Source organism: Benincasa hispida, chromosome 10 (genome assembly GCF_009727055.1).
Source record: "Benincasa hispida cultivar B227 chromosome 10, ASM972705v1, whole genome shotgun sequence".
NCBI lineage: Eukaryota > Viridiplantae > Streptophyta > Magnoliopsida > Cucurbitales > Cucurbitaceae > Benincasa > Benincasa hispida.
Window position 1 is genome coordinate 55,361,369 of NC_052358.1, and position 72,089 is coordinate 55,433,457.

Consider the following 72,089-nt stretch of genomic DNA (forward strand, 5'->3'; position numbering starts at 1 on the left):
ACACAAATACTAGTCTACCACGGTCTATCGCAAATAGACAGTGAAATTTTGCTATATTTGTAAATATTTTGGTTCATTTTCCTATATTTGAAAACAACCCTATTAAAAAATTAAATTTTGAAAATCAAAATAATATATAAATTTAAATATTTGAAATTCAAAATTCAAAATTAAATTTGCTTTATTTGTAAATATTTTGGTTCATTTTCTTATATTTGAAAACAACCTATTGAGAATTTGAAATTTGAAAACTCAAAATTCACAATTAAATTAACATATAGATATAAAAAATAATAAATAAATATAAATAAAATAAAATAAATAAATAAATAATTATAAAATAAATATTAAAAAAATATAGAGTGAAAGAAAATATAAAAGAAAACTGAAATAAAAATGTCCCACTTAAGTTTTAATCCTTGGACCATAAAGCTAGGAAATATTTTAAGCATGCTTCATCACCAATTAGTCAAGAGTCTACGGTATGATACATTCTATAAACAAATTTATATAAAATAGAAACGAAACAGAAGAAACTACTTTTTGTAGTTTCTCAATTTTGACCACATTTTTAAGAACGTTTCTCGAATTTTAAGAACAAGAAATAAGAATGGTTATCAAACAGATCGATTTCTTAAAAAATAAGAAATGGAAACAGGAAATAAGAAACGGGAAACGGGAATGTTATTAAGTAGAAGCTTTTTTTTCTAAGCTTTTTTCTAAGACGTTTCATCCAAAAACCTAGTAATAATGCCTTATTATAATCTTTCAAATATTTTCAAAACTACCCTTATGAAAGAAAAGTTAAAAAATTAATTACAAATTTCTACTTTACGCACAAAGTTTCCATATGTATACAAACTATAAAATAATTACACAAATATAAGTCAGAGGCCACAAATGTTATTATAATTCTTGATAATAAAGTATTAACAAATTTAAAATTTTGGTTTAATTTGAATAAGTAGTATAAAAATTGAATTTTGTTGAATGACTGTTTAGAAACAAAAAGTAGTATAGAAATTGAATTTTATTGAACGAGTGAGTAATCAAATGGCAACTCAAAAAGGGGAGGGGAGAGAATAATAAAACAAGGTCTCTTTTGGTAAGCATTTGATTTTTATTACTTAATTTTTGAAAAATTAAGCCTAAAAAACTTCTCTCCTCCTTAAATTTTTTGCTTTCTTATCTACTTTTTACCCATATTTTCAAAATCCAAGCCAAATTTTGAAAACTAAAAAAAGTAGTTTTAGATCCTTTATCCCAAATTTGAATTTTATTTATAATTTTTTTTATTCAACTGGTTAGATCCATTTACATTTTTTTTTTTTTTTTGTTGATTTCGAATCTTTATTACAAATAGGAAGAATCCTAGAACAAAATGAGAGGTAGCTATCACCCGTTTGATCGAGTATGAATTCTGTTATGGGTGGATTATTAAACCAAGGGTAAAAGCGTCAAAGGAGAGTAAGAGAGGGATGAAATAGCAGGCCCAAGAAAGATTTGAGCCCGGTTGGCCTCAGCTCGAGCCAGGATAGAGCCCCTAATAAGAGCCTAAAATACCAAAAGGCCCAACATAAGTAAGGCCTTAGAGGAACTTAACCCTAGCGCACCTGGTAAGAATGTTAGGCTGGTTGGCCTTGGCCGAAGTAAGGCCCTACATGTTCTACACAACGTAGATCACTAATAAGATAAGGAAAGAGAAATAGTAGATAAAATGGATTTATCTAATCATATTTAATCCTAACTTATTAGGATTAGGAAAGATACATATGATCCTTATCATAAAGGGAAATGTAAATTCTATCTCATTCCCCCTATAAATATATTTTATGGCTCCATATGAAGTAGCTAAAAACTTCTAACTTCTTCTCTATTATATAATTCTCTTACTGACTTAGACATCAAAGTCCTTTTTCTTTGTTTTGTAGGTCATCTCTTCCCTAAATTACAAATTTACTGTTATGTCACATGAAGGTTTCAGGTACATTTTCCCTTGGCCAAAATTTGGCATCAACAGTTAATGTCATCTATGGAGAGAGTAATCTACCAATACAAAATTGAGAATCTTTGCAAAATTAAGGAAATAAAAGCCACGATGGCTTAATTCCCACAATCATGTTAAAGAAGAAATTTTAAAGACATAAGTCGTGGGTGAATTAGATCTTCATAACCAAAATCAAAAGAAGGAGGTCAATGAGTCAAAGTGTCAAAGTTGAGTTCAAGACGTCTTAGGCGGAAGTAGAGGCCATGGTTACCAAGGTCGAGGTTGAAGTGAAGAAAGTCGAGGCTGAGGTCGAGACATGGACTACCAATACCTAGGTCGAAGAGACCAAGTTGAAGCAAAGATTCAAGACAGAGACTGAGGCTATCAATGCCAAGATTGATGCCCAGTTGAAGCCGAGGTTAAGAACGAGGTGATCAATTGCCAAGGAGATCAAGTTGAAGCGAAGATCCAAGGCACTGCTTGAGCTTGAGGCCGAGGCTACCAATGTTGAGGCCAAGGTCGAGACTACCAATGTTGAGGCCGAGGTCGAGGCTACAAATGTCAAGGCCAAGGCCAAGGTTGAGACTATGAATGTCAAGATTGAGGCTACTAAAGTCGGGGCTGAGGCTAAGACTACTAATGCCAAGTTGAAGCAAAGATCCAAGGTAGGGACAAAAGTTGGGGCAAAGGCTGAGACTACCCATGCTGAGGCCGAGAATATCCAACTGAGGCCAAGAAGAATAAGTTGAAACAAAGAATAAAGGCTAGGGCTACCAAGGTCGAGGTCGAAGAGACCAAGTTAAAGCAAAAAAGCAATGGTCGAGGCAACCAATGTTAAGGCCAAGGAGACCAAATTCGAGTGAAGAATAAAGGCCGAGAACGAGGAGATCAAGTTGAAGTAAAGAGCCAAAGTGCATCAAGGTAAAATATTTTCACCATCCATATGCGTCCAAGTACACCATTCGCACTGTAGAAAGTTACCGAGGTCCAGACTAACCCTAAGCATATTATGGTTAAAGATCTCTACCAGACTCATCCTAATGCTTAGAAGGTTGTGAGAAACCTAAATGTTCGAGGCTGAGGTTAAGGCTCAAGCTTACCAATGGAAAGCTGAGTTACTCACGATTTAGAGATAGTCCAAGGTTGAAGTGGAGGCCGAGGCCGAAGAGAACTCTAGAGACCAAAAGACAAACATGTGAAGTTTGATCGAAGAAAAACCACCACCCAAGATTGACCAGTCTGTGTTAAGGCTGAGGCTAAACTTTTGAAGCCGAGATAGAGCCGATCGATCAAGCTTCGGACCAACTTCATTTTAGGAGGATTTTTTTTTCAAGACATTAAAACTTCATACTTAATCAAACATTTTCTTTAAGTAAAATGTTTCTTGAGTAGAGGGCTAAATAGGGGATTTGCTTCCCTATTAAACAAAAAGTTGATTTACAGGGGATATGGTTCCCTATCAAATGAAAAGCAAAAGTTGTAGGGAATATGCTTCCTTATTGAACAAGATCTCCAAAAGGCAAGCATCAAATTGATTTCATAAGGCGACTTAAAATCTGAAAGAAAATTGGGGACTTTAAAGGTAAATAAGCTAAAGACAATGTCATCCAAAGAATGATGTGTAAAATTAAGAACAAGCCACTCAACCAGTTTATGAGTAATTATGGCTAAGTTCAGCTGAGGCTAAGCCTAAGATGGTTGAGGTCGAGGCAAAGATTGATCCATCCTCTTGTAGAAGTTAGGTACATATCTGAGACACCACTATTACTTAATAAGATTCGATGATCGGGTACTTCACTACCCATTTTGCATTAATAGAAGTTTTACAACAAAAGAAAAATTTGAAGCAAAAACCTAAAGAATTTCTAAAAAATTGCAAAACACAAGATAAGTTTTACTCTTGCACTATTTTATACATATCTCAAGTTATTGGTTAAAAAATCATGAAGAACTTAGAAAGAAATATTTATGAAGAATTATGAAAGTAGTACAACTACATATAATTAATTGGATGTAAGATTTTATAAAGATAGATGAAGAACGTTTAAATAAAGACTTAATTACTCACAAAAAATAAAGTTGTCATGAGAAACCCAACTAGGTCACAAACAATTTTTTGTGTAAAGATATTTGGTGAAAAAATGGGGGTTGGCCACCCTATAGTCAACTAACCAAATTGAAAGTCCAAAATTTAGAGACAATCACAGGTCAGATTAAAATTTGTCATAAAAGATTGATAGATTAACCTCACTAAGGTGCGATAAAGCAAAGAAGCTACAAGATTATTGATCAAGCTACTGAAGATAAGTAAATAAGCTATGAGACTAACGGTCAAGCCACGGGATTATTGAAGATAAACAAATGCGATGACCCATCGATGAAAATGATGGGTAAAGTAACCACAACGATGCTTAAAAGGTGAGGAAGGATACCAGGAAACTGGTTGAGCTCTAACAGGCTTGGTCAAGTAATATTCCCAGTTCGCTCATGACTTGGGATGCACCTTGGGTTAGGAGAGCAATGACCAGTTGTCGAGCCTACCATGGGGTAGGCCTGACACGATTTGGCACATAACTTCGTCATGAGATGGAGAAATGCATAGGAAAATCAGTTGGACCTCAAAATAATTTGGCTTGATAGGCCCAACAACTCCTAGAAAGTCTGAATTAAATTTCGCAATGAGGTAGCATGGAAATTGAATGAGAGATTATACTCCCAAGATAGGTTCTTAGAATTAAAACTTGTTGTGAATAGCTAGAAAAACCACGAACCATAACTTAGGAGTGGGGGCTAATGTTATGGATGGATTATTGAACAAAGGGAAAAGGCGCCAAAGGAGAGTAAGAAAGGGATGAAAGAGCAAGCCCAAGAAAGATTTGGGCCCAGTCAGCCTCGACCAGACCGAAGGTCGAGCCTCTAATGAGAGCCCAAAATGCCAAAAAGCCCAGCATAAACAAGGCCTTAGAAGGATTTAATCCTAGCACGCTTAGCAAGAATGTTGAGTCGGTCAACCTCGACCCAAGTAAGGCCCGTACACGTTCTGCGTGATGTAGATCTCTAATAAGATAAGGAAAGAGAAATAGTAGATAAAATGGATTTATCTAATCATATTTAATCTTAACTTACTAGGATTAGGAAAGATCTATATAATCCTTATTATAGAGAGAAAAGGTAAACTCTATCTCATTTCCCCTATAAATATACCCTATGGCTCCATATGAGGTAACTAAGAATTTCTAACTTCTTCTATATTCTATAATTCTCTTATTGGCTTAGGCATTAAAGCTTTTTTTTCTTTGTTTTGCAGGTTCTTTATTTCCTAAATTACAAATTTACCGTTGATATCACGTAAAGGTCAGGTTATTTTTCCTTGCCAAAAATTGGCATCATTAAGTTCGAAAGGTCAAATCTTTTATGATTCCATCATACATGATCTATTGATATATCTAGATAATTATCTTTATCAATATAATTATATTAAACCTTGTTTTTGTTTTTTGAATTTGGTAAGAATTCAACTCTACACTTAATAAAGATACAAACTATTGTAAGAAGATGTCAGAAAATAGGAATTAAGTTTATAATTGTAGGATCCAATTTATTCGTACTGATGGTGTATATTTTCACAACATTTAACCCTTTTATCTCATTTGACTTTCCACCATTTTTTAGGGGAAATTTATATGGATGATTCAAAAATTGGGTCGAAAATGTCAAATGACCCAATTTTTTTAAAAAAAAATGCCAAATGATCCTTTGTTGACGTCAAATTCGGGTGAAATTATCAAAATATACTCGTGCGCACATGAAAAAGTGTTCGCTCTCGCTCTCGCTAATGGTTCATTTGCAAACATCTATAGCACAATGGGTCATCTTCTTCCCTCTCACTCTCATTTGTTTCAATCTTGCCGGTCTCACTGATGATCCATATGTGAACATCCATGGAATAATGGGTTGTCTTATTCCCTCTCACATCGGTCTCACTCTCGCTCATCTCGATCTCTTCGGTCTCACTCTCGTCGGTATCACTCTTCCTTTCCTCACTAAAAAAATAAATCTTCTCTCTCGCGTTGACTGTTGTTCATCGGAGTTGGGTCGCGTTGGAGTTGTCCATGTGAACTCATCATGCCGAAGAAGAAGAAGAAAATGCGCAGAGGAAATAGATCAAAGAGAAGAGACGACGCGCAGGGAGGGAGAAAGGAAGAAGCAAACAAAAAAAAGAAAGGAGCTGAAGAAGAAAGAAAAAAGAAAAAAAATCAAGAAATGAAGGAGAATATTGTAAATTCACAATATCATGAAATCAACAAAGGGCATTTCACATTTTTTCAAGGGCTAGTTGCATAAATAGAATTTAAACCCAAAATAATAGAATATGTAGTACAAGGATTGCATATATAGATCAAAAAATGGTAAAAGACTAAAAAACCCAGGTCTAGCCACCATTTTTTCGCTTCTTCCCAGTTTTCTCAAATTAAAAGCTATCACTGGTAGCAGCTATCAGTGAGAACCACTGATAGTTGCTATCAGCTGCTATCACTGATAGCAACTGTCAGTGATGACCACTGATAGTTGCTATCAACTGCTATCGTTGATAGCTTCTATCAATTGCTATCGATGATAGTTGCTATCAGCGATAGCTTTCAATTTTAGAAAAATCAATACAATCTTGAAATATTAACTTTTAATTTGTTATTAATTATTATTAGCTATCATTGATTCACTTTCATCAATTGGAATCAACGTTGAAATATTACTACTTAAGGCTATTAGTGGTTATCAATGATAGATTTATAAATAGTGATCAACTTTGAAAAAAGACCAACAACTTTGATTACCATAATAGTTATCACTAATAATCTTTTATCATGGCTATCACTTGATAGCAACTATCAGTCGTTATCACTGATAGACTTTTATCAATTAGAATCAACCTTGAAATATTAACACTTTAGGCTATCAATAATAGGTTTCTATAACTGGTTATCACCTTTGAAAGAAACTCGATATATAGATATCACTTAAGTTTTATCACTGATATCACTAACATCACTCATATTGTGGTTATCAGTGATAGCTTCTTTCACTAATAACATCACTAATAAGATGCTATCAATGATCTCACTGATATCATGCTATCAGGAATAGTTTTCTATCACCGATAACGTGCTATCAGTGGTAGCTTCTATCACCGATAACGTGCTATCGAGTAGCTTCTATCATCGATAACATGTTATTAGTATTAGCTTTTATCACTGGTAACATGCTATCAGTAGTAGCTTCTATCAATCATAGCCACTGAACACCTTTTTGCCCATTTCTTGTCCTTCCCAAACATTTATAAGTCTCTCTTTTTTTTCGATGATAGCTTCTACTACTGATAAATATGCTATTAGTGATAAATTCTAGGCATTCCACTTACATTTTAGTTCGAGATTCAACTTTATTAATTAAATTCACTAAGTTGGCTATCAATGATAGATTTCTATAAGTGGCTATTAACTACTAAAATATAATCAAAGATTAAGGTATCAATGATAGAAAATATTAGTGGCTCTCACTGATAGACTTTCATTTGCTATTTATATTTATTATTTGTTATAATAATCAAACTTGATGATTGACTTGTTGATGTTAAGTCACTTATGAATTGAGTTCTTTTAAGTCCTACGTACGGAACTCAACCTCATAATTCTTGTGAAAAAAGGGGAAGAAGAAAAAATTCAAATAAAGGAAAGAAAAAAATTTAAAAATAAGAGAAAGAGAAGAGGCAAAAACTGAAAAAAAAATTAAATAGAAAAAAAATGAAGCAAAAAACCAGACAAATGAAAGAAAAACTAAAAAAAGAAAAAGAAATGGATAAAGCAAAAAATCAAAGAAAGAAAAGAAAATAAAATAATAAAAAAAGATAAGGGAAGAAGCAAAAATCGGAGAAAGAGCAAGAAAACAAAAAAAAAACAAAAAGGAATAAGCAAAACCAAGAAGAAAAAAAAAGAAAAGTAAAAAAAGAAAGAAATGGAAAAGAAAAGAAAAGTAAAGGAAGAAAAAGAAAATTGGAAATGAAGAAAATGAAGAAAAAAAAAATTAAAGGAAGACAAGAATGTATAAAGGAAAGAATAAAATAAATAAAATGGGAAGGCAAAAACTTGAGAAAGAAAATCAACATCGAAATAAAAAAATATTGAAATGGGGGGGGGGGGGTGAAGCAAAAATCGAAGAAGAAAAAGAAAATAAAAAGAATAAAAAAAAAGTGTACAACAACATAAGACAAACGAGGACGAAATTAGAAATTTAAAAAAAAAAAAAATCAAAGATTGACTAGTCAACTCATCCATATTTGCAAATATTTTAAATATGTAATATATTTTTAGATTTTTTCTCTTATTGTACTATGTATTACAAATATCTTTTTTTCAAAATAGGAATCATTTGCCATTTTGGGCCTTCAAATTGGGCTTTTTATGCCATTCTTCCATTTTTTTTAATTATATGTTCTTGATGTATTTCTCTCGTTTACTCAATAGAATTATAAAAACTTTCCCGTTTCTGTTTGTTTTTGTTTCTTGCAAGAGGCAAATTTTTATCTTTCAATTATGGAGGTCATTCCATTTTCTTATCAACTTTTATATCAGAGTGGTTAGATTAAATTAAAGGTGGGTTTGGTCCAACTTTTCAAGTGTTGAATTTTGAAAAAAAAAAAAAAACTGAAGTATTTTAGAAACCACTCAAAATAGTTTTTGAAAAATTTTTAAAGTATATTTTAAATATTTTTTTATAAAAAAGTTTAAATAAAAATAACTTCTTTGAAAAACATTTTTTTTCAAGTCGATCTTTTATTCCATTTAATCTAAGTTTATGTGAAATTACGTTATTCTAGTCGTTTGCTTATTATTCTCATCTCATTAGGTAATTATAGTACAATAATGTAAATCCTAGCCGTCTCACATTCCTTATCCCTATTCCTTCCATACCTAAATTTGACAATAGCAATGTCAAATAAGAAAATTACTTTTCTACCTGCCTTCCGGGAGAGGGTTTTGCACAAAAACTTACCTAAAAGCGGCTTGAGTGAAGTTGAAAAGTGAAGGTCGGAATAAGGGCTAAATTATAGAAAATACCGTGAGTTTGTTTAAAAAATATTCTTGAATGGTTAAAAATTTCAATAATACCTTTAATTTTCTTTTACAAAAAAGGTAATAAAAAAATCAATAATTAGTTTTTAATGAAACTATTACTACTTTGTTTAAAAAACACACATGAACTTTCAAGAGTTTAAATAATATCATTAAAAATATTCAGTAATACTCTTGCGATAACATCTCATGTTTTCTGATATAGTTACTATTAATAATGATAATGCAAAAAAATAATAATTAGAAACTTTTACAACTTACACACTTCAACCTTATTTACAAACTATTTTAGGATAACAAGAAACATATACTTTACACAAACGTCGAACCCCCTGGCTCAGCCTTCTCCTTCGACAATGACTACGCAACAACCATGAAAAACTAGCGACATTGATCACAGACCTCAATGACTCGTCGTTCGCACCTCACCTGCGTTGATGATGGTACCCACACTACAAACCCACGTGTTTGACGTATTTTTCCGCAGCAAGGGGTCCTTTCCATGAGTGTTGCTACAAGAGACTCACCCTGGCAGATCTATGGTGCTTGAGTACTAATTGAAACTTATTTGCGAGAAGACATGAATTTGGGTGCGTGACGTATTGAAAACTAAACATGATTTAGTTAGATAAATTATAGATGAATTAATGAGAGTTCGAAAAAGTAAAAGATGAGAATTAATTAAGTATGTTAACGTAAGAGTTAATTTAGTAGAATTTCAAATGAATTAAGTGTAGGATTTTAATTGTTCCATATATATTTAATTAAGGTGTGAGTTATATATTTAAATTTACCTATGACAATCCTATAAATAGGATTGACATTGACATTGACATTGTTGATGCATCCAAGTGTGTAGAGAAGAACACACAAAGAGAGTTCAATTAAAAGTGTGAACCAAGTTTCAAGAGTTTTTCAATTAAAAATGTTTTTCTTTCTTCTCAAATAATTGTTTGTTGGTTATTTATTTGTGAGTGTACATCATACGCTTCCAATAAAGTGGTATCAGAGCTTGAGTTTGAAAGACAATAATTGTTTTACAAATGACAAATAACGATTTGGTTCCCTTCCAAGTGTCTCGACTTATGAAAGAAAATTATAGCAGTTGGTGCATTCGTATGAAAGCTCTACTTGGTTCACAAGATGTATCGGACATTGTCAATAATGGTTATAAAGAACCAGAAAGTGATGCGGTTGTAAATCAAGCTCAACGAGAAGCTTTGCAAAAAAACAAGAAAGAAAAACCAAAAGGCTCTCACAATCATTCATCAAGCCATTGATGATCCAAATTTTGAGAAGATTTTTGGAACAACTACTACACATCAGGCATGGTAAATTTTGGAGAATGCATACAAAGGAGTAGATCGAGTCAAGAAGATTCGCCTCTAAAAATTGAGAGATGATTATGAATCACTACATATGAAGGAATCTGAATCGGTTCCAGATTATACTTTAATATTGTTAGCAGTAGTAAATGAAATGAAAAGAAATGGTGAGACGATAGATGATGAGCAAGTGGTAGAAAAGATACTTCGCTCATTGAATGAAAAATTCAATTTCATCGTTATTGCTATTGAAGAATCAAAGGATTTGAGTACAATGTCCATTGATCAACTTATGGGTTCCTTACAAGCCCATGAAGAGAAGCTTCTCAAGAAGAACAAACAAACAACTAAGCAACTTTTTCAGTCAAAGTTGCAGTTGAGAAACAAAGATGATAACCAAGAAAAAGGCAATCAAGGTCAAGGATGTGTTGATTTCAGAGGTTGAGGTTGAGGAAATTACGGTCAAAGAAAATTTGATGAGAGTAATTCAAACTCTAATTCATCAAGAGGTTGTGGAAGACAAAATTATTCGAGGTCAAATGGAGAAAGATCAAATAATAATAGTAATAATAAAAAGATTGGCTAAAAGATAGGTTAATGTTATAATTGTCATAAATTTGGCTATTATTCCTGGAAATGTAGGAATAAAGTAGAAGAAAATGCAAATTATGCTAAGAAAGATGAAGAAAGTGGTGAGTCATCTTTGTTTCTAGCATGCAAAGGTGAAGAAACATGTAAAAATAATGCATGGTATCTTGATAGCGGCACAAACAATCACATAAATCAATGTTCGTGGAACTTGATAAATCTGTTGGTGGTAATATCATATTTAATGATGTCATAAAAATTCCTGTTAAAGGAAAATGTAAGATTTTGATCAACTTGAAGAATGCGAAGCATGAGTTTATCTCTAATGTTTATTATGTGCCTGATATGAAGAACAATATTTTGAGTTTGGAACAACTCTTAGAGAAAGACTAAAATATTTTGATAAAGATTTATAGTGTGAAACCCGGATTTCCATTTTTCCTACTTAAGCAGGAAATAAAAAGGATTAACTAAGTGAAAGTTAAATTCTATGTTGAAGTGAAGGAAATTTCTAAGTGATTAAAAGGATTTGTTAAATAGCTTTGGAAATAAGCCATAACTAGTGAAATTTGGCTAAGTATAACCATGCATTGGAAGCCAAGGAGAAAAATGACTAAGTGTTTGACAATGCGTTGGTGTGGTGTCATATGTTAGCCATGAAGTTTTTAGAGGTTACTTGAGTATTGAGAAAGGCTAAGTATGGCCAAGAACAACACATGCAGCAACCAATGTCATGAGAGGTTAGAAAAAACGAATGCAGCGCGATGGATGCAATGGATAGAGGCATGCGGTGATGAAGGCATGCGGTGATGGAGGCATGCGCGATGGACGCGGCAGTGCTACGCGATGGCATGCGGTGCGAGGGCATGCGGTGATGCGGCGTGAGGGCATGCAGTGATGTTACGCGAGGGCATGCGGTGTGAGGGCATGCGGTGCGAAGGCATGGGGTGATGCTACACGATGGATATGTGGTAGCACTATGCGATAGAGGCATGCGGCGATGCTATGCGCTGATGTCATGTGGCGATACTATGCATTGGTGTCGTGCGGCGGTGTTATGCGTTGGTAACATACGATGATGCTACGCGATGGATGCGGCAACACTATGCAATTGTGAGCTATACCATGAGGTGTTGAGTTGAGAACCATGTCGACCCAAAGGTTGTTATGCGTTGGTGATGTGCTATGTGCCAAGAACGTCTGAGGCATGTGGACGCATAGGATAAGGCTTGAGCAAATAGTGTGCGGTGGAAGAAAGTCGGTCATAATCCTATTTGAACGCATATGAAGTTGGATGGACACATATGAAGGATGAACGCATATGAAAGATGGACGCATTCAATGTCGTCATCCGGACATGTGGCTTGTTAGGAAGAAATCTTAAACCTTAATCAAATAAGGTGGATGCACAAGAAGACATGCAAAATTGAGAGCTATGCGTTGGTAAAAGGGGAGTAAGCCACATTGGCTTGCGCTGATGCAAGATTGCGGTAATAATGTAAAGAAAAGACACTTAGACATGCGGCCAAGTAGAAGGTGCCGGTCTTAGAGCAAGCTTGGACGCCTATAAAGAAGGACAAGGACTTCAGACCATCAAATTCTCCTCAAAGAACATTCAGAAAAGTGTATGAAGGCTGATTGGGAGGAGACTATGCGTTGGTAGCAAGACCATGCGTCGATCATGAAGTTCCAAGAGAAGGAGATGCTGTCGGACAGGAAGGTCTGGAAGTAGCATCAACTTGAGAAGAGAAGTTCTCCCAGAATGCTCGTGCGTTTGATGTGATTCTAAACCCATCTGAAAGCTAAAAGAGTCTAGTTTTCAGGGTAGGGCTTCCGGAGAAAAAGCTCCAAGGAATCGGGCTGGAGAATGAGGATAAGACAGAGAGATCGAGTTGTCGGGTAAGCTGGACCAGTCTTGATGTTTTGATGTTTCCGTCCAAACCACGAGAAGTTCTAAGCTAATATTTTGAGGTACACTTGCTGAGACATTTTAAAGCATATTTTTATAAAGAAGTAACTCAAGAGAAAGCCTAGAACTATGAGTAATCTGAGGTTTAAGTTGAATCTGGATCTTAGGGTTCAAAAGGGAGCCTGAGGTGATCTAGGAACTTCTTGAGAGAAAGATTCCTATCCTTACCAAGGTGAGTAGTACTTTTCTTTAAGTCTTAAAGCATATCTTTTAGAGTAAATTGTAGATGCTTATGTTATGAATGAGTACCTAGCATGAGAATGAGATTATGTGATCGGGATGGTTAGGGGGTCAATAGACCTAGTTCCTGAGCCCGAAAGCAAAATCTCAAGGGATGGTTAGGGGCGAGAGGTCTAGTTCCTAAGCCTGTGGGAGGATCCTCGTATGGGATGGTCAAAGAGCCAACAGGCCTAGCTTCTGAGTCCATGCGCGGGGAGCTATGTGCACATAAGAGACATAGGGGAAACGCAAAAGAGTAAGCGTTTAAGTTTAATAACAGTTAACTATCTACTGTGTGTGTAGGTAGACAACATACTCATTCTAATTAGTTATCAGTTTAGCTATCTACGGTGCATGTAGATAGAAGTTGAGACCAGACTTGTTCAAAGCTGAGGTTTGAATGTAATCTCGTATTTATGATATTCTTGTTATTTATGAGTTGAAATAAACTCTAGAAATTCCATACCACTCACTGAGCTTTGTGAAGCTCATTCTGTTATTTCATGTTTTTCTTCCTAGGTAGCGAAAGGTGAGGAGTTCCAGGGTGCTGCTAAGATCAAGGTCTACCACAAACCACAGTTACACTTCCGGAGGGTGTTACAGTTGTTGATGTAAACTTTGTAGACTCAACTTTCAACAAACACAAAAGTGATAAATTGTTTAATAAATAACCTCTCAAATTGTTGATGTAAACTTTGTAGTTAAGTATTGGAGTTGTATAAATGTTCCATTGTTGTAATAAAATGGGCCTACTTATTCAGCTGTTGTTACCTCCTTGACTTAAAGTTTACTAAGTGTTGTAAAGAGGTTCAGTTGGACAGTAGGTATCACAAAAGGGTGGTATTTGCGGTCCCTCACGCCTCTCCTCGAGCTCAAGAGTGCGGGCTCGGGATGGGGTGTGACATATAGTCTTTCGATAAGGGATAAGCGTCATAATATGATTGCTAAAGTGAAAATCATGAAGAATAGAATGTTTTTTAAAACATTCAAACTAATGTTGCTAAATGTTTGAAGTCAGTTTGAAAGATCCATCTTGGATTTGGTACTTGAGACTTGGGCATTTAAACTATGATGGCTTAATACTATTAGCAAGGAAGAACATGGCGAAAGGACTGTCATATGTTAAACATTCAGATCAATTTTGTGAAGGTTGTCTTTATGGCAAGTAAGCAGGGAAAAGTTTTCCACAAGAATCTTCTTCAAGAGCAAGGAGACCACTAGAGTTAGTTCACACTGTTAAACATATAATTTGTGGATCAATTAAACCAAGTTCTTTCGATAAGAATAATTATTTCTTATTATTTATTGATGATTTCAGTTGAAAAACTTGGATTTATTTTGTCAATGAGAAATAAAAAGTACTTGGCATGTTCAAGAGAATTAAAGCTCTTGTCGAAAAAAAAAAGTGGTTATTACCTAAAAGCCTTGAGATCAGACAAGGGAGGAGAATTCACTTTAAATGAATTCAAAGATTTTTGCGCAGAAGATGAAATTCGTCAGCCTATGCCAATTCTATGGACTCCTTAACAAAATGGTGTTATTGAGAGGAAGAATAGAACGATACTCAATATGCTCGAAGCATGTTGAAAAGTAAGAAGATACCAAAAGAATTTTAGGCACAAGCTATTGAATGTGCTATATACTTGTCAAATCGTTCTCCTACTAGAATCTTGTAGAACAAAATACCTCAAAAAGCATGGACTGAAAGAACACCATCCATTGCTCATCTGAGAGTATTTGGAAGTATCGCTTATGCACATATACCTGATCAAAAGCGTAGGAATCTCGATGATAAAAGTAAGAAGTATATTTTTGTTGGCTATGATACAAGCTCAAAAGGCTACAAGCTTTATAATCTGCTATAGAGAAGACAGTAGTAAGTAGAGATGTTGTGTTTGATGAGGAAGCAACATGGAATTGGAATGATGAACCAAAAAACTATTAGTTTTTACTTTTTCTTAATGATGATGATGAGTCTAGTGACATTGCTTCTCCTTCAACACCATCAATGTCGCCAATCACTCCACAACAAAGCATACCTTTGTCATCTACAAGCTCATGTAAAGGACCTCATGGCATGAGAAGTTTACGAGACATATATGATGAGACTGAATAGTTAAGTCAAAGTTTTAATAATCTTACTCTCTTTTGTCTATTTGGTGACAGTAAACTTTTAAATTTTAAGAAGCTTTGCAAGATGAAAAGTGGAAGACTACCATGGATAAAGAGATAAAGGTCATAAAGAAGAATGATACATGAGAACTTCATACTCTTCTAAGTGGAAATTGTTAAGAGTTAGAAAACACGCAGCGGAAGAAAAACGGATCATTAAGCATTCTAATTCATTAATTTTGGCTTTAAATTAAGCATGCTCATAAACTAATAAGAGGGTTTCATGACATACCTTTGAAGAAACACTTGATTCTTAAATCTCAGCTGCAAATCTTCTCCAAATCAGCTTGTGAACCACCTCAAGGCCTTCCCTACTAAGAGTTGTGGGGCTTAAAATAAGCTTGAATTTGAGAAAAAATGGAGAAAAAGTCCTAGTTTTTCAGCTGAAGACTTTTCTTCAACTTAGAGAGATTTTCTGCTAAAATCAACCCAAGTGCATGCCTGATTTTCACTTCAATCTTCGGTATTTATTGCATGACTATCATGCAAACAACATTGTTGCATGAATTGCAGCTCATGCTTGGTTTAATGACTGAAAAATATGGTGGAGAGTGTGTGAGCTAGTTGAATAGAAAGTGGAGAAATCCCACTTTTTGGGATTTTCCATTTTCTATTCATTTTAATTTTTTATTTTGTAATTAATTTCTAAAATAAATTTTTATTTTAAAAAATGAAATGTTTATTTATTTTACAAAATTAATACAATAATTAATTTTTTAATAAAATTAATAATAATTAATTAATTAATTAATTTAATTAATTCTAATTAATTCAATATCAAATATTAAATTAACACTAATTCCATCATCATGAATCCCTATTCATGAATTTAATATTTAAATCATATTTAAATATTAATTGATTCTCTAATTACGTTTAATTCCAAAATTAAATGCGTAAGAATATCATTTATAATTACTAATTCCCTTAATTCTAATTTGAACGTTTCAAATTAACTTAACACACTACTCTAATGTTAATCTATTTGTGAGCTAGTAGGGGGACCTCGTGGACCTACAGATTATGGGCTCCAATAATCCGAGATTAATTGGCTGAACTCTTTACACTGAATTAGCCCCATTCGTTAACTACTGGATCACTACACTAAAGTCCAGAGTTGCACTTTCCTCACTGTAGAATATATTATGTCCACTCGATATAATCATGATTAGTAAGTTAACCCTTCACAGATTGTTCTTAATAACGGCTGAGTCAAATGGCTTTTTTACCCCCGAGATTACCTCTTATTTCTTAAGTCCCACCGATCCTCTAATGAACAATTGGTTTGTGATCCGATCATTAAAACGAGTCCCTCTCAGACCAATGAGAGGATGGGGCCCCTTGTTCAAGACCCGAAGTTAGCACTTAAGAGAACAACCTCTCTACTATCCCTGAAAGCGGGTAGGAGCGAATTCCATCTTGCATCCTATGTCCCCAGCTATGCAAATTTAAGAATAATCCCTGAAATGGAGGTTTATTGAGCCGACATTGTTGAGCCAACCCTTACCTATGCAAATCTAAGGATAATCCAGAATAAACAAGAGTTCATAGTTAGCCCAGGATTAAGGTTAAGTTATCTAGGTCATCTCTTCAAAATAGTCAAACTTAAATAGTAACAGCGTTATAAAGTAAAGGTGACTTTTCGTGATCCGATCTTATACAAACCTATTACACATGACGCCCTCACTCCTCATGTCATTACATGTACGAATCAAGACCACTTCATCTGTAGCACTTTACAACTCCTTGTAACAACTACAGAGTGGGTCGCATCCAATAGTGTTACCAGAATAAGGCATCCAACCTTATTCATATACTATTGATCATTTTGACTATTTACTCGAACCTGATCAACTTTTGTCTTACATAAAGTTCAAGTATTCATGTAATAATCATGGATCTTTTAGTTTATTGGATTTATTTCTAAAACGAAATAAGCAATTCATATATTCAATAACAACTTATTGAATTTTTAGAATAAGTTTTAATTATTTACAAACCACGAGTTTTAGGACATAAAATCCAACAGAAAGAAAGCAATCGGTGTCAAATGGGTATTCAAGACAAAAAGAAATAAAAAGGGAGAAGTGGAAAGGCATAAGGCAAGATTAGTTGCAAAAGGCTACTTTTAAAGAAAAAGCATGGACCACGATGAAGTATTTTCTCTCATTGCTCGCTTGGAAACCATAATATTGTTAGTTGCAATTGCTGCTCAAAGGAAATGGAAGATCTTTCAAAAGGATGTTAAATTAGCATTCTTGAATGGATATTTGGAAGAAGAAGTATACTTAGAACAACCTCTTGGCTATGTTGTGAAAGGTTAAGAAGATAAAGTTTTGAAAATAAAGAAGTCATTGTATGGATTGAAACAAGCACCTAGAATGTGGAATAACATAATCAACAGATATTTCTTTAACAATATGTATTTGAGATGTCCTTGTGAACATTCTCTATATATTAAGACTAATGATTGTGGAGATCTTTTGTTGCTTTGTTTGTATGTGGATGACTTAATTTTTACAGGAAATTGTGCAAGTATGTTTGAAGATCTCAAGAAGACAATGACCCATGAATTTGAAATAAAAAATATTGGCTTGATGTCATATTATCTTGGTATTGAGGTGAAGCAGTCAGAGGAAGGTATTTTTTTTTCTCTCAAGAACAATATGCTAGAGAAATTCTAGAGAAGTTCAAGATGATCAATTCTAATCCTGTCACAATTCCAATTGAAGTTGGGATAATACTGTCCAAATATAAAGAAGGAGATGTTATTGATCCTTCTATTTCAAAATCTTAATTGGAAGTTTGAGATATTTAACTTGCACCCGACCGGATATGATTTTTAGCGTTGGATTGGTGAGTCGATTTATGGAATCTCTTACAATTACTCATTTGAAAGTGGTAAAGAAAATTCTTCGTTACCTCAAAGGTACGCTTGATTGTGGATTATTTTATTCTTCATCTAAAGAATTCAAGCTTGAAGATTATTGTGATAGTGACTAGGCTGCAGATGTTAATGATTGAAAAAGTACAAGTGGATATGTGTTCTTTGTTGGTAATACTGCATTTACTTAGAGTTCTAAGAAGCAACCTATTGTGACATTATTTACTTGTCAGGCAAAATATGTTACTATAGCCTCACGTATTTTTCATGCAATTTGGTCAAGGAATTTGATAAAGACAGTTGGAATTTTTTAAGATGATACAACTGTGATCATTGTAGATAATAAGTCAACAATTTCTTTAGCAAATAATCTAGTGTTTCATGATCGTAGCAAGCACATTGATACAAGATTTCATTTTATCAGAGATTGCATTTCAAGGAGGTTCAAGTTGAATATGTGAAGACTGAAGATCAAATTGCAGATATTTTCACGAAGCCACTCAAAGATGCGTTTAACAAGTTAAGAACTTTTCTTGGAGTTTTCAAAAAACATATTTAAGGGGGGATGTTGAAAATTAAACATATTTTAATTAGATAAATTATAGATGAATTAATGAGAGTTAGAAAAATTAAAAGATGGGAGTTAATTAAGTATGTTAATGTAAGAGTTGATTTAGTAGAATTTCACATGAATTAAGTGTAGGATTTTAATTGTTCCATGTATATTTAATTAGGGTGTGAGTTATGTATTTAAATTTACCCATGATAATCCTATAAATAGGATTGATATTTGATGGAACGAACACGTGTGCAGTGAAAGGAAAATGGATCTATAGTACTCTAATTAGGTTAATTTCAAAGAATAAGCATGCAAATAAAATAAAGACAAAAGGGAAAGTATAAATACAACCTTTGTAGTCTCTAATCTTCTTCAAATCAACTCCAATCTCCTCACGAATGGTTCGTAACTACCACGAGAGTCTTCTCGACTATTCTATGACCTTAGAACGAGATGGTGGGATCCAGTGAGTGACTAATTTGAAGAGAAAAAGGCAAATATTTGTGAGAAATAATTATGAGATTATCAAATAATCTCATAAAATTTCACTTAGGCCAAGAGTACTAAAATTCAATAAACTCTTTCTTTTAAAGACCATTTCATGCAAAACATGTAACTTTGAGTTTGATTAGAATTTGAAACTAAAAAATCCACTAACTCAAAGTGGGATTAGTGGGGCAAGTGTCTTCAAATGAAGACAACACTTAGCAATGCAAAAGTTGACATTTCTCACTCACAATTGTTGGATCTTTCCACTAACTTAGTCAAAGTCAAAGTTTGACTCTGAAAGTCCAAAGTCAACATTTTGACTTTTAATACAATTTTGACTAATTCTATTTAATTTCAAAATTAATTCTAATAATTAATTTTAAAATTAAATTAATATTAAATAATTTAATTTAATATTAAATCCAATAAAAATCCTAATCAATATGAATCCCTATTCATAATCTTGATATTTAAATCTTATTTAAATATCTTCTATTTTCTCTTTCTTTATGTTTAATTCACAATTAAACATTAGGTTAAATATATCATATATATTTAACGTGTTGCTCCAAAAATCGAATTTGAACACTTCATATTCGTTTGTCACACTGTTCTAATGTTTAGTCCGATATGAGCTAGTAAGGGGACCTCATGGACCTACAGATCATGGGCTTCAATGATCCGAGATTAACCGGCTAAACTCTTTAACCTAATTAACCATCATTCGTTAACTATCGGGTCACTCCACTAAAGCCTAGTAGTTGCATTCCCCTTACTGTAGATATATTATGTCCACTTAATATAACCATGATTAGTAAGTCAGCCCTTCACAGGTTGTTTGTAATAACAGTTGGGTCAAAAGTTGTTTTACCCCCGAGATTACATCTTGCTCCTTAAGTCCTACTAATCCTCTAATGAACAATTGGTTTGTGATCCAATCACTAAATCGAGTCTCTCTCAGGTCAATGAGAGAGTGGGGCCCCTTGTTCAAGACCCGGAGTCCCCACTTAAGGGAACAACCTCTCTACTATCTCTAAGAGAGAGTTGAGTGAATTCCGTCTTTCACTCTATGTCCCCAGCTATCTACCCGGTCTTATCTTTGAAATGGGAGGCTTATTGAGTCGGTGCTATTGAGCTTATGATTAAGGTCAAGTTACCTAAGTCATCGTTTCGAAATAGCCAGTCATAAATAGTAAACAGTGTTATAAAGTAAGAATGACTTATTTCTTGGTTTGATCTTATGCAAACTCATTGCATAGGGTGCCCCTGCTCCTCATGTCAATACATAAACGAATCAAGATCACTTCGTTTATAGCACTTTATAATAAATTGTAACAACTACAGAGTGGGTCGCATCCGATAGTGTTACCAAAATAAGGCACCCAACTTTATTCATATACTATAGACCTTTTTGGCTATCTACTCGAACTTGATCCATCTTTATATCCACATAAAGTTCAAGTATTCATATAATAGTCATGGATCTTTAGTTTATTAGATTTAGGTTCTTAGAGCAATTCATACATTCAATAACAACTTTATTGAATAAAACTGTGAAACCCGGATTTCCATTTTTCCTACTTAAGCAGGTGATTAAGGGAATTAACTAAGTATGAGTTAGATCCTAAGTTAAAGAATAGGAAATTTCTAAGTGATTAAAAGGATTTGTTAAATAGCTTTGGAAATAAGCCATAACTAGTGAAATTTGGCTAAGTATAACTATGCATTGAAAGCCAAGGAGAAAAATAACTAAGTGTTTGACAATGCGTTGGTGTGGTGCCATGCGTTAGACATGAAGTTTTGAGAGGTTACTTGAGCATTGAGAGAGGTTGAAGTATGACTAAGAACAACGCATGCGGCAGCCAATGTCTTGAGAGGTTAGAACAACGCATGCGGCGCGATGGATGCGATGAATAGAGGCATGCAGCGATGGAGGCATGCGGCGATGGAAGCAACAGTGCTACACGATGGCATGCGGTGCGAGGGCATGCGGTGATGTGGCGCGAGGGCATGCAGTGCGAGGGCATACGGTGATGCGGCGCGAGGCATGCGGTGCGAGGGCATACAGTGATACTATGTGAAGGCATGCGATGATGCGGCACGAGGGCATGCGGCGATACTATGCGAGGGCATGCGATACGAGGGCATATGGTGATGCTACACGATGGATATGTGGCAACACTACGCGATGGAGGCATGCGGCGATGATATGCGTCGATGCTATGCGACAACGCTATGTGTTGATGTCATGCGACGATACTATACGTTGGTGTCATGCAGCGGTGCTATGCGTTGGTGGCATGCGGCGATGCTACGCGATGGATGTGGCAACACTATGCGATGGTGAGCTATGACATGAGGTGTTGAGTTGAGAACCAAGTCGACCCAAAGGTTGTTATGTGTTGGTGATGTACTATATGCCAAGGACGTCCAAGGCATGTGGACGCATAGGACAAGGCTTGAGCAAATAGTATGCGATGGAAAAAGGTCGATCATAATCCTAGTTGAACGTATATGAAGTTGGATGGACGCACATAAAGGATGAACGCATATGAAGGATGGACGCATTCAAGGTCATCATCCGGACATGTGGCTTGTTAGGAGGAAATCTTAAACCTTAAGCAAATGAGGTGGATGCACAAGAAGACATGCAAAATTGAGGGCTATGCGTTGGTAAAAGGGGAGCAAGACACCTTGGCTTGCGCTGATGCAAGATTGCGGTAATAGCGTAAGGAAAAGATACTTGGACATGCGGCCAAGTAGGAGGTGTCGGCCTTAGAGCAATCTTGGACGCCTATAAATAGGGCCAAGGACTTCAGACCATAACTCAAATTCTCCTCAAAGGACATTCAGAAGAGTGTATGAAGGCTGATTGGGAGGAGACTATGCGTTGATGGAGGAATGCATGCGTTGGTAGCAAGACCATGCATCGGTCATGAAGTTCCAAGAGAAAGAGAAGTTGTCGGATAGGAAGGTCTAGAAGTAGCATCAACTTGGGAAAAGAAGTTCTCCCAGAATACTCGTGCGTTTGATGTGATTCCAAAGCCATCTGAAAGCTAAAGGAGTCTAGTTTTCAGGGTAGGGCTTTCGGAGAAGAAGCTCCAAGGAATCGGGTTGGAGAATAAGGACAAGATAGAGAGGTCGAGTTGTCGGGTAAGCTAGGCTAGTCTTGATATTTTGATGTTTCCGTCCAAACCACGAAGAGTTCTGAGCTAAGATTTTGAGGTAAGCTTCCTGAGACATTTTAGAGTATATAGAAGGAAGTATCTCGAGAGAAAGCCTAGAACTATGAGTAATCTGAGCTTTAAGTTGAATCTGGATCTTAGGGTTCAAAAGGGAGCTCGAGGTGATCTAGGAACTTCTTGAGAGAAAGATTCCTATCCTTACCAAGGTGAGTGGTACTTTCCTTTAAGTCTTAAAGCATATCTTTTAGAGTAAATTGTATATGCTTATGTTATGAATGAGTACCTAGCATGAGAATGAGATTATGTGATCGGGATGGTCAGGGGGTCAATAGACCTAGTTCTTGAGCCCGAAAGCAAAACCTTACGGGATGCTCAGGGGACCGAGAGGTCTAGTTCCTGAGCCTGTGGGAGGATCCTCGTATGGGATGGTCAGAGGACCGATGGGCCTAGCTTCTGAGCCCATACGCGGGGAGCTATGTGCACATAGGAGACATAGGGGAAACGCAAAAGAGTAAGCGTTTAAGTTTAGTAACAGTTAACTATCTACCATGTGTGTAGGTAGACAACATACTCATTCTAATTAGTTATCAGTTTAGCTATCTACCGTGCGTGTAGATAGAAGTTGAGACCATACTCGTTCAAAACTGAGGTTTGAATGTAATCTCGTATTTATGATATGCTTGTTATTTATGAGTTGAAATAGACTTTAGAAGTTGCTTACCACTCACTGAGCTTTGTGAAGCTCATTCTGTTATTTCATGTTTTTCTTCTCAGGTAGCGAAAGGTGAGAAGTTCCAGGGTGCTGCTAAAGTCAAGGTCTGCCACAAGCCACAGTTACACTTCTGGAGGGTTTTACAGTTGTTGATGTAAACTTTGTAGTTAAGTCTTGGAGTTGTATAAATGTTATATTGTTGTAATAAAATGGGCCTACTTATTCAGTTTTTGTTATCTCCTTCACTTAAAGTTTACTAAGTGTTGTAAAGAGATTTAGTTGGATAGTAGGTATCACAAAAGGGTGGTATCTGCGGTCCCTCACGCCTCTCTTCGGGCTCAGGAGTGCAGGCTCAGGGCGGGGTGTGATAAAAATCTCAATAACATCTTTATTGATAATAGAATAAGTTTATTGTTTACAAACCATGAGTTTTAGGACATAAAACCCAACAACATTGACATTGTTGATGCATCCAAGTGTGTAGAGAAGAACACACAAAGAGAGTTCAATCAAAAGTGTAAACCAAGTTTGAAGAGTCTTTCAATTAAAAGTATTTTTGTTTCACTTCTCACATAATCGTTTGTTGGTTATTTATTTGTGAATGTCCATCGCACGCTTCCAACATGACTCACACTTCGTTTGCCCTCAAATCAGGTTGCCCATATTATGTTAAGAATCCTTCTATTGAAATTGTTATATGAAACTATGTGTTTGTTTCACATATTTATCAAAGAAGTTGTTCGATTTGATAAGGTTATCTGGATATGCCAAGTTTTCATTTTATATGCCTACCTTTTTGGTAGCCAAATTGGAATTAACATAAATCCACTAAATGAAACTTGTTTGTGAGAAGGCATATTTTATGGTTTGGCATTCCTTTGGAACGAAGATTCATGGCCTCACGCTTCCATCTCCTCAGCACTAAAAGATTCTTTTCATAAGACCATGTTTCTTGGTGAAGAACCCAACCCTTATTGGCTCATCTTCACTGCTTGCACATTTTGTGGTTTGGCATTCTTTTAGAACAAAGATTCATGGCCTCACGCTCAAGTAAATTGACTATGTTCTAGTCGATTGCTAATTGATATCTTTGACTTAAGGAATAAACTATTGGTGTTACCAATGGGTAACCACATCTCACACATTTGTCTAGATTACTTCAACTATGCACATCTTTCTCACTATAATTGAAAGTACTAATGGAATGAAAGTATTGATCGACTGAAAGTTCTAGTCAAGTGAAAATTTTGTTTCATTGTAAGTTCTGCCTAATTGAAAGTATTGAAAGATTTGTTTTTATAAAAGTATGAAATTTTTCTTTACTAAAGATATTGAAAGTTTATTCGAAGTTTTGGTTTTATTGAAAGATCATTTGAAAGTTTTAAAACGTTCAGTAAAATTCCTTTTTATTGAAATTTTTTTATTTTGAAAGCACCGTTTGTAACAAAGTTTTGACCAAAATTTTCGCAATGATTTGTACTTTTGTTTGCAAATTTTTTTAAAGAAAATGAATAAAAAGAATTGATATTTGCTTATTGAGTACCTTTATGCTCATTTTTCTTTTTGCAAAATGTTTCAGATAAATCAGGTGGTGATTCTAAAATTGTGAAATTTGGCATTCTGGTATAAGGCATCGAAAGATTCTTCTCGTAGGATTTCATAGTTTATTTTTGGTTTGTAATAATGAGTTCTTTTTTCTTTGAAGTGTATGTTGTAAAAATTTCTAATCGTTATGTTTTCCATATTATTATTATAATAGTTGTTTTGAAAAATATAGATTGTCACACTTATCATTAGTATATGGACAAAAACAGTTATCTACCTCGTTTCAAAATGACTTCTGAATATTTAAAAGTTGGATTTAGTATCCTTTACCTTTCAATTTTTTTTAAAAAAAATATCATTACTGTTAGTATATGGACAGAAACCGTTATTTACACTCCATCACCTCCTTCTTCCATCTTCTTTTGTTCTTTACTTCAATCTATGACTTGATACTTTTTTATTTTCGCGCATTTTCCCCTTAGGACTTAAATGTTGTAACAATATTGTATATTAGTAGTTGAGTTTGTATTAATAAGTCATTTGAGTTTAGTACACAGAAAAATCGACACATTGAGAATTTGAATCATAATTTTGAAGACAACCAATAAGAGGAAAAAGAAAAAAAAATATGTGTGTATTGCAAATTTGTAGCGATGAAAAGGTTAATTTTGTTACGTGTTCAAATTTAGTCTAGTTTTTGTGATCAATTAAAAACGTTTTTATGATCAAAGATGATATTTCTTTATCTTTTTTTTATTCGATGATTCATTGTTTTATTAACTTGGAAATTTTTTATTATGAAATCTTGTGGGACTTTATGCTTCACTTTGCAATTTTGAGTTTTGTATGATTGCGAAGAAAAATTGCTGTAAAAATTATTAGATAAATGGAGGAGAAATGAGACTTGAGAGTATCTATGAAAATTTTGATTATGGAAGCTATAAGAATATTTAATTTTAAGGTTAAGTGTGCCACTCTTGAAAGTTCAAACTCAAAGACACTTTTGAAATGAGATATTAATGTTAGGAATTTTTGGATCTTTGATTTGAAAATTTAAGAGTAAAACTCTTAAAATTTCAAAAATATTTTAATTTTTTAACGGTATTCATAAAAAATTAATGATAATGGTATTTTTTAACTTATGTTTAAAAATCTAAGGATATTATTGAAACATTTGGAGGTTTATGAGTATTTTTGAAATACTGTACAAAGTCCATGGATATTTCTATAATTTACCTAAATAAAAGATTAAGAATCATTGAAAATATTTTCAAGTATATCAAATGTGACTGTATATATATTTGAAGAAGACAAAATGTCACATTAAGAAAAGAGCATTTTGTTTTTTAACATATTTTTTAGTCGATGCATTTTAATTACAAAAGGTATTAAAAGAATTCTGCCTATCAACTATTTTAATTTCAATTCAAGACGAAAGTAAATAAATACAAACCAAGCTTGCAACCTAACATCCTCATCCCACATAATAGAAAGAATATCATTTGAAAAAACATCTTTGTAGACCAACCATGCATCACTGAGAGGAAGCTAAAGATTTAAAGTTCTCATTTCGATCCGGTTTCCTAATTCTTGATGGTTATTAAACACCCCTAATATATATATATATATATATATATATAACAGAAGAAGAAGAAAAAATAGAAGATATTTGTCACGGAATTATATGAAACCTGCAACAGATCATATACCCAGAATAACTCATCCTTGCAATCATTAAAAACATTACAGAAAGCAACACTTATTATTCTTTACCTGCTTTCTTCATTTTTTTTTTTTTTTTAATTTTAATTTTTAAATAAATAAATAAAACTAAATTATTTATTTATTAAAAGAATAAGAAAGGAAAAAAGGCGTCCGGTTTTTTCTTCGCTCTCCCACATCGGCCATGTCAGGGAATCTAATTCCATGTGCAACTTTATCCTTCTCTTTTTACCTATAGCTTTCCTCAGACCCCATGACCTCAAAACTCACCCGTCGCCACCACCAATAAAATAAAATTAAAAAAAAAAAAGAAGCTAAATTACATGAAAAATTAAAAAATTAAAAAATTAAAAAAAAAATAAATTTTTGTACTTTAGGTCAAAATACTCTAAACTTTCAAAAGTATCAAATTTATCTCTTAAACTTTTAAAAATATCATTATCGTTAATTTTGGATTGAAGCCGTTTGTATAAGAGTACTTTTGACACAAACAAACTTTTAAAAATATCATTGTTGTTAATTTTGGATTGAAGCCGTTTGTATAAGAATACTTTTGACACAAACAAACTTTTAAAAATATCATTGTTGTTAATTTTGGATTGAAACCGTTTGTGTAAGAGTACTTTTGACACAAATAACAAAGTTTAGGAACATTTTGTATAATTTGACCAAAATAAAAATATTTTTTAAAATTGAAAAAAAAAAAGAATTAATTCCAATAATAGAATAAACCAGGACCACCCCTCTATTGAAAATTGATTACGTATTATACAGTATAACAGAAAAATCCAAGGTTTTTTACATCCGTAGCTTTCAGATTTCCTTTTGGGAAATGAAAATTCGACCTGCAAATTTTCACAGAGGAATTTGGTTTTCTGTGTTGGGGTTTTTGGGTTGTGCTGTAAATAGCAAATTCTTCTTGATTTTGTTTCACATGCCTCTCTATCTAAAATCTAAAATTGGAGAACCAAACAATATTGATTTTTTTACGAAATTTAAAGAAAACTTGTGCAAAAAATATGAACAAGCTTTAATTTCACGATGAATCTCAGATTCTGTAAACAGTATGTGCATGGCAAATATGAAATGCAAAAGAATATGAATTGAAGAGAAGAAGAAAGAGTTAAAAAAAAAAGAGCATATAAGAAACAAAAGGACAAAATCAAAACGGCATTTCTTATCTGTCCATAAAAATGTAACTAAAATATAATTTTAAAAAAAGGAAAAATGGAAAAGAGATGAGAAGGAATTTTCAGGGAATCTTACCAGAATGAAGAACTGAAACCGTGTGTTGCAAACTGAGGAATTTTAGATGCTGGATGGATCGGTTCATCTTCACAAATAAGAATCTTGTTTGTTCAATTTCTTCCTAATTTAATTACAATATCTTTTTCTGTGAAGAATCGTACGAAGAACAAATTAGCTTTGGCTTTTCTACTTTTACAAGATGATGATAGAGATCAGAATGCTAACAGCTGTACAAAATTAGAAGGAAAAAGAAGAAGATCAAGGAGAGGGAAGTTTACAAAGAAGGTAGGTCGATTGAATACTAAATGGAGGTTTAAGCCTAATTAATATTATTTAATTTATTGTTTTTGTTCTTATGGCTTTACTCGAACCCATTCGTAACGTCCTTCCAACGGAACATCCTCAACAATATCGTAATTATACCTGCAATTTGTGTTCACAATTTTTTAACTCTGTTAATTTCTTCCATGGCTACAAGAAAATTTGAAGAAGCTATTAGCTAGGCATCCTCCATTAAACTTACTTCTCAGCGAAACGTTTCTGTATGTTTTTCTCGGCAGCGATGAAGAATTCTTCCAGCTCCGATTCCGCCGGCATCTTCACCGAAGACGAAGATCTATTGCTGGAAGTCGCTTCGCTTTTCCTCGCCGGAGACTCCATATCGCCGGACTGCGGTGATTGGAATTCGCTAGACGGAGTCGTCTCTCTGCTGCAAGAAGATGAAGAGGAAGAACGGATCAGAGCGTGAAGATTTATGAGACTCTAATCGCAAACTGTGTATTTATGGACGAAAGAGAGAGGAATTAAAATCACAAACGGAAACAATTAATTAATCAATTAGTTTAATGGAGGTCAAGTCCGTTTCTGAAACGCTCTTTCTTTGAGTTTTGAATTCAAAAATTCGGTAACAAGGAAGACTCAACAATTTCAGATCGAGATCAGTAGGAAATTAATTAAAACCTTTCTCGGCTGGATTTGAACGCGACTCCATGTTCATCATTCTCATCCTGCAAAAAATAATATGAACACAAAATTTTCAGAAACAAACGAAATCAAAAACAGAAATCACAAGTCACAAAAACAAACAAACAACTCGGAATCAATTTAGAGTTAAAAAAAACTGTGACCTCCAGATCTACGAACTTGCTCTCCTCAACAATCTCGTTGCAAGCGTTACTGGAGCAGCAAAAGGCGGACGTATCGTCATCGGAGGTAGGGCTAATAGAGGTTATTTCCGCCGGCGGTGAAGGAACCGAATTCTCTGGAAAAAGAACACGGCGTCGGCGGCTCCGGAGCTTGAGAAACGAGGTTGTCGTGGTGGAGATTTCAAAGTCTATTCCGGCGGTGATCTTCCTCTTGTTGTCAGGTGGAGGTCTAGTAGTTCTTAGGTCGACCTCCATGACTGCAATCTCTGCAACTCCTCTACATTTCCTCACCATATCTCAATCTGATCTCTTCTTCTTCTCTCCTCAGAATTGGTTGGTTTTCTTTGTGGGTTACAGAGTACGAAAACAGAGAGAGTGGAAGAGAGAGAAAGAGACTCACTGTGGCTTTCAGGGACGGTTGATGCTGATGGTGATACTCATCACCACCACTCTACGCTACCCTACGGATTGCTTTTTTTTTCTCTCTTTCTTTTTTCCTTCTAATTATTTAATTTTAATCTTTTATTTAATTTTCCTTTTAACTATATGCAGTTAGAGATGCCCATTTTCTTCAAGGATTGAGACTCGGTGAGAACCCGCCCGATAAGTATCACACACAAATACATATATCCATAAATAATAATAATAATAATATATTATTTACATAGTAGAACATTATAGTTAATTTTAAATTTTCATAACCTTTTCATAGTTTGATACATTTTTAGAATGTTTTAATGTTAAGACTTTCCTATTTTTATGATAAAAATGTTTTAATATATAACACTAAACTATAATATTGTAATATTTAATTTTTAAATGGTGAGATTAAATAATTTAATTATATAAAATATTACTAATTTTATTATAACATTATATTTAATTTTTAAATTGTGAGATTAAATAATTTAATTATATAAAATATTATTAATTTTATAACAAAATGTTATAGTATTTTATTTGAATAAAAATATATTAGAAATAACTCATTTAATATATAATATTTTATTTGATTGAGAATAGATTTAAAAATTATTAAAAATAAATAAATTATATAAAAAAATAAGTGGGAAATTTTTTCCGCGGGAACTCAGTTCCCGCCAATTTTCCGTGGAGAATTTAACCAAGATGGGAACAGAGAAGGCTTCCTTGACCCTATCCCGAGCCGTGGACATCTCTATATGAGAGTGGAAATCAAACATTGTAAAAGTGATATTACACTTGAGCTAGACTCATTTGGCTTTTTAAATTTCAAACTAATAAACATTTTGGTATCACTTTTCTTGAAATATCATTTTAGTTTCTCAATCTCAACATTATTTTGTAACAATTTAGTTTTATTTAGGTTTGGTTTTGTAACCATTTGATTTTTTATTTTGTTTTTGAACATTAAACATGTAGGCACTACTTTCACCTCCAAATTTCTTCTTTTGTTATTTATTTTTTACCAATTGTTTAAAAAATCAAGCTAAATTTTGAAAACTGAAAAAATAATTTTTATTTTTGAAATTTGGCTAAGAATTCAACCATTGTATTTAAGAAAAATGTAAATTATTGTAAAAAATGAGGAGAAAATAGGCTGAATTTTCAAAAACAAAAAAAAAAAAAAAATGGTTACCAAATGAGACTTTATGTATCATCAAAATTTTAACAATTTATTCAATTTAGTCCATATATACACCAATTTGAGCACATGGAAACATAACTCAAGAAAGCCATACTTCCCATAAAAAATATAGACCTCATTTATAACTATTTGGTTTTTTAAAAAAAAAACTAAATTTATTTTCTCCCAATTTTTTGTAATAGCCAAATTTCAGAAATTAAACAAGTATTTAAAAATTACCCTTTTTAATTTTTTTTTTTCCAAAATTTAGCTTAGTTTTTTAAAATATTGTTAAAAGGTACCTAACAAGTCAATAAATTTAGAGGTGCAAAGAATGTTATAGACTTAATTTTCAAAACAAAAAATCAAAATCAAATAGTTACTAACTAGATTTTGTCAAAAGTATTTAAATAAAAGTGATTTTTTTAAAAAAATATTTTTTTATAATCAATTCAAACCACCCTTAGTCTGTATAGTTTAAATAAGAATCATATATAATTTCAACGGTAAAAAAAACATTTAAAAAATAAGTTTCAACTTTTATTATATGGGTGACTCTTCGTATTTCTTTATACGACAATCTTTTTTTTAAAGAAGTTTTAATAAATTTTAATAATATTTTTTATGTTAGAGACTTGAATTGTTTGTAACAAAATTTTGACGTAGTAATTGAATTATTATTTTTATAAAACTTCATGAAGGTATTTTATAACCTAAAAAATCTCTATTCGGTCTCCTCAGATATACTCGTCTTTTTAACATGTGTCTTGCATGTGGTATATTATCCACTATTTTATTTGCATTGATGATATGATACGGTTATTTTTGCAATTTAATTAACTAAACAGAAAAAGAAAAAAAAAAAAGAGATTAATTTTAATGTATTTTACTTTTAGATGACTATTCCAAAAGGTTTTTTTGATAGATGGTAGTATAAGAATCTAGGTTAGCCTTTGCATCTTATATGCAAATACGAGAAACCTTTATACATTTTTTTCAAAGGAAGAAATCTTTATATTAATGGTCAGCTTAACAATAAATATAATTTAACTGATGTAGTACTTATATTATCGATCATTAAGAAAGTTTTTGATTTTCCTCTCACATATTATATATATAAAAAAAATAGTCAGTTTGCCAAATTATAGCAAGTAGCAAAAATTATACTACATATAAGTTTTGTTGATTTAAAAAAATTGAAACGGTTGAATATTTATATTTTAGCTAATTATTTTTTATTCATGGCTTACTAAAATCACGTAACACTATTATTCATTTAAAATTAAGAAAACCTAACAAAGAGAAAAGATAATAGTGTTTCTTATTAGGACAAACTAATTTTTTGGTCCTCAAGTTTTAAAAAATAGGTCTGTCTGGTCCCTGAATATTCAAAACAAATCTTTTTAATCATTGACATTTTAGAATAGATGCATTCAATCTCCAAGTTTTCAAAATGTACATTTTTAATCAAAGTATCTAAGAATCGGTTTAAAAAAATCCTTGAAATATTTTTATTTTAATTATATGAATATTGAATTACAAAAATATGTTTCAAAAATAATTTTAGAGAGAGAATCTTAAAAAAATAATTTTAATTTAAAATAATAATAATAATAATAAATTAATGCAAGGATCTCTTAAACATATTTTTAAAAAATCAATGACCAGAAAGTATATTTTGAAAATTTAGGGTTCAAATGAAGCCACTCAAAAAAACTTGAGAACTAAAAAAATGATGTTTTAAAAATCAAAAACCAAACACACGTATTTTAAAAACTTGAGGACTAAAAAGGTAACTTTTTCTTCTTATTATTACGTAAGAGATTACCCCATAGAATTTGATGCAAATGTATATGATTAGCTTCAAATGATACTATATCTTTAAGCTTAATAAAGACCACCTCTTAAATAACAACTTACCTATATCGCAGGTGTTTTTTAAGGTATATAGTTCAACTATGAAGCACAAATACTTTATGTGAGGCAAAAAATCAGTATCAGATACGTACCGGATACTGATACTTCCAGATACGTATCTGACACGCAATTTGACGTATCTATATTTTCATATATTTTCCAGATACGTATCTGACACGCGATTTGACGTATCTATTTCTATGCGTACTTTTTTTTAAAGGAAAAAAAAAGTAACTCATCTAATCTTTCCCAATCTAAAATTAGGCAACTTATTTAAAAAGCTCACTACTCGAGTCTAAAACTAAAAGAAAAATAAATAAATAATGGACCAAACCCTGGACTAGAATCATATAATCTCCATCTTCACATTTGAATCCCCACAGAGTCCATCAAAATATAAACCATTTGGATATTTTCAACAATTCAATGAAAAAGTTCTTCGTTTATCTTCATACTTCTCCCTCTAATCTTCTTCTTCTTCTTTGTCATATGAGTCACTTTTCTATTGCATTTATTAACTACTGTACTTAAACATCTTAGATGTTACTTTTTTTGTATTGTATTTCAGTGTTTGTATTCTATTTTGCGCTATTGTTATTAACTTGTATTCTAAATTTATTTATATCCTATATTTTTTAAAGGAAAAAAAATGTAACTTCAACATATCAGTACCATCATTTTTTAGAAATATATATATAAAAATATATATAAAAAAAGATGTATCCTTAGACGTATCTGTATCTTAGTTTTTTAGAAATTGACGAATTATCGTATCCGATCGTATTCGTATCATGTAGCCGTATCTATATCTATGCTTCATAGTAGTTCAAATATTACATCAATAAAAATTAGCTGGAAAAAAAATAATGAATGAGAGGACAAAAGTTGATAGACATAATAGTACACTTTTATAAGAAAGAGAAGTAGCAGAACGCTCTTTATATTTGTTAAAACAATAAATAATAATAATAATCATAATAATAATTATATTATGATTATTAATTTAATAAATAGGTATATTTTTACAAAGTGTATATTGTTGAACTATGATCCTAATTTTTGTAAGGTGTTTTGCCATTACTACACTTATTTATAGGAATTAGACTAATTTATTCATAGGAATGATAAAATGGATATTTCCGATGTTTCAAATAACTTATTTTTTTCGGATTCTAAATTGCTTTAAAAAATTGATTCAATTTTGAAAGGATTGAAAAAGCACTATCTCGTTACAAAAAAGAAGAGTAATTCAATGTAAATCATTACGTGTAACCATTAAATGAAAATTTTGAAAATCTCCCTGACTTCTCTCTTAATTAGGACTTATGTGTCTAATTTTGTTGACTCTGTTTAGGATAATTTTTATGAAACTTATGTCTAATTATATCAAATCGAGGCCTACAACCAACCGACCGGTTGGTTTTGTAAAATATTAAACTGATGTTGTCTTAGCCTACCAACTAACCGATCGACCGAATTTGATCAGGTCAGTTTTAGTTAATAGGCTAAGGTTTTTAGTCTGCTATGCTCAAACTCACCCCTAAATTTTTTTATATTTTCAAATTTATCCATCATACTTTAGCAAACTTTGAACAAACAAATTAAGAAATCTTTTTTTTATGCATGCGTTTAGATTAACTTTTTAAGTATTCAATTTTTAAATAAGTCACTTTAAAAAAGTGTATGGTAACCATTCAAAATAGTTTTTGAAACACTTTCGAAATTCATTGTAAACAATTTTTATTAAAAGAGTTTAAATAAAAATATATTTTTTTAAAAAAACACTTTTTTCTCTAGACAAAAGATTAAAGTATCTCTTTTCAAAGCTAAAAGCCAAATGAACGCTACATGTAGCTCGATTTATTAACGTATTATATTTTGAATCAAATAGTTAGATGTTTGAATTTTAAGCTTAATACATATTCGCGTGCTATGAATAAAGAGAATTTGAAATTTATTTTGGAGGGAAAGAAAGGAGAAAATAAAATATCAATTTGTTAAAGATCCCACAATGAAAAAATCAAGGCCCGTTTGATAATGTTCCCGTTTCCTGTTTCCTGTTTTTATTTTCTGTTTCTTGTTTCTTGTTTTCTCTTTTTTTAGAACAAGAAATAGAAATATGTTTGATAACTATTATTGTTTCATGTTTCTTTAGGAAAATAAACAAGAATAGAAACTTATTTGATAACTATTTCTAATATTTTTTCCCTTACATATATTTTTTTTTCCATATTTTATAGTTTAAGTATAAACTAATTATGTAAAATACAAAAATATATAGCATGCATTAAAATATAAAAAATAATTATCATATACATATAAGTCCTGATGTAAAATTAATAACAATAATACAATTGTTATTATCGTTCATATGTTACTAAAATTTGATTTACAATATTACTTCTCACTCAAGTCATTTGTTTTAAATTTTAAATGATGTAAACTCAAATATAACTCGATTGTATTATTATGTAAATGTCGTTGTTGTAAAATTTTTTAAAAAAACCTAAATGAATATCTTAATAAACAAAATTTATATATTGTAAAATTATAACCGGTCTCGTATGTAAGAAAAATAAAAAATAAAATTTAAAAAATATATAAATATGCATATTGCAAAAATATTTAAAATTAAGAATTCAAAAAATATTTATATATACATATCGAAAATGGAAATTAAAAATATTTCGGGGATAGACAGTGAAATTTTGCTATAATTTGCAAATATTTTGGTTTATTTTCCTATATTTGAAAACAACCCTATTGAAAATTTGAAATTCGAAAATAAAAATAATATATAAATCTAAATATTTAAAAATTCAAATTCAAAATTAAATTTTCTATATTTTAAAATATTTTGGTTCATTTTCCTTTATGTGAAAACAATCTTATTGAAAATGTAAATTTGAAAATCTATATAATATATAAATTAAATATTTATTAAATTAACATTAGATATAAAAAATAATAAATAAAAGAAAGAAATAATTAAAAAATATAAAAACATAGAGAAAAGGGAAATATAAAAGAAAGTAAGAAAAAAAAAAGTTTCATCTAAAATTGATTCCAACACCATGAAGTTGAGGAGAGCTATGGGCATGTTTCCTCACCAACTAGCCAAATCTACAATTCAATATATTTTATAACAACTTTAAATAAAATAGAAACAAAACAATTGACTCCATTTTTAAGAAAATTTCTCAAATTTTAGAAACAAGAAACAAGAATTTTATCAAACAAGTCAATTTTTTAAAAAATGAAAACCAGAAACAAGAAACAAGAAACAGGAAACGAGAATGTTATCAAACAGGTCCCAAGAGACTTACACTCTTTATAAAGATAAATTGACTAGTCCTTTCATTGCTAGTTGGCTTTGAGATGAGATGAAATCTCATGCATCTAATATGGTAGGGTCCGTTAAAAAAAAAAAAAAAAAAAGATAGATAAGCAAAATTCACCCATTTTTTAGGTGTTTTTAGTACGCATGATAAGAATAGAGATTTTTGAACCTCTAATCTCATTTACAAAAATATGAAGTAGTTTTCGCTGAGATGGTTAGACATCAACTTTTAAAGCATTTAATGTGATTGATAAAATTAAAAACTAGAAATAATTCATACAAACATTTCTCAATTAACATAACTTAGAAACTTATCCTTATGAATTCCATTATTCAGTGGATAGATGGATATTATTTGATTTGATAATATTATTAATACAAACATTTGATAATAAATTTATTTATTTACATACTGTTCAATTGAAAAAAATTGTACTTGATATAATTAATAGCACATGTTATGTTATGATAGTAAAAGTACATGAGGTTAAATCTTGAAAGAAAAATAAAAACAAGTACAGAAGAAGGGTTTTATATGAGATATTTTAATGAAAAAAAAATCCCATTAAAAACTGTTTAAAAGGTATTTGTTTTTAGTACCCATGAATGTACAAGATGCCTTCTTTCTTTATATCATATCATTTAATGTAACGGTTTGGATTTTTAAATTATTCGTTGGTAATAATTCTTTTATTTTATTAAAAAAATAACTTTATTTTTTAATTGTGAAAGCCTACATTACTCAACTAATATACAGATGTATCGATCAAAAAATTAGTAACTTAAATCTTCCTACCTCTATTATTAAAAAAATAGTTTTTTTTTTATTGAATTGTTTTCAAATATGATAAAATGAACAAAAAATATTTACAAATATAATAAAATATCATAGTCTATCAGTGTCTATGGACAATAGATGACACGGATATTTTGCTATATTTGAAAATATTTTCAATTTTTTCATTTAAAATAATTTCTCTTTTTTATTCATTACATATATAGATTATATTTTATACTTTTTTTTTTTTAATTCTACTATGGTTGGTTATTTGACCTCTAATCAATATGTGCTTTAAATATTTGTGTAAAGATATTTTACTTGTTCATAAAGGGATTAATTAGAACCATCATGGGTTGTCCTAGCGGTAGTGGAAACATAAAAAAAAAAAAAAAAAGGTCAAAAGACGAGGGGATTATGGGTTCAATTCATGGTGGCATGGTGGTCACCTACCTATGATTAAATATCGGTACATTTATATGAGATTTTTATCTAACAATTATTTTAAAATTAATAGAAATGGTTAAAATATATTTTTTTCACAAATATTAAGGAATTATTGTTGGGAATCTCACAATAAAAAAATCAAGGGATCTCACACTTTTTATAAGATAGATGATCTACTCCTCCATTGTTAATTGGTTTTGAGATGAAATCTTTTACTGTCTAATATGACATCAGAGCCCATAAAGCCCAAATATTTATACCATCCAATAAAGGTTAGGTTATCCAAATGTTTATTCCATCCAATAAAGGACGGTGAACCAAAATGAGGCATCATCTCCTGCGAAAGTAGGAGAGATTCAAACCTCTAATTCATTGATCGAGATCATATGCCTTTAACTAGTTGAACTATAGTATTTGATATGTTACAAGAAAAAAGGGGAAGAAAATAAACCAATAGTTAGTATTAATTTTACTTTGAAAATTTGCACCCTTATAATAATCGTTGTCAAATGGATTAACACAAAATAATATCCCATGAATTTAAAATTTAGAATTATATAATGAAATAGACACTAAAAAAATTGGTTAGAAGAGAAATTACATTTTTATTAAATGTTTGTGAGAATGAAACATTCTAGATTTTACAAATCAATGCCATTGAAATAATATTTTCTTTATTTAAACTAATATTTCATTAGTATTATCAGACACTGAAAATAACTAAATTCTCTTATAAACACATTTTTTTCAAGTAAATTCAAACAGACCAAAAATTTGATAAAATTATTTTGAAATCATATAAAAAGAAGCATTACAATTTATGTCCAGTTTAAAATTTAAATAGATGAAATTAAAAGTTTAGATAAAAAAAAATAAACATTTTTTTCAAAACAAATAATTAGGGAGAGAGACATAGGACACATGGATATTAATTAAAGGGCCATGACCATAAAATTAGGGCATTAAATTGTAACTGTTAGGTAAAAGGAAGGCTAATAATTGTTGGCGGAAACTGGCGCCATCTGACAATGTTTGTTTACAGTTATTTTCCAATGTCTCCCGCACGTGCCATCTTCAATTCCCCTCATTTTCCTAACCTTTTTCTTCAAAATATTTGCATTACCATACTTCCAATTTTCATTTCCATTGCCATCGTTGAATAGGATACTTTGAAAGTTATAAATATTCTAATTGGATATCTAATGTAAATGAAAAACATCATCGATGATATTTGTTCGGTGTCTTTGGTAATATCTGATGTGAGTTTTCATCACTGTTCTAGGGTTGAACTATGTAGTCGTGAAGTTTATGCAAGCTCTTTTGTATCTAATCTATGAACCTTCTTTTTCCGTAAAAGATGGACATCGTTTTGAAACTCTGGTTTTATTTCCTTCTTTTTATGGGTGGTTGTACTATTGTGTGATTAATGAATTACTCAATTTCAAATATAGGATTTATCGGTATTTTATTATATCATAGAAAGTTCAAAGATATTTTTGACACAAATTATGAATGGGTTTTGTAAAAAAAAAAAGAATGGTAAGGATCACTGCAAAAAAAGTTGGTCTATTTCAACCATCTTATATCGAAGGTTATAAAAATTCAAAAATGTATTCATTAATCAAAGGTATTGAAAATATCTTTGAAAAAAATATATATTTATTGAAGGTGTTGAGAAAACCTTTGAAAAATATATTTATCGTAGGTTATTAAACACCTTTAAAAAAAGATATACATTTATCGAATGGCACTAAAAACCTTAGAAAAATATATCATCTTTGATTGAAAGTTTTTAAAACCCTTTGAAAATATATACTTTTTGTCGAAGGTTATTAAACACATTTTGATAAACTAATTTGATATTACGTGCCTTGCAAGTATTTTGTAAAGTTTAAAATGTACTTAGTTATAAAAATTTAAAAATACAATTTATATATAATAGAGTTTAAATTAAACTAATTAGAGAGAGTAACTTTGATTTATAGATAAATACTTAATTAATTATCATTGTTAATTAACCATTAACAAAATAGTATAAATAAAACATTTCAAAAAAGACAAACCTAGACCTTCTTTTTATTTTGATCACCTACTTAATTATATTTTTTTTCCAAAGATATTGAATTAAATACATTGGGTGAGGGAATCGAACATTTGACCTCAAGGTTGATAGTACAAATATGCAAGTTGAGTTATATAGCAATATTCTAATAGGATATTCAAAGGATACCTACCGGAAGTCAAAAGCATCATTGATGGTATTAGTTTGGCATCTTTAATGATGACTGACATGACTTTTCATTATTGTTTTAGGGTTGAAAATATAGTGAGAAAACCTACGATGCCATATTACGAACTTTGGAAAGGCTATACACCTAATTTCATTTATATGAGGGTGTGAAGATGTTTGGCTAAAGTACCATATCTGCATTCAAGAAACCTATGGTAGGATCTAAAAGTTTTGATTGTGTGTTTATTGGTTCTGCTCAAAATCGTGTTGCATATAGATTTATGTGCCTGAATGATAGATCCATATGCGAATATAGGGATGCAGTATTCTTTGAGCATGTTTTTCCATTGAAAAGTGAAAAATCTGAATCTATTAAAACATCTAATTATGAGACTGTATCCGTTTCCATGCCTTCTTCGTCTAATAGTATACATAAAACTGAAAATAATAACAATTTTAGTGTTATGCATGAAACTAGGAATAATATAGCTTCTAGTAGTATGCTTGAAACTGAAAATATTAGTACTTTTGATAGAATGCATGATATAGAACCTAGAAGAAGTAAGAGACAGATAATTGAGAAAAATTTTGGTCCTAATTTTTTTTCTACCTTTTTAGTTGAGAGGCCAAATGATATTGACTGTCAGTATGCATATATGTATCTAATAGATGAGGATCCTAAAACTTACCAAGGAGACTTAAGTTCTGTAGACTGAGTGAACTAGATTCTCTAACCATGAACCAAACATGAGACTTAGTAGATCTCCCTAAAGAAAGTAAATCTATTAAGTGCAAGTGGATTTTCCGAAAGAAAACAAAGCCAGATGATTCAATTGAAAGATACAAGGCTAGATTAGTAGTAGTAGGGTATACACAAAAACAAGGTATAGACTACTTTGACACGTATTCTCTTATAACAAAGATAGCTATAATTAGAGCCTTGATTGCACTAGCTGTCATCCATGGACTTCTAACTCACTAAATGGATGTAAAAACAGTATTCCTCAATGGTGATCTAGAAGAAGAGATTTATATGATACAGCCTGAAGGCTTTACAGTTTCCGGTCAAGAAAATAAAGTATGTAAACTTAAAAAATCTCTTTATGGCCTTAAGCAAGATCCCAAACAATGGTATAAAAAATTCAACGACACTTTAATAAACAATGGGTTTAAAGTGAACTTTTCTGATACGTGTGTTTATTCAAATTTGTTTGGAGCTAAGTGTGTGATTATATGTTTATATGTTGATGATATGCTCATCTTTGGAACAAATATAGAGATAATAAGTAATACCAAGTTGTTATTATTGTTGCATTTTGAAATGAAAGATTTAAGGGAAGTTGATGTAATACTTGGTGTTAAAATAAGAAAAATTGAAAATAGATTTTCTTTGTGTCAATCACACTACATTGAAAAACTATTAAAGATATTTGACGTTTTTTATGATCTTCCTGTAATAACTCCTTATGATGCTAGAGTAAATCGAAAGAAAAATAAAGGAGATAGCATTTCTTAATCTAAATATACAAAGATCATAGGTAGTGTTATGTTTCTAATGAACTATACTAGACCTAATATTGCATATGCTGTGAATAGATTGAGTAGATATACACATAATCCAGATAGAGCTCATTGAGGTGCTCTTCGTTGTCTGTTGAGATATCTTAAGGGCACAAAAGACTATTGTTTGCATTTCAACAAATTTCCTGTTGTATTGGAAGGTCATTGTGATGCAAACTAGGTAACTGATAATGACGAGGTTAGTTCTACAAGTGGATATGTTTTTACTCAGAGGAGGAGCAATATTATGGAAGTCTGCAAAACAGACTTGCATAGCTAGATCCACCATGGAATCTAAATTCATTGTTTTAAAACAAGCAAGGCAAGAGGCTGAGTGGCTTAGAAGCCTACTAGGGGATGTACCATTGTGGGAGGTATCCGTACCAGTCTTTGTATGCTGTGATTCACAGGTTGTCATAGGTATTTCTAAGAAAAGTATATATAATGACAAAAGGAGACATATACATTTTAGACATGGAATTGTGAAACAATTGTTAAAGAGAGGAGTTATTTCCTTGGAATATGTAAGGACTAAAAAGAATTTGGTTGATTGACCAAAGGCCTAACAAGGAAAATCATTTTAGAATTTTCAGTGAACATGGGGCTTAAACTCTTATAGTGATCCACAACCCTCTGTGTGGGTGGTCTGATGGGATAGACTTGATGGTCCATAGCCCATTGTATGGGTGATCTTAGGATGGACTTGATGGATAATACTAAAACTTTTGAGTGATCCATAGCTCTTTCTTTGGATGGTACTGATATGGACTTGACGGATAATAATGGAATCTTCATAGCTTAGTATTTGAATGATTTGTCTTTGACAGACTTGATGAAGATGGTCCTAGCACGGACTAGATTACAAAGTTTTCATAGCTCAGCTTTAAGTGATTTGTTTTTAAGAAACTTGATGAAGCATCTGATGTGATAGTGAAGGTGTCGTCGTCTTCTATGAAAGAGTTTCAAGGTCTCTTTCTAGGGCTTTCATGGTGACTGAGGTTTATGTGCATGACCATAATAAACATACTCTATATCGTAGAATCAAGAAAAGAAGTAAAACCTGTCATGTGGGTCTCAACCAATATTATTGGAAGTTTAAGAGGTAACTCACTTTCTCTAACAAGGTGAAGAAACTCGTTTACAAGAGATCCATGAGTGGAAGCGGATCATCCAAATTCCATTTTGATTGAAAACACAAATTTACAGTAAACACAAATGGTTTATGCATTTTAACAAAAATTACAGCATGCTTTTAAACTAGAAAAAGAGTTTAGAGATTATACCTATGAAGAACACTTCTTCTTGTACAACCCTCGAACTGTCACGAACTCCTCGAACAGTCACAAACTTTGCAAACAGCAACAAAATTCGAACCAAAACTGTGAAGACACTACCATTTGGTATCATTGGTATTCTTAAGGTGAGAACCCAGGAGTGGTGGGCTCTGAATATTTTGGTTAGGAGGGAGCTTTTGAGTTTGGAGAAGGTAGAAGATTGAATAATAATTATCGTATAACAAAATCTTCTCAATCGTGTAGACAAAGTCTATCGTATAGTCTCTGTGATTTTGTGTAGATTCACTTAGGAAGAAGAAGAAAACTGTTTTCTTTTTATTCCTTTTTCCATAAAAAACCAACTAACCACCCATTAAAGTGGTTGGAGAGAAAATAGGATTATTATTTAAAATAATAAATAATATAAATAAATATGAAAATCAACTTATCATATTATATTTATAACCTATAGTTTTAATATCGCATCATATACAATATAAACTATAGTTTTTTTCCTCTATTTTATGACATTTAATATAAATCATATTTATATTAAATTTAACAACTATGAATCTCATTCATAGAAAATACATTTGAATCACATTCAAATATTCATTCCTCCAATTAAACTATAATGTATCAAATACATTATATCAATTATATCATATATAATTGAATCAATTTAATTACATCATATATAATTAAATTCCCTCTTATTAATTTGAAGAATTCAAATTAACCCAAAAATTGATTCTCAACTAAATCCTTTAAGCTACCAAGGGAACCTTATGGACTTGTAGCTTGAAGTTCCAATGGTACATGAATAATTAATTAAACTCTTTAATTACATTATCCACCATTCGTTAACTGTCGGACACTCCACTAAAGACTGACAGCTGCACTCTTCGCACTACAGATATATTTTTGTGTCCATTGGATATAACCAATCAATAGTACGATGACCCTTCACAAATTGCTCTTAAGTACAGCTAGGCCAAATTACTATTTTGCCCCTGTAGTTACCCCTAACTCTTTAAGTACCACTGATCCCTCTAATGAATAATAGATCATAGTCCCACTACGATTAAACCCTTTTGGGCCAGGAGAGGGTGTGCGTTACATTGTTCAAGACCCGAAATCAGCTCTTAAGGGAGCAATTTATCTACTTACCCCTGCTTCGAGGAAGGAGTAAATTTCATCTTGTGAAGCTGAGTTTCCAGCTCCCCAACCAGACGAATCTCCAAAATGGTAAGCTTGTTGAGTCAGCGATCTGGTCACTCTCACCCATACAAATCAAAGGACTGCCCTTATAGGCAAGAGTTCACATCTCACTCAAGATTAAGGTCATGTTATCTATGGTCATCCTAGTGAAATGAAAGTACCTATTATGAACGACATTATATACTGAGACTAAGCATTTCGTGGTCCGGTCTTATACAAACTCCTTTGTATAGAATATCCCCGCTCACATGTTTAATACATGAATGGTCAGGATTAGATCATTTGTAGCACTTTTACAACATTTGCGACATCTACAAAGCGGGCTATACTCGTAGTGTTACCAGGATAAGGTACCCAGCCTTATCCATATACTACATACCATTTAGGTTATCACTTAAACATGATCTACCTATATGTCTCCACATACATGTTTAAGTTACAACGATAACCTTGGATGTTAGTTTATTGATTTGTGGTTAATGCAACTAAAATATCACATATTTCATAGACAACGTGAATAAAATATCAAATATTATTAATCACATACAAGTTTGTTCATACAAGGTTTACAAACTATAGAACCCTACGAGATTTAGGGCATCAACCCTAACAATCTTCCACTTGTCCTACAGCTGGTGGAGTGTACATGATAATAAAATACAAGTACACAAAACAATAAACTAAGGCATAACATGCCCAATACAAATCTTCCACTTGCCCTAGTCCAGCCGTGGTCTGTCCCATAGACCCATACTCTGCAAGTGATCTTCAAACACTGTAGCCATGAGGGCCTTTGTAAACAAATCAGTAACGTTGTGCTCTAAATATCTTCATGACAAACACGTCCCCTCGATGCACAATCTCTCGGATGAGATGATACTTCCGCTCTATGTGCACGCTGCGCTTATGACTCTTAGGCTCTCGGGAATTAACCACAACACCACTATTATCACAATAAAGTGTGATGGGCTTTGACATGTCGGGAACAACTTCCAGGCAGTCAGGAATTTCTTGAGCCAAACGGACTCCTTAGTAGCTTCACAAGCCGCTACATACTCAGCCTCCATGGTGGAGTCTGCGATACACCCCTGCTTTGTGCTTCACCCTACTACAACCTCTCCATTAAGAGTGAACACTGATCCTGAAGTGGATTTCCAAGAATCCCTTTTAGTCTAAAAATCAGAGTTCGTGTATTCTGTAAGGATCAAATCCTTAGAACCATACACAAGCATATAATCTCTCGTTCTCTGTAGATACTTGAGTATGTTATTAATAGTTGTCCAGTGATCATATCCTGAATTAGATTGATATGTACTGACTATCCCCACTGCGTAGCAGATGTCAAGTCTGGTACATAACATCGCATACATCAAACTACCCACAGTAGATGCATAGGGGACTCATCTCATATCCTCAACTTCTAGAGGTATCTTAGGATACTGTTCCTCAGACAAAGTACCTCCGTGCCTGAAAGGCAATAGGTCCCTCTTGGAGTTCTACATCGAATACTTGATCAACATCTTGTCAATATATGTTGCCTGAGATAGGGCTAGCATTTTGTTCTTTCGATCTCGAAAGATCTGAATACCCAGAACAAACTAAGCTTATCCCAAATCTTTCATTTGGAATTGGGTCGCTAGCCAGTTCTTAAATGTAGTCAGCAAACCTACATCATTTTGGATGAGTAGGATATCATCTACATACAATACTAGAAAAAAACTACTAAATTATTGATGATTTTCTTATAGACACAAGCCTCATCAACGTTCTGATCAAAACTATAAGATTTTATTGTAGTATCAAACCTTATATTCCAAGATCGAGATGCTTATTTCAGTCCATAAATGGATCGATTAAGCTTGTAAACCTTTTGCTCTTGACCTTGGACTATGAATCCCTCGGGCTGCACCATATAAATCATCTCCTCAAGATTTCCATTCAGAAAAGTAGTTTTGACATCCATTTGCCATATCTCATAGTCATAATATGAGGCAATGGATAGGAGGATCCGGATAGGCTTTAACATGACAATAGACGAGAAAGTCTCCCAATAGTTAACTCCATCCACTTGACCTACTATATAAACCTACTTCAACAACTCTCGTTGAAGTAGTAGGCTCTTTAACAACTCTTGTTGAAGATTTAGTAGTTTCTTTAGAAAGCTTATTCAACATGATTTTACTTCTAGGTCTGTGCTTCTTTATGTGGTCCTCCTCAAGAAAAGTAGCATTTTTCAATACAAATGTTGGGGACGATGCCCTAAACTCTCATTGGGTTCTGTAGTTTGTAAACATAGTTTTGAACAAACGCTTGTGATGTAATAATATATGATATTTTCTTCACTTTTGTCTATGGAATATTGGATGTTTTAATTGCTTTACCACAAACTAATAAACTAAGATCCCTGGTTGTCATTGTAACTTAAGCATGTATATGGAAACATACAGGTGGATCATGTCTTAGGTGATAACCAAAATGGTCTGTAGTATATGGATATAGAAGGAAAACCTTGTCCTGGTAACGCTACGGATGCGGTCCGCTTTGTAGTATAGTTATAAGTGTTGTGACTTGTTATAGATGGTCTTATCCTGATCATTCATTTGAAAACATGCGAGCGGGGGTGTCCCATACAAAGGAGTTTGTATAAGATCGGACTACGAAGTGTTATAGTCTCATTATATAACGTCGTTCATGACAAAGACTTCACTTCACTAGAATGACCATAGGTAATATGACCTCAATCTTGAGTGAGTTGAGAACTCTTACCTTTAAGGGCGGTCCTTTGATTTTCACGGGTGTGAATGGCCAGATCGCTGACTCAAACCTACCACTTTGGGGATTCATTTGATTTGGGAGTTGGGAACTCAGCTACACAAGATGGAATTCACTCCTTCCCCAAAGCAGGGATAAGTAGATAGATTGCTTCCTTAAGGGTTGATTCCGGGGCTTGAACGATGTGGCGCCATACAGCTTCTTATGGTCCAAGAGGTGTCCATACATAGTAGCACTATGTTGTATTATTCATTAGAGGGATCAGTAGTAATTAAGGAATTAGATGTAACTACAGGGGCAAAACGGTAAATTGGTCCAGCTGTACTTACAAGCATCTGTGAAAGGTTATTGTACTATTGATTGGTTATATCCGATGGACCAAAAAATATATCTATGGTGAGAAGAGTGCAACTATTAGTCTTTAGTGGAATGCCTAGTAGTTAACATATGGTGGATCTTGTGGCTAAAAAGTTTAGTCAGCTATTCATGTACCGTTGGAGCTTCGAGCCATAGGTCCATAATGTCCCCTTGGTAGCTCAATGGATTCAAGTTAAGAATCAGTTTTTTTGGTAAGTTTGAGTGTTTAAATTGACAAGAGACAGTTTGATTGTATATGATATAATTAAACGGGTCAATTATATATGATATAGTTGATATGATGTATGAGATACATTAATTGGAGGAAAAGGATATAAATATGATTTATATCTAGTGGAGGAAAAAAGGACTATAGTTCATATATTGCATATGATGTGATATTAAACCATAGGTATAAATATAATATGATTATATTTATTTTTTATTTAAACAATTATCGGATAGTTGTTTACGGTTTTTTCTCCGTAATCGAATGAGATAATGAGAGGTGGCATTAAGTTTTCGTAATTGAAGGATAAAATAAAAATGTTTTTCATTTTGCAAGATCTCAGATATTCGCTCACCGATTGAGTACACTTCCTATCACATAGCAAACCGAGAATATACATGACAGCTCAAAGTTTACACCGATTAAGTACACGCGCACATTTCCTAAACGATCACATAGAATTACCTAAACGATCGTCTAGTTTTTTCTAAGTGATCGCGTGCCCGAGCGTTTTACTAAACGATCGTCTATACAATCAAGCCCTTTTTACTACACAATCGTGTACCTTTACCTAAACAATCAAGCATCCGTCTATATGATAGACACCCGATATCTCCCACTTGTTTGGTCGTGATACATGATCGATCCTTTCTCCTTCCTTTTACCAAATCCAACAGAGTCCACACCTCCTGGATTCTCATTCCGAGAATACCGAGGGTTCTGAGTAGTGGTGTCTTCCCTGCTGCCTTATTCGTGAGAAGTCTGTTCGTGGGTAGATGACAACGTGATTTGGTGGACGATAGCTTGGACGATCTCAGCGACAACGAGATTTTCTTCCTTGATGAGAGCGATATTTAAGGCGAAGAAGAGTTCTTCAACTGGTATGTATCTTGTTCTCTTTGTTGTTTAAAGGTCAAAGCATGTCGTAATTTGTTATTAAATGCATAACTAGTTTGCTTGATTATGAATGCGGTAATTCTGTCACAATGAGTTTGGAACAATCTTGCTTCTGCTCAGTGGTACTCTTTGATAAGAGTTCCTTCAACAAATACTTTGTTTTCTTTAGGAACATAGAAACAACCACCTCTCATTCCCTTGGGGTAACCTACAAATATGCATAACCTTGAAAGTGATTCCAGTTTCTTAGGATTAGCCTCAAGCACATGTGCTAGGCAACCCCAGATTCTAAAATGACGTAAGCTAACTTTACGACCATTCCATAACTCTAAAGGTGTTATAGTAACACTCTTGGAAGGAAACAGTTCAGAATATAAGCTACAGTCTCCACTGCATAACCCCAAAACGAGTCAGGTAAGGAAGCGTAACTCATCATAGACTGAACCATGTTCAACAAGGTTCGATTTCTCCTTTTTGATACACCATTTTGTTGAGGTGTACCAGGTGCTAAGAGTTGAGAAACTATTCTATGTTCTATCAAATAATTCTGAAAGATGAATCCAAAAACTCTCCACCTCGATCAGATCAAAGTGTTTTAATTGTTCTATTTAATGCGTTTTCAACTTTAGCCTTAAATTCTTTGAAATTTTCAAAAGACCCAGACTTCTATTGCATTAAATAAACGTACCCATACCTTCAATAATCATCAACAAAATTGATGAAATATTCATAACCTCCCCTAGCTCTTACATTCATTGAATCACAAAGATCTGAATGCACTAGCTCTAAAGATTCTTTGGCCCTATTACCTTTTCCAATAAAAGGCCTTCTAGTCATTTTGCCTTCAAGGCATAACTCACACACAGGTAAAGAATTTTCTTCTAACTCGTTTAGAAGTCCATGCTTCACCAAGTTCTTAATCCCATTGAGATTAATGTTCCCTAAGTCGTTTATTTTGAGTTACGATAGTTTTAAACATCTCTATGTTATGGAGGACATTTGTTGCTAATGGCCTTAGCACATACAAATTACTATCCAGTTGAGTAGAATATATCAATACCATTCTTAGTAATAAACACTTTATTATAAGAAAAAAGAGTAGATATTTACATTCCAACAAACACTTTACAAACACTAAGTTCCTTTTTAAATTAGAACAATAAATACATCATTCAAAATGAGAAATTTGTTTTGTAAAGTTAACTGGAGACCTCTCACGTGTTGGGGTTGATGCCCTAAATCTCGTAGGGTCCTGTAGTTTGTAAACACTTGTATGAACAAACATTTTGTGATTTATAATATATGATATTTTATTCACATTATCTATAAAATATTTGATATTTTAGTTGTATTAAATACAAACCAATAAACTAAGATCCATGGTTATCGTTGTAATTTAAACATGTGTATGCAGACATACAAGTGGATTGTGTTTTAAGTGATAACTTAAATGGTCTGTAGTATATGGATAAGGCTGGATACCTTATCCTGGTGACACTACGAGTATAACCCGCTTTGTAGGTGTTACAAATGTTGTAAACTACTACAAATGATCTGATCCTGATCATTCATGTATTAGACATGCGAGCGGGAATATTCTATATAAAGAAGTTTGTATAACACTGGACCACGAAATGTTAGTCTCGTTATATAACGTTGTTCATAATTGAGACTTTCATTTCACTAGGATGACCATAGTTAACATGACCTTAATCTTGAGTGAGTTGTGAACTCCTGCCTATGAGGGTGGTCCTTTGATTTGCATGGGTAAGAGTGACCAGATTGTCGACTCAACAAGCCTACCATTTTGGAGATTCGTTTGATTGGGGAGCTGGGAACTCAGCTACACAAGATGGAATTCACTCTTTCCCCGAAGTAGGGGTAAGTAGATAAATTGCTACCTCAATGGCTGATTTTGGGTCTTGAACAATGTGGCGTTACACCCTCTCTTGGCCCGAGAGGGGTTTAGTCATAGTGGGACTATGATTTATTGTTCATTAGAGGAATCAGTGGTACTTAAGGGGTTAATGTAACTACAGGAGAAAAACGGTAATTTGGCCCAACTGTACTTATGAGCGATTTGTGAAAGTGTTGGGGTTTGTGCCCTAAAGTCTCATGTCCAGTAATTTGTAAACAACTTTGTACGAACACTTGTGATGTATAATATAAATGATATGTACTTCACTACTTGACTTTGCACATTCAGATTTTACCACAAACCAATAAACTTAATATCCCTAGTTATCTGTATGTAACTTAAGCATGTATGTGGTGACATACAAGTGGATCATGTCTTGAGTGATAATCAAAATGGTCTGTAGTATATGGATATAGGAGGGAAACCTTATCTTGTAACGCTACGGATGCGGCCCGCTTTGTGGAATGGTCACAAGTGTTGTGACTTGTCACAGATGGTCTGATCCTGATCATTTGTATAAGGGGCATGCGTGCGGAGACATCCTATACAAAGAGTTTGTATAAGACCTGACCATGAAGTGTTAATGTCTTGTTATATAACACCGTTCATAACTGAGACTTCACTTCACTAGGATGACCATAGGTAACATGACCTCAATCCTGAGTGAGTTTGGGAATTCCTACCATTGAGGGCGGTCCTTTGATTTGCATGGGTGTGAGTGGCCAGAACGCCGACTCAAACCTACCATTTTGGGGATTCGTCTGATTTAGGAGCTGGGAACTCAGGTACACAAGATGGAATTCACTCCTTCCCTGAGGCAGGGGCAAGTAGATAGACAACTCCCTTAAATGTTGATTCCAGGGCTTGAACAATGTGGCGTCACGCACCTTCTCATGGCCCGAGAGGTGTTCACACATAGTAAAACTATGTTGTATTGTTTATTAGTGGGATCAGTAGTACTTGAGGAGGAAGATGTAATTACAGGGGCAAAATGGTAACTTGGCCTACTGTAATTACGAACATCTTTGAATGGTCATCGTACTGATGATTGGTTATATCCAATATTGAATCAACACCATCATGCAGCAGAAGAAATCAGAATCTATAAGCATTCTAATTCATTAATTTTGGTTGAAAAGAAACATGCTAAAAACATAGTATAATGGGTTTCATGAACATACCTTGACCGAACCAATGAAATCTCCATTTCTAGCTGCAAAATCCTCCGAATCCTTGTGTAGACCACCATAAGATCTTCTCTACTATCCTTTTGGTGCTCTAGATTGAGTTGTAGGACTCAAAATAAGTTGGAATCAAAGGGAATATGGAGAAAACTCACTGAACAAAACCCATTGAAGAACACATTCTTCATCCGAATTTTTCAGCAAAAACTCAGTTGGTTCTCATGCCTTTCTTCACTTCAATCTCTTCAATATATTGCAGACTATCATGCAAAGAGATGTGCTGCATGGGATGCAGCTCATGCTTGGAGTAAAGCAAAGGAAAATATGGGTTCTAAGTAAGCTAGTTGATGATGAAAAACCCATTTTTTTCAAATTTGTGTAATTTTTTCATTTTCCAAATTTCCAAAATTGATTTTAAAATAATATTTTATTTCTATAATCAAAATTTATTAATTTTACAAATTAATTTCAAAAATTAATTTTCTAATAAAATTAATAAATAATTATTTAAACAATTTAAACATATTTAATTTAAATTAATATCTAATATTAAATTAATTTTTACACAAATTTATCTTCATATATTTAAGTCATATTTAAATATATTTTCTCCAATTACGTTTGATTCTAATTTGAACGTTTCAAATTAACTTATCATGCTACTCTAGAGCTAATTCATTTTTGAGCTAGTAGAGGGACCTCATGGACCTACAGATCATGGGCTCCAACGATCCGAGATTAATCGGCTAAACTCATTAGACCGATCTAACCCCCATTCGTTAACTAATGGGTCACTTCACTAAAGCCCATAGTTGAACTCACCTCACTGTAGATATATTATGTCCACTCAACAGTCACGAACTCCTCAAACAGCAACACAAATTCGAACCAAAACTGTGAAGACACTACCATTTTGTATCCTCGGTATTCTTAGGGTGAGAACCCAGGAGTGGTGGGCTCTGAATATTTTGGTTAGGAAGGAGCTTTTGAGTTTGGAGGAGGTAGACGATTGAATAATAACTATCGTATAACAAAATCTTCTCAATCATGTAGACAAAGAGTCTTTCGTATAATCTTTGTGATTTTGTGTAGATTCACTTAGGAGAAGAAGAAAAAACTGTTTTCTTTTTTATTCCTTTTACCATAAAAAACTAACTAACCACCCATTAAAGTGGCTGGAAGAAAATAGGATTATTATTTAAAATAATAAATAATATAAATAAAATTATTGATAATCAATTTATCATATTATATTTATAACCTATAGTTTTAATATCGCATCATATACAATATAAACTATAGTTTTTTTTCTCTATTTTATGGCATTTAATATAAATCATATTTATATTAAATTTAACAATTATGAATCTCATTCACAGAAAATATATTTGGATCACATTTAAATATTCATTCCTCCAATTAAACTATAATGTATCAAATACGTTATGTCAATTATATCATATATAATTGAATCAATTTGATTATATGATATATAAGTAAATTCTCTCTTATTAATTTGAACAATTCAAATTCACCCAAAAACTGATTCTTAACTAAATCCTTTTGAGTTACCAAGGGGATCTTATGGACCTGTAGCTTGAAGCTCCAATGGTATGTGAATAATTAATTAAATTGTTTAATTATATTATCCACCATCAGTTAACTGTTGGGCACTCCACTAAAGACCGAAAACTGCATTCTTCGCACTACATATATATTTCTATGTCCATTGGATATAACCAATCAACAGTACAATGACCCTTCACAAATTGCTCTTAAGTACAACTAAGCCAAATTACCGTTTTGCCCCTGTAAATACCTCTAACTTCTTAAGTACCATTGATTCGTTTAATGAAAAATAGATCATAGTCTCACTATGACTAAATCCCTCTCAAGCCAGGAGAAGGTGTGCGCCACATTGTTCAAGACCAGGAATCAGCCCTTAAGGGAGCAATTTATCTACTTACCCTTACTTCAAGGAAGGAGTGAATTCCACCTTGTGTAGCTGAGTTCTCAGCTCCTCAATCAGATGAATCCCCAAAATGGTAGGCTTGTTGAGTCGGCGATCTGGCCACTCTCACCTATACAAATCAAAGGATCACCCTCATAGGCAGGAGTTCACAACTCACTCAAGATTAAGGTCATATTACCTATGGTCATCCTAGTGAAATGAAAGTCTCTATTATGAATGAAATTATATAATGAGATTAAACATTTCATTTTCCGATTTTATACAATCTCCTTTGTATAGAATATCCCCACTCACATGTCTAATACATGAATGATTAGGATCAGATCATTTGTAGCACTTTACAACATTTATAACATCTACAAAGTGGGCCATACTCGTAGTGTTACTAGGATAAGGTATCCAGCCTTATCCATATACTACATACCATTTAGGTTATCACTTAAACATGATCTACCTGTATGTCTCCACATTCATGTTTAAGTTACAACAATAACCTTGGATGTTAGTTTATTGATTTGTGGTTAATGCAACTAAAATATCACATATTTCATAGACAAAGTGAATAAAATAGCAAATATTATTAATCACATACAAGTTTTTTCCTACAAGGTTTACAAACTATAGGACCCTACGAGATTTAGGGCATCAACCCTAACACAAGGTTGTTGCCCTGCTTCACTAAACATCAATTCAAATCGTTAGAGTGATGTTTAAGTTTGATCTCCTTTTTTTGCTTAGAATAGTTTCTTCAAAAATAAATTCTTATTTTTGTTTTACTTGTTAACTTTGCCATAATAGTCATTTGTGGGGGAATGTTTGAAATGACTTTTAGGCTTAGGCTTATAACAAAAGTTAAGGGAGTGGAAGAACTTTGTCCCACATTGGAAAATTTAGGTAAAAATTTAGCAATGCCTAAAGGGTATAGATACCAAGGCATGCTAGTTGTGAGTTCAAAGTGTATTGGTGGTGGAAGTATAACCCCTTCACCACACACGCATGAGAAAGATTTGAAATGAATGTATTTTAATTTTATACCTTTAGACAAAACTTTGATAGAGAGGCCTTCATGTAGAAAATATAATCTAAAATTTATTTTTCTTGCTTTATGAGATGAAAAATTCTATATTAAATTTTGATAATCTAAGTTCATTAATATATCCTTTTCAATGAATAATATAACCAATCTATTTAATCTTTCTTGCGAACATAATTGACCTTAAATAAGATTTAATTAATTTTAATTTTGAAAAGTTTCTTTCAGTAGAAGCAACTGTTACTGATATTGTTAATAATATTATATAAGCAATATATGTATTGGAAAAAACATTTATTTTTTTGATATAATTTAATATATTAATAGGACAATCATTTCATTTTACAAGACTTCTCTTAATATTTTTAATTCAAAAAATAAATGGAAACAATTAATGTCAGAAAATGTATAATATTTTAATTTAGTTTCAAGATTAATACAATATCTTTTCAAATTATCATCATCTAATGACTTTAAAATTTTCATTTCAAATAAGAAGTTAAAATATTTTCATATACTTGATATTGTTCAGATCTATTTTTAAGTGAGAAATTGTTTGATTATAATATAGTAATAGTAATCAATTCTAAACGAATCTTCAATTGATCATGTTTCTTCAATGTTAACAATCATCAAATTGTTTTTTCTTTGACTCATTCTTTTTTCACAAAATATTGGTTGTATTTCCATATCATTCGCAATTTCTTTAGATGAAATCATAGTATCTGTGAATCAATTTTCTCTAATGAGACCTTTTTCTACCGATAAATCAATTAATTTAGAATCAATATTATTTTCATATTCCTGGATCATATATATTAAATTTAGAACGTACAATACATGTCTCATTATCATTACTAATATCATCATTGTTTTTTCTTTTTTACTTTCATCCTCAGTCTCTAGTTTTTTCATCTAAATTTATTTGATTACATGCTTCATTTTTAACCATATAATTATCTACTATTTTTGTTTCATCTTTTTGTTTGTCTATACCTATCGTTTCTTCTATTATTTCATCAATTTTATTACTTATACTTCCAATAACAAATTTATTGGGAGCACCTTTTTGAGATTCAATCAATTTTTCTACTCTTCTTTTCTTCTTGAGCTTTTTCATATCGAAGTTCATATTTTCTAGTAGACATATTGATATTCTAAATATGCAAATATGAACAAAACTTAGATGCTAAGATATTGAACAATCAATAATATGAAATAATTTTTTCAAACAAAAGGTAAAAGAATTTGAACGAAAAAAAATTGGAACTTTGAAGCAGCTAGATTTAGTTAAGAAAATGATTTCTGCTCTAGCAATTGATTCAAACTTAGACTCGTGAGGCCACACAGAATATCGTTGGAAATTCGAGAGTTGAGAAAGATTGAGAAAGAGAGAATTCAACTTAAAGTGAATCTAACTTACCGTACCTAATATATTTGTGAGGGAAACTAGAACGGTTTAAGTTTTGAAAATAATAAATAAATAAAGAAGAAATATGAAAGGTTTTCAACTTTTCTAAACTTATGAGAGTTTTGAGGGAGTTATATTAATGGTTGAGAATTTGAAGAAAAATTGAAAGGAATAATGAATAAAAAGATAAAAAGTTAATAAATTTAAAATCAAAATTTTGAGTGTTAATGAGTTTATTGATTATGGATTTTTTTAGTAATTTGTATTTTCAATATTATAAAAAAATTTATGAAAATAATAAGTATATTATTTTATATATTAAACTTAATTTCAATAAAAATTTAATTAAATAGATACCAACATTAATATATATATATATATATATAGAATATGAGGCCTTTCCGGCCTGTAGCTTAAGTCGGCCCTGTGAACTCCTCTTTCTACACTTTTACATAATATGCCTAAAAAACATCCATCAAGCACCGATCAAACTAATGTGTTCGAGAGAGGGGCAACGAAAAATGAAAAGGGAGATGAAAGGGAAAGGATTGTCATCATACAATTTAAGGATCAAATGAAGAAGTTAATTAAGAAGTAGACCTGACCTTGAAACGTCAAATGGAAGCTGCTTGCTGTGTAGACTTAGTGTGTGTGTGTTTTTTTTAATAAATGAATTTCTCTTTTATTTTTATATTTGATGGAGGGAAAGGAAATATAGGAAACTTGATTAATTATACAAAAGAAAATATCCCTTTGACCCCTGAATTTTAAGAATAGGTTTATTCGGTGAAATCACTCATTTTAGTTCCTCGATCTTTAAGAATAGGTTTAAAAGGTGCTTCTAATAATATAATTATTAAATTTAAATATTAAATTGTCTAAATAGATGATGTGGAAATATGAGTTGGAAAATAAATATTTTTTAATTTTTCTAATCTTCCCTCTCTCTCCCTCTTTGTCTTCTCTGAAAAACAGAGACCGTCATCTAAAAAGGTTCGCAGTTACTCTACAAATGTATAGGAGAGAGAGATTGAGAAGAGGACTAACTCAAACTCCATTGTCATTGTTTGGCTCAAACTTATTACTCATTAAAGGGTTTAGAGAGGACGAATTTGTGAAGTACAATTTCTTGCAAAGAAGACGTGGATGATATACACTCCGAAATTGAAGGTAATTTCAACTCAAAAAAAAAAAAAAATCAGCCTCTTAGAATCCTTCAAATTCAATTACTATTTGAGATTTCAAGTTGAACTAGTGGGATGCGTTTTTCTTAGAGAAAATGCAAGGATTGAACTAGACTTCTACGCTTAGAGTTTTCACAATTACACTACTATTTCGCTTGGATTGGGAAGAGAGAAGTGGGAAATATTAAAAAAAAAAAAAAAAAAAATTCAAGTCATCTTGACATATCATATTTTTAATTAATTTTATGTTTAAAGTTAATAGATTTATTAGCTGTGTGACCTTTTAAACCTATTCTTAAAAATTCAGGGACTAAAATGACCAATTTCAAACATTAGGAAATAAAAAACACTTATTCTTAAAAACTGAGCGACCAAAAGGGTATTTTTCCCTGTAATTATCATTCTTTTAGTTCTTTAAAATCAATTAATAGGCATTAATCTAACACTCAATGCGAAATGTGTGTATTTAATGAAAAATTCAAACTATTGGTCTGGCCCATTATTATCAGTTGCACACAACTCTTGTTAGTCTTAATTAAGAGGCAGGGCAATCTGTCAATGCATATCTCGCTTCAGCCTATTTGGACATAATTGGATCTGGTTAAAATCAGTGTTGATCATCTACAATGCACCAAAGTTCTCATGGGACTCCGTCTAAAATATGAATCTGTTCGTGCTGCCTTACTACATCGCAATCCTTTGCCATCTCTTAATGTGACAATCCAGAAAAATTTGTTTGAGGAGAAAAGACTTGTGATAGTCTCCTCCCTGTCATCTGATGTTGCTCTCGCTATAATTCATCCGCGATCTACAAGTGAGTCACTCTTCTGCAAAACCAAATAGTGCAGGTACTTCCAAAGCAAGGTCATATTTTAGACAACTGTCCTATCTGACCACCTCGCCCTCGAAGTCATTCTACTAAACTAAAGAGCTCCCCCAAAAGTGGTTCCTCTTCTATTGTTGTTGCTGCCACCTCCTCTGATTTCACCATCCCTCTGAGTCTCCAGATCAGTGACCTTCAAGATTTACTGAAACAGGTGATCTCTTCTAATTCTCTCGCTCTTGCTATCGCACCAGGTACCTCTTGGTTCCTTGATTCAGCTTATTGTAACCATATGACCTCTAATATAGCATTACTATCTTCCTCCAACCCTGTCAAATCTCTCCCCTCAATTCATTCTGCTAATGGGAATCCCATATCTATTTCTCACATTGGCACTGTTGACGCACCCACCATAAATCTTTCCAATACTTATCACATGTCCCTAATCTAACATTTAATCTTGCTTCTATCGGCCAACTATGTGACCTTGGTCTAACTGTCTTTTTACTTCCCATGGTTGTCAGGTTCAGGATTCGTGGACAGGATAGACGATTAGTACAGGTCACAAGGTAGGAAGATTATTTGAGTTCATGTCTTTTCAGCCACCCATTCTTCCATCTATTTCTGCAGCTGTCATTGATACTAATACATATTAGTGGTATCTTTGTCTTGGTCATGTATCTTCATATAAACTTCATAATTTAATTTCTATTGGTACTTTGAATAATGTTTCCAAATTTAGTTCATTTGACTGTGTGCATTGTAAACATGCAAAGCAACCTACTTTATCTTTTCCTATTTCAGCATCATTATGTGATACACCTTTTGGGTTAGTTCATTATGATATTTAAGGTCCGACTCCTACTACTATAGTAAATGGTTATCGATATTTTATTTTATTTATTGACGATTACTCTCGCTTTACTTGGATATATTTTCTTAAAAATCATTATTCTTTATCCTAAATTTACATTGATTTTGTCAATATGTTTCATACTTAATTTTCTTGAATCATTAAAGTTCTTCATACAGATAATGCAATGGAGTATAAGGACTCCTATCTCCTATCGTTTCTCTCCCAACAAGGCACTCTTGTTCAACATTCTTGTCCTCACACCTCTCAACAAAATGATCTATTAGAATGAAAACACCATAATTTTATGGATTTTGTTCGCGCTTAACTACTCATGGCATTCTACCCTGAGAAGTTTTAGGGTGAGACTGCCTCACATTTATTTGTGTCATCAATCGTCTTCCTTCCTTGGTTATACACAATGTTACAGAAAGAACAGAAGACAAGAAAACAAGAATGCATGTAGTCGACTTCTTTCTGTTATGTGTTGTAACCACCAGAGCTTCATCGTTGTCCATTGCGCTTGTGTATATAAATAAAAACGAATGTGAGAAGAATGAAAGAAATAAGAAGAAAAAGAGAGAGAGCAAGACATTCGTTCTGTAATAACTTTGAAGAAGAAGTAATAAAAGAGACCCTCCCAATTTGCATAGTGGACGTAGGCATTTGGCCGAACCATTTAAACTCTTGTGTTCTTTCTTTCTAACTCTACGATCGTTTAGCATTTACTTAAGTATTGTTTACACAATCGTGTAGTTCCTATCGCATCGTGTACACGATCGCATAGCTCCACGTCAAATCGTCTATACGATCGTCTAGCTCTTCAACTGTTGTCTATAAGATCGTTTAGCTCTAATCAACTATCGTCTAGCGCTTCGTTTAGTCGTTTACATAATTGAACTATCGTTTAGTTCTTTGAGCTTCGTCTACACGATTGAGATGCCATCAGGTAAACGACAGAAGAGTTTTGAAGCCTCAACATACAGTATCTCCTGACTCTTGAATTTTACTTGACCGTTAAATATGAGTAATTTGTGATTGCAAACGAGAAGATCTTAGTCATTTGGAACACCAAGTGGTATCAGAGCTCAGTGAACAGTTCAAGACAGATCCAAGATTTGAATTCTTGCATACTTCAAATCAGATAAATCAATCTTGAAGATCAAGAATGGCAACAACCAGATATGAAATTGAGAAGTTTGTGAAGGAACTCTTAAACAAGAGAATCCATGAGCGGAAGCGGATCTTTCCGATTTTATTGTGACAGAATTACCACACATATATATGAACAAACAAATATACATTGTAACACTAATTACTGGCATGCTTTAACAAATAAAATACAAAAGACCGAGTAAATATACCAATTGAAGACTTTTTTCAATCGAACTCAATCCAGCTGAAGCGAACAACTCACGCTCTTTATCGTCCAGCAAATAGTCGCTTAACAGCACCACGATCATTTACACGATCAGCAACCCATGAACCAATAGCAACCAGGGACGACACCAACACTCGAAGCCCTTGGTATTCTCGAAGTGAGAATCCAAAGGGTGGACTTTGATGGAATTGGTAGAGGGAAGGAGGAAAAGATGATCGTGTAGTACGAACAAACAAGTGGGAGATAGTAGAAGACTATCGTATAGTCGGGTGCTTGTCGTTTGGAAAAAGGTACACGATCGTGTAGGTTTAGCTAAGTGATCGTCTATCAAATGATAAAAGATCATTTAGATATTGCGGGCAATCGTTTAGTTCGTGGGTTTGCGATCGTTTAGAAAGACGGACACTATCGTATAGGCTCTCAACGTTATGCGATCGTATACTTTCACACCGTGAGCAATTTTTCTTGCGCGTTTTGCAAAATGGAAACAATTTTAATTTTATTCTTCAGTTACAAGAACTGAATTCGAACTTCCCACTTTCACATGATTCCAAAGAAATACTCGGCCAATTATCTCATAATCGTCTAATTAATTAATTAATTAATATAATCATATTATATTCTTAACCTATAGTTTGATATCATATATCTACTATAGTGTTTTCTTCTCTACTTGATATAAATCATATTTATATTCAATTTCCTCCAAAATAATGTATCTCATACATTTAATCAATCATATCATATATAATTAACCAGATCAATTATATCATATATAGTTAAACTCCTTCTTGTCAATTTGAATAAAAACTGATTCTCAACTTTATCCAAGCTACCAAGGGGACCTTATAGATCTATGGCTCAAAGCTCCAACGGTACGTGACTAGCTGACTAAACTCTTTAGCCACGAGATCCACAATCTGTTAACTGCCAGGCATTCCACTAAAGATCGATAGCTGAACTTTTCTTACCACAGATATATTTCTGTGTCCATCAGATATAACCAATCATAAGTGTACGATAACCCTTCACAGATGCTCGTAAGTATAGCTGGGTCAAATTACCGTTTTGCCTCTGTAGTTACATCTCAGTCCTTAAGTACCACTGATCCCTCTAATGAACAATACAACATAGTCCAACTATGTGTGAACACCTCTCGAGCCAAGAGAAGGTCTGTGGTGCCACATCGTTCAAGCCTTAGAATCAGCCCTTAAGGAAGCTATCTATCTACTTGCCTCTACTTCAGAGAAGAAGTGAATTTCATCTTGTGTAGCTGAGTTCCCAGCTTCTAAATCAGACAAATCCCTAAAGTGGTAGGTTTGAGTCGGCGGCCTGGTCACTTGCACCCATGCATATCAAAGGACTGCCCTTAATGGCAGGAGTTCCCAACTCACTTAGGATTGAGGTCATGTTACCTATGGTCATTCTAGTGAAGTGAAATCTTTGTCATGAACGGTGTTATATAACGAGACATTAACATTTCGTGGTTAGGTCTTATACAAACTCTTTGTATAGGATGCCCCCACTCGCATGTCCCCAACACGAATGACCAGAATCAAACCATCTGTGACAAGTTACACCACTTGCAACTATTCCACAAAGTGGGCCGCATCCGTAACGTTATTAATATAAGGTTTCCCTCATATATCCATATACTATAGACCATTTTGGTTATCCCTTAAGACATGATCCACTTGTATGTCACCACATATATGCTTAAGGTACATAAAGATAACTAGGAATTTTAGGTTTATTGGTTTGTGGTAAAGAAAATAAAACATTCAACTGAGCAAAATCAAGATGTGAAGTAAATATCATATATTATACATTACAAGCTTTCATACAAACTGTTTACAAACTACAGGACACGAGACTTTAGGGCATCAACCCCAACAATCTCCCACTTGTCATAAAGCGAAGTGGGGTGTACAAAAACTAGTACAAAGAAATAAACTAGGGCATAAAAGCCCAGTACAAGAAATCTTCCACTTGCCCTAGTCTAGCCGCGGGCGATCCTGTAGACCCATGTTCCAAGATCTAGACGCCTGTTTCAGCCCATAGATGGACCAATTTAACTTGCAAACTTTTTCCTCTTGACCTTGGGCTATGAATCCCTCGGGTTGCACCATGTAAATGGTCTCCTCAACATGGCCATTCAGAAAGGCCATCTTGACGTCAATTTGCCAGATCTCATAATTATAATAAGTTGCAATGGACAAGAGGATGCAGATTGACTTGAACATGGCAACAGGCCAGAAAGTCTCCTCATAGTCGACTCCCTCTACCTGGGTATAACCCTTTGCCATAAGTCGAGCCTTGAAGGTTTGCACTTTCCCATCATCACCCCGTTTGAGCTTGTAGATCCAATTACAACTTATACGTCTTACCTCATTAGGCTGACCTACAAGATCCCATACTGAGTTGAAGTACATCAGCTCCATCTCGAGATCCATGGCCTTGACCCATTCATCGCGGTCTACATCCTCCATTGCCTTCTGATAAGATAATGGATCTTCAATGTCACCATTTGCTACCATAGCAAGGATTTTCGTGAAACCCAGATAACGAACGGGTGGGTTCGCAACCCTCCCACTACATCGAGGTTCCCTCAACTCTTGAAGTGGAACCAACCTATTAGATGAACTCCCATCAACAACTCTTGTTGATTTAGTAGGCTCTTCAATAACTCTTGTTGAATTTTCAGTAGTTTCATTGGAAAGCTCACGTAACACGACTTTGCTTTGTGGACTATGCTCCCTCATATGATCCTCCTCCAGGAAAGTAGTGTTTGTTGAAACAAACACCCTATTTTCCGTTAGATCATAAAAATAACCCCCTTGTGTTCCTTTGGGATAGCCTACAAAGAGGCATAACCTCGACCGTGGTTCCAACTTCTTGGGATTAGCCTCAAGCACATGTACAGGGCAACCCCAAATGCGGAAGTGATGTAAACTAGCTTTACGCCCATTCCACAACTCCAGAGGTGTTCTTACAACACTTTTGGAGGGAACACAGTTGAGTATGTATACCGTAGTTTCCACTACAAAACCCCAAAACGAGTCTGGTAAGGAAGCGTAACTCATCATCGAACGAACCATGTCCAACAAGGTTCTATTTCTCTTTTCCGCTACGCCATTCTGCTGAGGTGTACCCGGCGCTGAGAGTTAGGAAACGATTCCATGTTTTATCAAATATTCCTAGAATGTCGAGTCCAAAAACTCTCCACCTTGATCCGATCGAAGTGTTTTAATCCATATATCCAATGCATTTTCAACTTCAATCTTGAACTCTTTGAACTTTTCAAAGGATTCAGACTTCTGTTGCATAAGATAAACATATTCATACCTAGAGTAATCATCAGTAAAACTGATAAAATACTCATAGCCACCTCAGGCTCGCATATTCATAGGACCTCAAAGGTCAGAATGTACTAACTCAAAAGGCTCTTTCACTCGCTAACCTTTTCTAGTAAAAGGTCTTTTAGTCCTCTTACCCTCAAGGCAAGATTCGCACACCGGTAAAGAATTTTCCGCCAACTCACTTAGAAGTCCATTCTCCACCAATCTCTCAATTTTATTGAGATTGATGTGTCCTAATCGAAGGTGCCAAAGTTGGGCATTTTTTTTTTGGAGAAATTCGTTGACGTTTAGATTGAGTTACGACAGTTTTAAACAATTATGTGTAATGGAGGGAACTTATGGCTAATAGTCTTAGCAAATACAAGTTACTTTCCAGATAAGCTATACAAATATTAACACCATCTTTATGAATAAACACTTTATCCTCATTAAAAGAAAGCATATATTTACATTACAACAGACACTTTACAGAAATAGGGTTCCTCTTAAGTTTAGAACAACATATACATCATTTAAAACAAGAAATCTATTATGTAAAGATAACTGGATCCCTCCCACTGCCACAACTGAGCAACGTGCTTAGTGCCTACTCGCATCGTCATCTTACCAGCCTCCAGCTGTCACTAGGATATAATCTCCAAAAAAGAAGAACAAACGTGATTAGTGGTGCCCAAATCAATTATCCAGGCAGAATCATCATTCTCCACTAAACATGTTTCAAGTACAAGTAAATCATATTTACCTTTATCTGCCTTGGCCTTAGCCTTGGTGGCCTTCCTTTCCTTCAGCCAGCAAGGACAGTTCCTCTTCCAGTGACTGTCCTGATAGTAGTGGAAATATTTTCCCTTTTCAACCAGCGACGGACACCTTCTTGAGGCGACAGGTGGTGGGTTAGCAAGCGTCTTCCCGTTCTTCTTACCACCTTTCTTCTTCTTTTCCTTTGTAGAGTTAGAAGTAGAAGGTGCAGACTTTGTTCCTGAGGTCAAACCTCTATGGAACGTTCTATAGAATGAAGCAACATTTGCCTTAACCCTCTCCCTCTCCTTACTTTTCTGTGAAGATTGGTATGTCTGCAACTCGTTGAGGAGAGTTGTAAAGGTGTATTTCACTTTGTTAAGAATCACATTGCTAACAAAGTGTAGGAAGCTCTTCTGTAAAGAATGCAAGATTATCCTAACCTGACTGCCCTCATCGATCGTAGACCCATTCAACTCTGCCACATTAAAATGGACTATCATGTTAAGCACATGTTCACGAATAGAGGTGCCTTCTTCCATTATAGAGTTGTATATATACTTAAAAGCCTCGTGCTTGAGCTGTTTAAATAGTTGTCCAAACATCCCTCGCAGGTACTCCATGATCTCATACGCTAAGACCATGGGCTCATGCTTCTTGGCCAAGACGTCATTAAGATTTGCCAAGATAAAGGCTCGGGCCTTCTCATATGCCCATGTCCATCGCTCGTACGCCTCCCGAAAATTTCGAGCGGCATTAGGAACTAGAATAGAAGGACAGGCCTCCGTAAGAGCAAACATGAGATCCTCGATGATTAGAATAGTCGTGATCATGTGTTTCCATGTTGAAAAATTATCGCCAGTCAGTTTCTTGGCGCTAAGCAATGCTAAAGTGGCTGTGTCCATTTTAAAACTTGTTACTGAAAAACAAACAAACTTTTATAAGATTTTGCTAAACCACATTTTAATCAATTAATTTTGCAAAATAGTTTTCAAGTACCCTAAGTGTAAGACTTCTATTTTGCAATGATGCCCCAGGGAGGCAGGACAAACGTCACCGGTGGGGTGATCAGATGTCCCTTTACTAGGATGAGATATTCTCAACCATTAGGCAGAACCAACTCTTGGAACTGAACCTAACAGCCACCATTTATTTGGTCCAGAACTGTTAACCTTTAATAATTTCACGTAAGTGTGATCCCTCGCTTTCGGCGCCAGAGTCCCACCCTAATGAGCCCACCGTAGGGAAGAAGTAGATTAGGACAAGAAACTAAGTAACCTTATCCTCTTACAAGAGATCAAATAAAGAAACGCGCAAAACTGTCATCCTATAGGGGGACACTCCAAGGGTGCCTCGAGGCGATGCACAGAAACTTTATTCAATGCAACGAGGGAGACCGTGTGATATGTTGTCGCACTTTCCGCTCCCACTTACTATGAACACTCTCTCCATCCACCTTGATATTGACCTACCCAAACACCATCCTTTAGGGGGACACTCCTAGGGTGCCATGAGGCCGAGGGTAGATCTCTAGGTGTGGACTATATAGGAGAAACGTGAAAGGTTTAAACGAAGCATCATATGCCCCAAGTACCTCCCACTTAATGTTCTACCTAGTGGTTCATTAACCTAGACAATCCGGCTATTGATTTTAGTCTAAGTCATCTTTTTAAGTCCACTCATAAAAAAACTTTTGTCTATGAAATAAACAAGTTTAAGTAGTCACATGTAAATACTTTAATGGACTGTCCGTAACTTGCATGCATGCATCAAATCTATCTAATTCACCTTTCCAGGTAGATTTCCAGGTAAGGGTGTTACGTTTTCGTCAACTTAAATACCCCAGCTTAACCAGAACCCGCCTTAGACAAAAGGTCCCTTATAGATAGATTTGCTACACTTTAACCTTTTATTAGCCAATTTAATCCTATTAAACTGATTAAAAGATTAAAGCCTAAAGGTTGCTAATCATATTAGAACCGTGATTTTAGGTCTATGTCATCTAAGTTTTAAACATTTTAAAACCATGAATTAAACCTAAGTGAGCATGCATGTCTTTCTTATTGCTTTTAGTTCTAATTTCTCTTTAACCTTTAAAAAGAAACAACTAAAACATTTTGCGCATAACTAGGTGTTTATAACGCTTATAAAGAAACCTATGTGTCATGCTTCATGCAATGTCCGGTCATTACTATACATAACTTTTATATACATGTTATAACCAAGCAAACATGCTTTCCATACATCCTTATACTATAACAATTATAATATAAAGATGATGCATGCCAATGCTTTTTATGCACGCATAAATATAACTCTTATATTATATAATGCATGAGCATGATCTTACGTAATTTAAATCATGCTTCTCTAAATTATAACATTTATAATTAAAGAGATGATGCATGACCAATGCATAACCTAAGGTGGGATTTTCTATATGTACATACCATATGACATATAAATAAACCAGACTTTAGGGCATTAAGCCCAATAGTTTGATGGTAAGACAGATTTTGAACTATGGAAGCGAAGATTAAGGCAATCTTAGGACAACAAAAGGCACTCTTGGCCATTACGGGCCCTGCAAAATACCCTGAAACACTCACCAAGGCAGAGAAAGAGACAATTGAGGTAAATGCTTATGAAACCATTGTCTTGAATATCACGGACAGTGTTTTGAGGTAGATTGTAGACCAGCCTACTGCTTATACCCTCTAGAACAAACTAAATGAGATATATCTCAACAAAGACCTGTCTAACAAAGTTTTCTTGAGGGAAAGATTTTTCACCTACAAGATGGATGCTGCAAAGTCCCTCATGGGTAATTTGAATGAGTTCAAAAGACTGTCTTCTAAATTCAAATCAATAAGAGATAATATTGGAAAGAGAATGAGGCTTTCATATTACTGAACTCTCTACCAGAATCATTTAATGATATTAAGACAGCCATGAAGTACAGTAGAGAAAGAGTAACAATAGAAGCAATCATATCAGCATTAAGAGTCAGAGAATTAGAGTTACAAATGAGTAAAAAAGATCAACAAGAAGGTGAAGGCTTGTTTTCAAAGGGGAAAACAAAGAACAATGGGAAGGGGAAACAAAATGGTGGTGAAAAGTCCAAGATTAAGTGTCATTTTTGCCACAAAATGGAGCACATGAAAAAGGACTGCTATGTCTTGAAAAGGAAACTGAATCAACAGAACAAGGGGGAAAAATAGACCGAGGCTGCTGTAGGGGAGAATTCCCTTGTGTATTCAGATGGATTGGCTTCAACTGAAAAAGGTGGAGAGTAGAATACTATGGAGACTCAAGACTGGGTGATAGATTCTGGTTGCTCAGTTTATATGAAACCATCTAAAGGATGGTTTTGCACCTACAAGAAGTTGGATGGAGGGCTAATCTACTTGGGAAACAATAACACCTGCAGAGCTGTTGGAATAGGGTTTGTATGCCTGAAAATGCAAGATGGTTCAGTGATATTGTTTAGGAACGTGAGGCATGTTCCTACATTGAAGAGAAATCTCCTATCTTTGGGGATGTTTGATGCTATTGGCTATGAGTATAGAGGTGTTGAAGGCACCTTTGAAAAAAATTAAAGATTCTAAAGTAGTATTGGTGGCAACCAAAGTAAATGGCTTGTATGTCATCAAAGATGTGAAAATGGCACATTCAACCTTGATGGCAGCTGATGAAGAAGCCACAGAAGATGAGTTATGGCACAAAATACTTTCTCATATCAGTGTGAGGGGATTTCAAGTACTCTCAAAATAGGGGATTCTTCCAAGGGGTGTTGGAGATAGCTTAAAATTCTGTGAACATTGTATACTAGGCAAAGTAACAAGGCAAGGTTTCCCCAAAGGACAACACACTTCTAAAGAAATCCTTGAATATGTGCATTCAAACTTGTGAAGGCTAGCTCACTCTCCATCTCTAAGTGGAGCAAGGTACCAAAATCCAAAGATGAAGTGTTTAGTAGATTCAAAGAATGAAAGACCTTGATTGAAAAACACACCTCTAAACATATTAAACATTTGAGAACTAATAATGGTTTAGAGTTTTGTGTAGAGGAGTTCAACTTGTTTTGTAGGGAATATGGCATAGTAAGGCACAAAACAGTCACACCTCAACAAAATGGAGTAACTGAAAGATTGAATAGAACAATGTTGGAAAGAGTTAGATGTCAGTTGTCTAATGCTCTATTGCCTGAAAAGTATTGGGCTGAAGCTATTTCATACACAATATACACTCTTAATAGGTGCCCATATTAGTCCATAGAGCTGAAAACTCTTGAAGAGAAGTGGACAAGGCAGCCACCTAAGCTGGAACACTTGAATGTGTTTGGATGTGTAGGCTATGTACATCAAAGCCAAGGTAAGTTGAAACCTAGGGCTGTAAAATGCATGTTTTTAGGCATTACACCAGGAGTGAAGGTTATAGGTTGTGGCATCTTGTTGAGAAGAGATGTGTGAATAATAGAGATGTGGTATTCAGAGAGAATGAGATGTTTATATTGTTTGAGCAACCAACTACATCTATGCCAAAGATAAGTAGCACAAGGTTTGAGGTGGAGCCTCAAAATAATCATGGAGCTTCTACTTCCTCTCAAAACCTAGAATTTGAAGGCGATGATACTGCTGAAACGAATGAACATATGTCAAGAGAACAAGTAGAGACACATGGAGACTTATATAATTATTCATTAGCAAGAGACAGACCTAGAAGAACTACTGTGCCACCAGCTAGATATCAAGAATCTGACTTTGCTAGTGTTGCTCTAAGTGCTTCCATTTAAATGAGCAACAATGAACCTACCAGCTTTGAAGAAGCAACAAACAGCCCTGATGCTAGATAGTAGATTGAGCCAATGAATGATGATATGAAGTCCCTCAACCAAAATGACACCTGGAGACTAGTACCTTTGCCAAAAGGGTACAAACCTATTTCATGTAAGTGGGTTTACAAATTTAAAGAAGAAATTCCAGAGGTGCAAAAGTCTAGGTTCAAAGCAAGACTAGTTGCTAAGGGGTTCATACAAAAAGAAAATATAGATTACACTGAGGTCTTTTCTCCAGTGGTGAAGCATACATCGATTAGGCTACACCTTTCCTTAGTTGTGCAAAATGACTTAGAGTTAGACCAATTGGATGTGAAGACAACCTTTCTACATGGGTTGTTGAATGAGACCATTTACATGAAGCAACCTCAAGGGTATATGAAAAGGGGAGAAGAAGACTTGGTTTGTTTTCTAAATAAGTCTATCTATGGCCTCAAGCAGTCACCAAGGTGTTGGTATGAGAGGTTTGATGAAATGATCTCCAAAATGGGGTTTAAAGAAGCTCATATGATTGGTGAATGTATACAAACTCTAGTAGCTTCAAGAAACATGTTTATCTACTTCTTTATGTAGATGACATGTTGCTGGCCGGGAGTTCCAAAGAAGAGTCGAGGCAAGTTAAAATGCTTCTAAAGAAAGAGTTTGATATGAAAGACCTAGGGGAATAAAAAAAGATCCTAGGCATTGAGATTGAAAAAGACAGAAAACAGGGCAGATTGCAAGTGAGTCAATCAAAATATTGTGCAAAAATATTACAGAGATTCAAAATAGAGGTTGCTAACCCAGTTGGCACTCCTCTTGCACCTCATTTCAAGCTTTCAGTAGAAAATAGTCCAAAAAGTTTAGATGAAGAGCACTTAAACCATATGAAGATTGTTCCCTATTCCTAAGCAGTGGGATCTTTGATGTACCTAATGACTTCTACCAGACCAGATCTGTCCTATGCTACAAGTATGGTCAGTAGGTACATGGCAAACCCTAGTAAACAACATTGGGAACCAGTCAAGTGGATACTGAGGTATCCGTGTTCATCAAAGGATGCAAGGGTCTTATATAGACAAAATGAGCCATCCAATGATGAAGTGTATGGTTATGTTAATGCAGACTATGCAGGGGATTTGGACAGAAGGTGCTCTCTATCAGGCTATGTTTTCTTATAAGGAAATAATTTGATAAGTCGGAAGGCTAGTTTGCAGCCTTTTATGGCTATTTCCACAACAGAGGTTGAGTTTATCGTACTGTCTGAGGCTGTGAAAGAAGGTTTGTGGCTAAAAGATTTACTAAACGATTTCAACATTAGACAAACAAAGGTTAGGATATATTGTGATAACCAGAGCACAATTTACCTATCTAAAAACCAACAGTTTCACAGCAGAACCAAACACATTGACATTAAATACCATTTTATCAAATAGGAGATTGAGAAAGGGGAAGTTAAGGTAGTGAAGATTCATACCTCAGACGATGCAGCTGATATGCTAACAAAAACAATTCCATTAAGAAAGCTTGGCCGATGCTTGGACTTTCTTGGGTTCGAGTTACCTGAAAAAGGTTAGCTCAGGTTAGTTCAACAAGCAAAGAGCGATAGGTATTAAGGATTCTTACAAAGGTGGAGATTGTTACAGAAAGATCCGAAGACAAGAAAACAAGATTTCAGGTAGTTGAACCGTTTTCGACTTCTTTATGTTATGTGTTGTAACCATCAGAGCTTCATCGTTGACCATTGCGCTTGTGTATATAAAGAAAAACGAATGTGAGAAGTGGTTGAGTTTGTGCCCTAAATTCTCGTGTCCTATAGTTTGTAAAAAACTTTGTACGAACACTTGTGATATATAATATGAATGATATTTACTTCACTACTTGACTTTGCACATTTAGATTTTTTTTATTTTATCCCAAACCAATAAACTTAATATCCCTAGTTGTCTTTATGTAACTTAAGCATGTATCTAGTGACATACAAGTGGATCATGTCTTAAGTGACAATAAAAATAGTCTGTAGTATATGGATATAGGAAGGAAACCTTATCCTGGTAACACTACGGATGCGACCCGCTTTGTGGAATTGTTATAAATGTTGTGACTTGTCATAGATGGTCTGATCCTGATCATTCATGTAGCTGTCTCTTATACACATCTAGATGTGTATAAGAGACAGGTCCTATACAAAGAGTTTGTATAAGACTTGACCTCGAAGTGTTAATGTCTTGTCATATAACACCATTCATGACTGAGACTTCACTTTACTAGGATGACCATAGGTAACATGACCTCAATCCAGAGTGAGTTGGGAACTCCTGCCTTTGAGGGCGGTTCTTTGATTTGCATGGGTGCGAATGGCCAGAACCCTGACTCAAATCTATCATTTTGGGGATTCGTCTGATTTAGGAGCTAGAAACTCAGCTTCACAAGATGGAGTTCACTCCTTCCCTAAAGTAGGGTGAGTAGATAGATTGTTCTCTTAAGGGCTGATCCTGGGACTTGAACGATGTGGCGCCACACACCTTCTCATAGCCCAAGAGGTATTCACACATAGTATGACTATGTTGTATTGTTCATTAGAGGGATTAGTGGTACTTAAGAAGAAATATGTAATTACAGGGGCAAAACGGCAAATTAGCCTGCTGTAATTACGAGCATCTATGAAGGGTCATCGTACTGATGATTGGTTATATCCAATGGACATAGAAATACATATATGGAAAGAAGAGTTCAACTGTCAGTCTTTAGTGAAGTGCCTGGTAGTTAACGGATGGTGGATATCGTGACTAAAGAGTTTAGTCAGCTGTTCATGCAACGTTGGAGCTTCGAGCCATAGGTCTATAAGGTCCCCTTAGTAGCTTGGATACAAGTTGAGAATCAGTTTTTGGGTTAGTTTGAAATGTTCAAATTGACAAGGGGGAGTTCAATTATATATGATATAATTGAACGAGTTAATTAAATATGATTTAATTAACTTTATGTATGAGACACATTAATTTGAAGAAAATTGGATATAAATATGGTTTATATCTAGTAGAGAAAAATATTATAATTAATATATGATATTACTTTATATGTTATGAATATGATAAGATCACATTCGTTGGACGGTTATAAAGAAAATGGGAAGGTGCCTCTCTTGTTCTAAATAACGGACGAGTGCATTATAAATAGTAGACGATGTGTTGATCTCGGAGTGTGCGGACATTGTAAAAAGAAAGTGTCATCGTTTAAAATCAATGCCTATACGACAGTGACTGCACGATCGTTTTCATATACGATATTGCTAAGCGATCGCATATCGATTACACTGTCGCGTGCTATTATCTAAACGATCGTTTACCTTTTTCCTAAGCGATCATTTAGCTCCCGGTATTTACTAAATGATCATGTAAACGATCGCTTAGATTTTCCTACACGATCGTTCAGACAATCACTCATCCTTTTCCTATACGATCGCTGACCTTTCTCTACACGATCGTTTAGATGATCGCTTACTTTTCCTACACGATCATATACTTCACCTAAACGATCAAGCATCTTGTCTATGCGATAGACGACCGCTTCTCCCATTTGCTTGATCATTATGTACGGTCTCTCTTCCTCCTTCCCTCTACTAAATCTGGACAAAGCCCATACTTTGGATTCTCACTCCAAGAATACTGAGGCTCTGAGTGGTGTTGTCTTCTCCGTTTCCTTCTGTTCGAGTGGTGATTGTTCGAGGTAGATGATTGGGCTTCAGACTCGCTGTGAAGAAGAAATCTTCATCTGGTATGGTTTCTTGATCTCTTTAGCATTATGAAAGTATGTTTGAATGTATATGTGGTAATTCTGTCACAATGAATTGGTAAGATCCGCTTCCACTCGTAGGTACTCTTGGATAAAAGTTCCTTCAAGAAGAACGTAAGAA

General features: G+C 33.6%; 1 protein-coding gene across 2 annotated transcripts; it reads right to left on the reverse strand.

The window, feature by feature from the left end:
• Nucleotides 1–27,773: 27,773 nt before the first annotated feature.
• Nucleotides 27,774–29,397, reverse strand: LOC120087809 (cyclin-dependent kinase inhibitor 7-like). Of its 2 annotated transcripts, none has more exons than XM_039044714.1 (4): nt 28,862–29,397; nt 28,695–28,741; nt 28,258–28,440; nt 27,774–28,157 (listed from the first exon to the last, which is right to left on the reverse strand). In XM_039044714.1, exons 1-4 carry the CDS (start codon nt 29,171–29,173, stop codon nt 28,088–28,090), a joined length of 612 nt encoding a protein of 203 aa, XP_038900642.1. In that variant the 5' UTR covers nt 29,174–29,397; the 3' UTR covers nt 27,774–28,087. The 2 variants fall into 2 exon arrangements, with proteins under 2 accessions (XP_038900642.1, XP_038900641.1); XM_039044713.1 differs by having other exon boundaries at nt 28,258–28,443; nt 28,862–29,393.
• Nucleotides 29,398–72,089: the final 42,692 nt, after the last annotated feature.

Excerpts from the sequence above, each read along its gene's own strand:
- LOC120087809 (XM_039044713.1), bottom strand. The coding sequence starts at position 29,173 with ATGGTGAGGAAATGTAGAGGAGTTGCAGAGATTGCAGTCATGGAGGTC. Across the intron at positions 28,444-28,694 it reads TTCAAATCCAGCCGAGAAAG|CAGAGAGACGACTCCGTCTA; the intron begins GTTTTAATTAAT and ends ATCTTCTTGCAG. Across the intron at positions 28,158-28,257 it reads CAGAAACGTTTCGCTGAGAA|GTATAATTACGATATTGTTG; the intron begins GTAAGTTTAATG and ends CACAAATTGCAG.